At 40.2% G+C, this 72,089-nt stretch overlaps 2 protein-coding genes across 2 annotated transcripts; both read left to right on the top strand.

Moving 5' to 3' along the window:
• Positions 1 to 18,321: 18,321 nt before the first annotated feature.
• On the top strand, positions 18,322 to 43,960 carry LOC139740518 (uncharacterized). Its single transcript, XM_071651110.1, has 7 exons — positions 18,322 to 18,335; positions 19,429 to 19,571; positions 22,589 to 23,026; positions 23,609 to 23,806; positions 36,169 to 38,009; positions 40,876 to 41,650; positions 43,944 to 43,960. The coding sequence occupies exons 1-7, from the start codon at positions 18,322 to 18,324 to the stop codon at positions 43,958 to 43,960; spliced, it is 3,426 nt and encodes a 1,141-aa protein (XP_071507211.1).
• On the top strand, positions 43,790 to 46,296 carry LOC139740529 (zinc finger Y-chromosomal protein-like). The gene has a single exon (XM_071651121.1). It carries the CDS (start codon positions 44,671 to 44,673, stop codon positions 46,294 to 46,296), a length of 1,626 nt encoding a protein of 541 aa, XP_071507222.1. The 5' UTR covers positions 43,790 to 44,670.
• Positions 46,297 to 72,089: the final 25,793 nt, after the last annotated feature.

Below are 72,089 nucleotides of genomic sequence, written 5' to 3' on the forward strand. Positions count from 1 at the left end.
TCATGTATTCATTTTGTATAGTTCTAAAGTAAATATCAATTCTGAAGATTTATTCTCAGTGCTGTATAAAGAAAATTGAGATACAGCAACAGAATTGTTAGTGACATGCACGGCAGTGTTCCTCACAAAGTGATGTAATGGAAGTAAAGCCAAAAATGACTATTTCAAATGAGTATATGAATATAAGAACGACCCAAGTCCATGGAAGACCATTTCGAGTAAACTTAGAAAAACTTCATATCTTTTTTATTTGTCCAATAATATTCTATTTAACTGTGATGGGAAGGTAACATTGTATATTTGTCCAATAATATTCTATTTAACTGTGATGGGAAGGTAACATTGTATATACAAGTTAGAACATATATTATTATGACAATTAACATTTGCATTAATTGTGGAGAGGCCATTTTGTGTGATGGACTTGGGTCGTTCTTTGATTCATATGGACTTGGGTCGTTCTTAGATTCATATACATGATATTCTGCTATAGAGATGAGAGAAGGACGAGAGAGGGCACTATAATATGAATGTAAGAATGACCCAAGTCCTTCATTCTTACATTCATATAAGATTTAACTCATTTATTTCAGACACTTCCGGGGGTAATTAGGATTTATCATTTATACACAAGATGAGTCCATGCATAAGCTACAATTTCCCATGTCAAACTGAATTTGGCCAAAAATTGGACTTGGGTCGTTCTTATATTCAGGTCTTCAAATGTTGCATTGTGGTTCAATACATTGTACAGTAAGAAACTTGAAGTGAAGTAGTATTATGAGTTACAGTGAAAGAGTATTCTATGTTGGCATTGTTTTGTTTTCAGCTAAAATCAAGAGAAAGACTGGTGATGAAGAAAAAGTTTTCAAATTTGAAAGTGGAATTGAGAGGGACAGACAATTTTGGGTATGTCTGTAATCTCAATTTATTCAAGGCATGTTTTTTGTTTTTTCAGCCATCATATGTCAAACAATGAGCTGATGTTGGTTTATCTCTTTCATTACATTTACAGCGGTACGTGATTTTTATGCCTCTGCAACGAAGTGGCCGGAGGCATTATGTTTTCGGGTCGTCCGTCCGTACGTACGTACGTACGTCCGTCCATACGTCCGTCCGTCCCGTTTTGTTTTTGTCAATATCTCAAGAACCGTGTGGTGGTTTTACATGAAACTTGGTATGAGGGTATATCCTTGGGGATAATACTTTGTGTGGATTTTAGGGTCACAGGGTCAAAGGTCAAAGGTCACAGGTTATTTTGTGAAAAAAAATTAAAATTTCATGTTTTTCTCCATATCTCGCAAATGGTTCAAGGTATCTTCATGGAACTTAGTATATATGCTTGTACCGATGGCAGTGATTATCTAGGGAAGTTGGGGGTCATGGGTCAAAGGTCAGGGGTCAAAGGTCAAGGTCAACTCCTCAAAATATCACTACTTTCCTTATATTTATGCAATGAATGAAGGTGTTTTTTTTTTTAACTTGATGTATACATGTATTATCCAATATATATTCTGTGGGAAGTTTCTTGCCAAAAGGTCAAAGGTCAAAAGGTCAAGTAAAAGTGCTGAATTGCACTTTTTCCTCCATATCTCACAAGTAACTCAAGGTATCATCATGAAACTTACATATTTATGCATGTTCAACCTAACAGTGATTCTCTTTGGAACTGTGAGGTCAAAGGCCAGGTTTAGATAATGCTATTTTCCCATTTGATATTGAAATTATACTTTTTCTCAATACCTTGAAAAATTGCTCAATGCATAAACTTATAAAAGGGTCAAAAGTCAAGTAAAAATCATCAGTTCCCCAAATACCTGCACTCTAACATTTGAATCATTCATCCAATTGAACCTAGTTCTAGGAAAGTGAACATTCAGCACATTTGTGTCAAACCTGTCATTTCAATATTTTGCCAATTGTTTGAAACTGTCATCACACATTGTCAAGACATTGTACTATAGACCTATCAGGAGAACCATGCTTTATGGTGGCCATGCATTATGGCGGAGGCATATCAGTCGCCGTAGCGATATATCTAGTGTTCTTGATAAACTAGTGTCACGTGAGTGACTTTTTTTTTCTCTCTCTCTCTGCTACTCTGACACCAAAATAATGGAAATTCAAACTGTTCGTATACAGTTATGTTCGAGTTTAATCTTTCAAATCTTTGCAGCTTTCTCGTTCATAACAATACATTGAGCATAAAATATAATATGAAACAAATCACAAATACATAACTTAGGTTATCTTGGATGACCTGAACTGGTGATCCCCTCAGCTTGGCTCAGTCGCCATCGATGCCGGATACACTCGTCGTCGACCTCCGCACAGTCGCTTGGCTCGTCTCTTGGCAGCACCCCTTGACTTGGCCACTCAGCTAGACGCTACCCTATCGGCGGTCCTCTCAGCTCCTCAGCCTTCACTAGTCCCTGCTACCACGCAGACTCATGCCTTGACCTGCGATGCCCGAGCTCAAACGACGGCGAGCAGGCAAATGGAGATTGAGCTCCGTACCAAAGTTCGGATCATAACTGTCCGAGTTCAGTTTTATCGGCAGCTGGAGCTCGCATCTCACCGACGTAGAAAACCCCCAGAAGAACGACTGCTGCCTAAGCGGAGATCTATGCCGGATGTCTGATTGAAGTGTTTCTCCTCGATTCTCTACATTACTCAGCTTTTTATTAGCTTCCCTAACCATAGAGATTAACACTAAAGTCCCTTACACTCCCATACACTTGCATTTTCATGCCTTTCCTACATCAAAGAAATCATCCAATCATCATGCTTAAATATAGCCCTATTGAAACTCTACACAATATGTCTAGCCATCGTCTAGACTGCTGTTACATAACATCTTTACTCATGAACTTGTGAACAATAAACTACAACCAACACCCTAATGACACTGACATAGCCGAGTCTCGACTGAGCTAGAGAACATTCCTAGCCACCACCTGGATGGGAGCTATTGCATAACACCCTATTCACTCAATTTCTATAGTCTGAACTAATACATAATATTACAAACCGGGGATGCTGTTGCCATGCTATTTCTTTAACTTTTGCTTTGTCTCATTTCATGTGACTGCTCTGTCTGAACTTGACTGATCTAGACATGCTGTTGCTATGCCAGATTATTCTTTAACTTTTACTTTGTCTCATATAATATAAATTTCCAGACAGTCAGTCTCTTGCAGTTTGACCTAGTGGCTTTCTAGGACAACTTTAAAACTCTAAATCTTTACAAATTCAAACAAATTCAATTTCACTTCACTGGCAAAATCAAAATAAATTTCTCTCCTGACAATATCCCCCACCTTAAAATATAATTGGGATATCAAAATTATATCCTACAAGAAATTTATGCAACATACTACTAGTATTCAATCAACCAACATACTATTCACAATGCATGCCAATATGCATTGATGTTCAAAAGAGAGATTGATAGACATCAATACCAACAGCATATATGCATCATGCATTACACTATCCTTTTCCCTTCTGCTATCCTTGTTCTGAAAAGAAACAATTCATAATCATCTCCCAAGCCTTTTAACAACCAACATTTGCTTTGTTGGTATTCCTAATAAAGGCCTTATAGCTTACTTAATACATATACTGTGAGATTTAACCAAGCCTTAAACATTATTCCCTACTCTTAATCCCTTTACATCTACATTGTATTCGCGATTCGCTGTTCCTGTAAGAGAAACAAGAGAGAGAGAGAAAGGCTTTTGTAGCATTTGCACTTACATGCGCATTATTTCCTTCATGACAACTCAACAAATATGTGTTTCATCATTATGTTCTCTTTCTTTGAGCCTTACCTCATCAACATGTAATGGAAAAGCAAGGACCATTACAAACAACAACAATATAAACAGGTCAGCCATTCGGCCTTTTGACTAGCACAATGGACGGAGAGTTAGAAGGCTCGATTATTCCTAATTTCAGCATGGAATCAACTTCCTTGCTAATCTCCTCTTCCATAGCCTGAGGTACCCTATGAGGCGGAGATCGCACTGGTCGTTCAGTCGTCAACGAGATTCCACATTGGACTGGATCTACTGTCACCATGTCAACAAACTCCATCTGCACTACACTAGGCATACTGGACATCTCCCTATTCCAATCAGAACCAGCCTCTGCTATATCTTCCTCGTCAGCCATGACCTCAACAACTTCCTCATTGCCTTCGACCCCCTCAACCTCAAAGCAACTGGCCACTGGCACTTCCTCATGCCGACTATTTTTGTCAATAGTCCTTTGGCATACATCACATGACCTACAGAAATTAGCCACATCTTCCGACATCCCAGGCCAACAGAACTGAGTCTGAATCTTAGACAATGTATTGTTGATACCCAAGTGTCCACCTAGGAGTGAGTCATGAGCGACTCGCATTATCTCGTTCCTACGAGGCTTAGGCACTACGAGCAATTTAGGGCCTATGCCCTGATTACTTTCATCCTTTTTCTGCCTAAGTAGAAACCCCTGTTCACACACAAACTTGTACTTGGAATTATCAACCTGTCCTATTTTCTGCCATAGAGGGCGCAATGACTCATCATCTTTCTGTTCCTTTAGAAATTCACTCGACCGCACATTATCAACAGGATCTGCAACAGTCAAACCTTTACTAGGCCTCGAATCCTTCAGCTTTTGTGCTCGAGTTTGAACAGCCATCCCTGTATCATCCGGCTCAACCGGGATTGCGACCTCGACGTCCTGTTCTACACCATCATTTGAACTTTCTAGACCCATATCCGGAGTTATGACCTCTACATCCGGGTCAGAGACAACACTCTTTGGGACCCAATGTAGATTGGGGTCACTCGGTTCACGAGCCCCTTCTACATTCCCGATAAGTACCTCACTCAAACAATCAGGCATGCACACGGCTTCAACTTCCCCTTCAAAATATGGCGAGTCAACAGCTACCTTAGCCACGGGAAAACGCCTAACCGTACCGTCAATTAACCTCACTGCCTGATGTTGACCTGTTAATTGGTCATTTCTAACCAATCTTTCTTTCACCACACACGTACTACAACCTGTATCACGCAAAACAGACACGGGTGTATTATCTGGCATCAGCCTCCCAGACACAACCGGCATACGATTCACCATCGCGGCGACATCATTGTATGCCATTCCAACTCTGTCAACCACTTTCATTTTCACATCCTGAAAGTCATCGACCACTCTTTCAATGGGGAAACAACCTGCCGTCGAACCAACAACCCCCGGCTTAGACCCCGAGACACCTCATTCGCCACATTCATGTCTACTTTTGGGGCCGTACCTTCCCCAGCACCCATCAAACCTTGAGCTGATGCAGGCCTAGACAACATGGGACAATCTCTTTTCATGTGATTTGGGTTTCCACACATATAGCAACCCCTGCCCTGAAAAGTCCTATTTCCCATAATAGCCTTTCTCGCCTTTGACTGAATATCAGCCGGTTTCTGATACGTACTATTCCTTTTGACCTGACTTTGTTGGGGTTGTTCGCCATCCGGCTTTGAATCAGATCGGTTTCTTTCCGATCTCTGTACACCCGAAAATGCATGAGGACCGTGAGCTTCTACATAGATTTCTGCGCAGTCAACTACCTCCTTGAAATCTTTACATATTCGTTCCTTGACAAACCTAACTACTTCTCTGGGACAATCTATCAGAAATTGATCTTGCAAAATCAAATCTTCTAGATCCTTCCTAGTATCCCCAATCTCAGCCTCTTCCACCCAATGATCAAAATAGGGGACCCCTTCATTCGAGTAGCAAACTGTTTTGGGCGCTCAAACTTCATTGGCTTGGCTGATCTGAAACTCCGCCTATACCCCTCTTCAGTGAGATGATAATATGACATCAACTCATGCTTCACTGTAGCATAACTCTGGCGATCATCAGCACTCATCCGATTCACAACATCTAACGCTTTGCCTGTTAGATTGGAAATCAGATACAACACCCACATGTCTACCGGAATATTCTGACTTTTCATCAACATTTCGAACTTTGTGACATAAGCATCAAACTTATCATGTGCGTCATCAAAGCGACCTACTTTCAGCTTTAAGCCAGCTAACTGGGGCCTACCAACATTCGCTGTTTCTTCCCTTACACGCAACTGTGCTAATTTAATTTCATGTTCGCGCGCCTTTTCTAGAGCATCGCGTTCACGCTCAGCTTCGCGTGCTTTACCTTCAGCTTCACGTGCTTCACGATCAGCTTCACGGGCAGCTTCACGGGCAGCTTCACGAGCTTCGCGTTCAGCTTTAAGCTCTGCTTCAATTGCCTGGCATCGCTCTGAAACAAAGCTACTCAATTCACCACCACTAAGGCCCATTTCTCTGCCTAATGAAGAGAACTCTCTGATTTGCTCAACACTAGCCATACTGACTATGTAACTTCCAGACTAGTTAAGCAAACGTGTAGTCGCACAAAACAACAGCTGACTAGCACCTAGCTATTAAAGTCCGACAAAAGTACTACCTTGCGGCCAGCGTATACTTATTAACAATTTGTATCTCCGAACGAGCGTACAATTGCAAATGACAAACAGCTGAAATTTACTCAACAAGTATTCGCATACCAAAACCGCTAGTACCTTGTCAAAAGCGCACTGGAATGCAGGCAATGTGAAATGACACGAGTTCACTCAACAAACATTCCACATACCAAATATGCCTCGTCAATAAGCATACTAGAGCTGTATCTCCCAATGAGTATACCATTGATTTGGGACTGTACAAACCCAACACTACAATCCATCAAACATGCCTATACCAGGCGACATCAAGGGCGTAACCTTGCAATAAAGTAACACTCCACGCAGATTCATTCATGCATGCGAACCCCGAATCTATCAAACTGCCTCTAACCGGCAATACCAAGGGCGTAACCTTGAAAAAGGAGTAACACTCCACATAGACTCATGCACACAAACCCGAATCTATCAAACATGCATATAACATGCAACACCAAGGGCGTAACCTTGAAAACGGAGCAACATTCCACACAGATTCAATACCCGAATCCACATCACACATGTGCCTCTATAGAGTAGGCAACACCAAGGGCATAACCTTGGGGAGAAAAACTTCAATCAAACTGTCACGTAAGGCGACATACTCGTACGATTCACACTGGGGTAATGTTTCCAATCAAACATACGAAACAGTTATCATATCGACAATAATAACATGCAATATATGACGGTAATGCGTACGATTGAGCAATGAAACTTCAATCATGAATCAAACACAAACATCGCATTTAAGCCTAAAGCATGTTAAAAGAGTATCTGAATACTTTTTCTAATCAGGTAGCAGTATCTCGGTGGGACCTCCAAATTGTCTAGTGAGTGACTTTTTTTCTCTCTCTCTCTCTCTCTGCTACTCTGACACCAAAATAATGGAAATTCAAACTGTTCGTATACAGTTATGTTCGAGTTTAATCTTTCAAATCTTTGCAGCTTTCTCGTTCATAACAATACATTGAGCATAAAATATAATATGAAACAAATCACAAATACATAACTTAGGTTATCTTGGATGACCTGAACTGGTGATCCCCTCAGCTTGGCTCAGTCGCCATCGATGCCGGATACACTCGTCGTCGACCTCCGCACAGTCGCTTGGCTTGTCTCTTGGCAGCACCCCTTGACTTGGCCACTCAGCTAGACGCTACCCTATCGGCGGTCCTCTCAGCTCCTCGGCCTTCACTAGTCCCTGCTACCACGCAGACTCATGCCTTGACCTGCGATGCCCGAGCTCAAACGACGGCGAGCAGGCAAATGGAGATTGAGCTCCGTACCAAAGTTCGGATCATAACTGTCAGAGTTCAGTTTTATCGGCAGCTGGAGCTCGCATCTCACCGACGTAGAAAACCCCCAGAAGAACGACTGCTGCCTAAGCGGAGATCTATGCTGGATGTCTGATTAAAGTGTTTCTCCTCGATCCTCTACATTACTCAGCTTTTTATTAGATTCCCTAACCATAGAGATTAACACTAAAGTCCCTTACACTCCCATACACTCGCATTTTCATGCCTTTCCTACATCAAAGAAATCATCCAATCATCATGCTTAAATATAGCCCTATTGAAACTCTACACAATATGTCTAGCCATCGTCTAGACTGCTGTTACATAACATCTTTACTCATGAACTTGTGAACAATAAACTACAACCAACACCCTAATGACACTGACATAGCCGAGTCTCGACTGAGCTAGAGAACATTCCTAGCCACCACCTGGATGGGAGCTATTGCATAACACCCTATTCACTCAATTTCTATAGTCTGAACTAATACATAATATTACAAACCGGGGATGCTGTTGCCATGCTATTTCTTTAACTTTTGCTTTGTCTCGTTTCATGTGACTGCTCTGTCTGAACTTGACTGATCTAGACATGCTGTTGCTATGCCAGATTATTCTTTAACTTTTACTTTGTCTCATATAATATAAATTTCCAGACAGTCAGTCTCTTGCAGTTTGACCTAGTGGCTTTCTAGGACAACTTTAAAACTCTAAATCTTTACAAATTCAAACAAATTCAATTTCACTTCACTGGCAAAATCAAAATAAATTTCTCTCCTGACAACTAGGGAAACACTCAAAGAAATAAAGTGCATTCACATTGTGTTACATATTGCAGTGATTTTAGATCATGAGCATCTAACAGTATTGGTGTCATTGACGGATTTTTCTAAATGTTATTTTCGTTATATATCGGTAATTTCTAATGTTATAATCCCAAAAGGCAAACGATGTCGAAAACTTCAGTGTTCGTTGGTGAGAATTGATGTTATCATGATCAATGTACCTATTCCAAAATTTGGATTGTCAGTATTTCGATGTCACATTTTGTTCAGAAGAATGTCTTTGTATGACTTGCTTGTAACTTTCATGCAGCTTAGTTATACAGAACTGTAAGAATATCAGATAGTGATGACCATTCTGCTTATACGTTGCAATCCCCCAGACTTTAATCTTGTTGTCACATACCGTTTCATTCTAACTTGATTGCTATACAACTGTGCTGTGTGCGCATGTGTCTTCATGCTGAAATTAATCATGCAATCCTCAGGAAGCTACCAGTCTAACATGACTGAAGAGGGCAGTCTGAAAATGGAAATTAACTTTTTTACAGAAAAGTATATTTCTGGCAATATCAAATGCGTGAATGGTTTCATTATTTCTCAAAATTTTATGTTTGGAATGAAGAGATGTGTAGTAAGAGAGAGAGAGAGAGAGAGAAGGGGGCGTGGCTGTGTGTTTGTGTATGTGTGTGTGCAATAACTGCAAGCATGAATGCAAAAGATCGAGAAAGAGAGAGAGGTATACTCTCTAAAAAAAATCGAGTGAAAATTTTCACTCTTAAAGGAGTGAATACAAAAAAGTGAATTTAGAGTGAAATTGTGAATTTCGAGTGAAAATGTTCATTTTCACTCATTTTGGAGTGACCTCAAGGATCACTCGAAGATTTTGGAGTGATCCCTGACGTCACTCTAAAACGAGTGAAAATGAACATTTTCACTCAAAATTCAACCCAATTTCACTCAAAATTCACTCTTTTTTGTATTCACTCCTTTAAGAGTGAAAATTTTCACTCGATTTTTTTTTAGAGAGTACAGGTATGAAAAAAAAAGAATGACAGCAGAAGAGTGTATGACAGTGATGAGGAAATACAAGAAAATTATGCTCAGCATCTTATTATTACAACATGTATTAACATAACAATATGTTTCACACACTTCAAGTTTTACTATACATATATACATGTACACTAATTTCTGAACATTAACATGCTTCAGAGGTTTGTATTACCCCCGTTCCCACTTACAAAGTAACTGAAGTAGTTTGCAAAAGTGTCCCAGCAATTGAAAATATTTCGAGTAAAACAAGAAAATGTTCTTTCATAGTGTACCATGTATGTGCATTTAAGGCCATACACTTTTGTTGCAACACTGCAGAAAAAGTGAGCTAATACACAGGCGATTGCCTAGTGTACAAATTGAACTATGATATGATTGATTATGAAATATTAATGTATGATAACTCAGAATTGTGCTCTTTTTCGACTTGACGACTTTGTGTGGTTAATCAAAACAAATCTCTATAATTTTATATGTGCAAAATCTTATCAAGTTGCCACATAATGGTCACAAAAAGCAAAAATTAGAGCACTTTTTCATGTTTGCATCTCGGCCTAAATATGTGCGGAAAATGCTCCACCATATAGGCCGTTTCAGACCAGACTAAAAAAATAGAAGGGCGAAAAAAAAAAAATGGGTGCACGTCATGAGACCGACATCCTCGAGTCGTACAGCTCACAAGTCATACAGCCCATGAGTTACACAGCTCAGGAGTCATACAATCCATCAGTTCGACACTAAGCCAACAAAAGGCCCGCGAGGCCGACACATTACGCACCGTGTTGTATCTGTCGAACTCGTGGGCTGTTTTCACTTACTATCGAACTCATGGGCTGTATGACTCGTGAGCTGTATGACTCATGGACCTGTTTTCAATGTCGAGCTAGTGGGCTGTATGACTCGTGGGTGTCAGTCTACTAGGATGACCCCGAAAAAAAAAAAAGCCATATGCAGAAAAGTGACGTCTTTTTATTTGTGAAATAGCTACAGGTATAAAATATAGGCAACAATACGATACTGCTTTTTAACTTTGATTTCTTGTTATACAGCGTGTCCCAGAAAAAAAAACGAAACCGGATTTCCATGCAACTTTTTACTATCGAAATCATACATTTTCTTTATGAGATACATTATACATCAATGGAAAGATAAACGTTTCTTCTTTCGTTTGATGTACAACTTAATGTTCTTTGTTCATGCGTGACTGAGTTAGAACAATGAACATTGGTGCTACCAAATTTTCATTCGCATGCACAAATCGTAACTTAAAGTGAATTTTTCAGACATTTAACATTACGTTTTCGAAAAACAAAGTTCATTAGCCAGATATTCATATTTTCTTCTTTCATATGAGTACTAACGCGTCAAATATGAATCATGCATGCTTGAGAAAAATTTGCATGAAAACATGTTTCATTTCTACCGATTCTACGGATAGTCGAAAAACAAGCATTCAGCTCTCCCGACTTAGCATTAGACAATGGGCTCATCTGCACCACTGAATTCACACAAAACAACCGCAGTGCTACAGTGAATGTTGTTGTTGGGGAGGGGGGGGGGGTATTTACAGAGAATCCTGCATGAGACGGAAAGCCCTTTGTTGTCATTTATTTAGAATAAGCTATGAGACATGACCAAAATTATTGAAGACTAATATCGTGAGTATAGGCCTGTGCTCAGGCTGCACGCAGTCCAATGGCTGCGGGAAATCAACATTACAACAATGATACACATTTACATTTTGATGATTTTGTACTTCAAACTTATTTCACTGTTTTCATTCCTCTCTACATTTCCCTTACGCATGGTTAGTCCTTCATCACTGACAGGGTGTTGAAGTTTTTGAACGGGGAGGTGAAGTAGAAACAGAGGGTACATCACTTTATTTATCACTGAACTTGCTCTTCCAACATTTAAATGTGCAAATGCAGGGCAGAAAGTCGTCTTTTTTCGGCGAGTGGGGGGGGGGGGGGGGGGCTCGGAAGGGCTTTTTCGGTCCGTTTCTCCCACCCCACCTTCCCAAACATTCCGCTGATGAACACCCTTTGCTCTGTAGTTAGCTGCATGGTCAGGCAAGCTCATGATCATGTGCTAATTTAAGACCCAATTCACAACCGAACCGTCAGTAACAATCTCTTTTACCCCCTCCCTTCATGTTTGTGAAAAATTCATTAATTGAAGCATGAAGACCATTGTTATCTGCCATGTTGGGCATGTTGGGAAAGCTAACTGGCTCATTATTTACTATCTATCCATCTGGGTAAAATGGAAACGTATTTTCAAATTAAGTTTTCTCGAGCAGGCGTTGATCATTTTTGACGCATGGGATATCATATATATTATGAAAGGAAAAAGAATGGATATTAAGACTATGATTTCATTTTTTTTTTGCAAAAAATTGCTGAAAAAGTCTGAAAAACTCATTCAAAATTGACATTTGCTCGTGCAAACAAACATTTAGTAGCACTCCTGTCTACTGTTCTAACTCGGTCATGCACAAATTTTGAACAATGAGTTGTGCATCAAATGAAATAAGAGAAGTGTTTCTTTCAATCCATGTACAACCCATAAAGCAAATATGTAATTATGATCGCAAAGAATTGCAGTAAACCTCGGTTTCGTTTTTTCTGGGACACGCTGTACAATGCTAGTACATACATGTATAATATTAAACGGTGTCTGCGATCATGCATTCTTGTTAAATTTGTAGAAAACATAAAACCGTTCGAATTTTGAGATTTCCCCAGAGGTTCATGGTCTGCCTCTAGAAGGGAGGCAAGAACTAATAGTCAAAAGACATGGTTATGCTCCTTGAGATACTAAATCGATAACCCGTTTCACGTATTTCACGTAATATTGGTATAATTAATAAGCTTAAGTTTTGTTTTCCTTTGTCGTCCCTGCTCGTATTATATTCATCCTTAATATTGCCACATTTAAGTTACGGTATTCTCGCGTGGGGAAATACATATAAAACATTCTTAGATAAATTACTTTTATTGCAAAAGAAATCACTCCGTGTTATATGTCATACTGCATTTTTGTCCCATACTGACCCACTATTTTATGAGCATAAAATATTGAAAATTAATGATTTGTATTTGTTTAATCTAGGACAATTTATGTATAATTATAATAAAAATAATCTCCCAAATATATTTGAAACAATGTTTCAAAGAAATCAATCCATTCATAATTATCCAACACGGCGATCAAATGATTTCCATTTGCCATTTCTGAGAACTTTGTTGGCTCAAAACACATTTATTTACGACGGGCCAAAGTACTGGAATTCACTTCCCAGTAACATTACTACTGCTCAATCTCTGAATTCCTTTAAGAATAAATTAAAACCATTTTTATTGAAACTTTACAACATCCAACAGAGTTAGTTTCCCTTTATCATCTCAGTCAAGTCATCATTTTTTTTTACATAAGTCCTCCTATTAAACTATGTCCCTCTCTGTGTTCTAAATATAACGATGTGTTTTTTTTCTCCTGCATTCTTACCAACATAACTACGTATAAAAAATGTTTTGCATTACATTCAATCCAGCTTGTATTTTATCACTTATTTTACATTATGAAATCCAGATTGCTTGCGTCCACGATGGCACATGCTGTAGTTCCCTCTTTTTTCTCCCTTTTTTTCCTCTCTTTTTTTCCTCTTCTTTTTCCTTTCCTTTTCTCTCTTTTTCCTCTTCCCAATCATTTTGATGTCAGTTGACATCGGGTCGTTTATTGTGTTTTATATTGATGTTTTGTGTATTTTTCTGAGGGTCCCATATCGTACAAGCTTTGCTTCTTAGTGGGACCCTCCACTTCCATCCTCATCCTTAGTTGACTTGTATTATACGCTTTATGTATTTAACAAAGATGTAATCACATCTACTTTTCACTTTCATAATTTTCTTATGTACCTTTTCAAGTTTTGTTCTGTAACACAAATATCCCGTGTATACGCAATGTACATAAAGTTCTTTGTTCATTTTGATGGAGGTGAAAATAAAGTTGAAAGTTGAAAGTTGAAAGTTGAAAGAAGGCCTGGGCGCAAATATTTTTTTCGTACATGGAAACGCTACAGGACATGAATTATTCATAAGTTTAGCTGAAATTTTGAAGTGCGCAAGCGCCTGGACTTCATGAATTTCTATGGCTTTGGCCAATTTATTTGTACAGGATGAACGGACTCGCCATACTGTACATTATTTACACACACGTACATGATCACGTGTGATCACTGCGTGCGTACGTACGTGCTCGCTATTCAGTTTACATTCGATTCGCAGTTCATAAGCGCCCTATAAATAACCCCGCTGGAAATATGCGGGCAGCGAGGTGCTAGCCGAGAGCATCGTGATTGTGTCAGCCAGGGCAGCCAGCGTGGATCAATAGGAGAACATGGTACATGCGTAGTTCACGTGAAATGTACAAATTTACAAGTCACAACTTCCACAGCCATAGGCTTGTGGAATTGATGCCACATTACCACTATTCGTACATGCATAAATGGCCAAATAAGAGCTCTTTCAAAATCTTTTGCACGACCTTTTTTACGGATCAAAACTGATGTATTTGTTGTTGAGAGGATAGTATGAAGACAGTGTGAATAATCCCTTTTATTAGGAACTTTAGATATGATAACGGTACATTGTTCTAGATAAAGACTAAGCGCACCGCGTTTACAACAGAACACCTGTGGACATACAGAAGAGAGCGCTCTTTTTTATATAGCGGTTAGTTTCGATTCAGAAGTATAGGCAGGGCTCGACACTAACGGTGGCCCGGTGGCCCAGGGCCACCAAAAATGAAAGTCGGGCCACCAAATTTCAAAAAAGGGCAAATTTGGTGGCCCGCCTCGGGCCACCAAAATTTTTTGAAAAGTATGTCAATAAATTCATAACTTTTTGCGCTGGAAATTAGCAGTTGAATTTGTTCAAAGGATGGATGAAAAGGACTGAATGAGTGCCTGAGAGTGAGTGTTGCAAGTTTGTTGAAGTTTATTTATGAGTAGATATGTCCAACTTCTAATTCTTACTATCATAAATCTTAAATATTTGACTCATTAAAAAAGGACTTTTAATGTTTGTTTGTTTTTTTCGGGACACCAAATTTTTCTCTCGGGCCACCAAAAATTTGAAATTTAGGATTTTGGTGGCCCCATCGGGCCACCAAACAAAAAAGTTAGTGTCGAGCTATGGTATAGGGATATAAAAACGAGACCAAATTTGTTAAAAATTAATTTATTATGACTAAGCTACTCATTTGGAAATGCTATCATAGCTTGATAAGCATATCTATGTCCGACAAACAAAATGACACCAAAAAGGTTTTGCCACCTCGGGTGGTACCAATTTTTCGGGTCATGGCTCATGGACTATCATACTCTTTGGTACGTACAGTAGATGGCGTTAATGGCAGCGATGGCCAGCCATAGTTTTGGTGGTGCATACGTACACACAGCTAGTGTAGCTAGCATATCTATGGCATGGCATCAGCTTTGTCGATCTTCGAATAGAAGTCAAACTTCGCTAGCAAGTAGCATTAGAATCTGGGTTATCTTATCATCAGAATTCGTCGTTTTTTGGTTTTTTTTTACAACTACTGTCCACCAGGAGCTTAATTCGGAAGGAAATGACGTGGTATTATCGCTTCAACTTGATCACTACAATCAATTGGCTGTAAAGTGCGCACAAAAATTACGATTAATCGCTTGCAACGTAATGTTAGTCCCACCTAGCATGTACGTGAAATTAAGTTGGTGAGTACCTTTTTTCATTGTATTAGTATTTACAATGTACATGGGTCAATCCACGTCAAATCATGCAATTTTCAGAAAAGTTGTCACCCGACCCCCTCCGATTTTTTTTTTTAAATCGCACCAAATGTTCCCTAGAGTGTTTAACGGAAAATCCCAAAATGTCTTGCCCCTAGGTCAATTGGTTAAGTAGACAGAAAGATCCGTCTGTCCGGAGGACTCTTTTATATTTTGCCATTAACGCTGTCCTCCGTAGACAGACGGAAGGTTGTAGTATAGCGAGGTGCCCGCACCTCGTCAGGGGCCCGAATACCGTCACCCCACTTAAAATTGTTTTAAGCGCACTAAACAAAAATTTATGCCTGGGACTGTGTTCAGTACGCTTGAAACTTGGCAGGGCTACCACAACCAAGCAAATTGTGGTGAAAACCGAACAGTTTTTCGCGAAAATCTGAAATTTAATCGGAATACGTGTAATGAGTATCACCACTGTCCCCGCACGCATCTTTTACGTGTATGTCTATGGGAGCATCACGGTCACCCGCACACGTCTTTTACGTGCTTTGTCTATGGGAGCGCGGGTGACGAGTTGCGGGCCCCTTCCTTAGCGCGCAACTTTTTTGCATCGTTCGCGTTTGACGACGATAGTTGCAAATTTTCGATATCGATCAGTGAACTTGTGATTCCATTGGAATTTTCAGCATTTTTCCTGTATGTGAGTTGGATTTCAAAGAATTTCAGTGGCAAAATGTGATTCAAATATGCGCAAACATTAACTATGACGAGGTGCGGGTCACCCAAGTATACCCATTGCTGTGTGGATGTTCTTAACCACTGTCTCTATGGAAAATTGGGTGAGGTACCTCACCCTTCTCGATTGCGTGTAATTCACGGCCCTAGGTCGGCAAATTTAAGCTTGAATAGTTAAATCAACTATTCAAGAATAGACTACACTCACCAGATTAATGAATAATCCAATATTTTAGTAGAATTTTCAACGTAAAACACAGCCTGTCGCGTCGTCACGTTCAAACTGCAGAAACACACTTTATGAATCTCTTAGCCAATCACATGCGAGGTAGCTTCTACGTGTTTGTTTTACTAAAACAAGTACCTCGCATGTGATTGGCTTTCAATGGCTTACAGATTAAAAATGGCGACTTACTGCTTGCGAACGGCGATGTTGCGATATCGATAAAATTTCTGCGTTATAACCGAGTAACTGTGAGTATTTCGATTGCACAATGTGAGAAATTAACCCCAAATATTGCTGCATAATGTGTCATGTCATGTCAAACTTGTTTGAATGTAAAATAGCTGCCTGAAATTTGGTTAATCGTAACGTTTGATCTGTGCGCTACTGCCACACAGGAGCTGGCATCATTGACTTCGGTCTGTATACGGAGGGGATCCGTGAAGCCAGACGTAGTCTCCGCGGAACATTCCCCGACGGACAGATACAGACCGATCTTTCGGTCAATTGGTTAAGTTGCTAAGATACAGCCTGAGCGCCTCACGTCTGTCATCACTATCTAGTCCGGGAAACCCGCTCATGAGGACCGCTCCCGCGTACGAGGACTGCCCCGCCTCATGAGGACCGCCCCCATGCCTCATGAGGCCTGGGGGGAACGCCTCATGAGGCCCCCCTATTCATTTCTATTCATCTCACATCTGACGTATAAATTGTCGCAACTTTGCACGGTGATTTTTTGTTACACACACATGTCCACTATCCATGATGAAAAGAAGAAAAAATCCTATCTGTTTTTTTTTTCAAAAATCGAGTTTTAATCGACCGATGCAGAGCACCCATTAAAACGTGTTTTAATGGGCCAATTGTGCAATGCGTATTCAAGAATATTTAACTTTTATTTTTGATTGACTGTTTTAGCATGAATATTTATGCAAAAAAAGTGTTCATTATCTGGAAATTGAGAGAACTTTAATGATATAGTCTTTGCAGGAAAAACTGACTGTGACGCGATACCTGTGCTGTGGTAATAATACCTGGAGCTTTCGATTGGGTGAATGAGAAGGACGTGCCGCCGAGCGCAACCGTACGTCAAGGCGTCACGTCTGTATGTTGAGCCGCTGCTAAAACGTTGTAAAACACATTTCGATTTCGGGCTTTGGCGTCACGTCTCGTGGCGTGTGCAGGAGGCAACCTGGCCTTCTGGATCTGGATGTGAGTACAGTGCAGGACCGACCTTTCGGTATAAAGCACCGGCTAAGAGAGGGCGCATGGTTTTTAGTCGTAATGGAAATGGTTTTTCTCGAGTTTTGCTTTAAAGACCTCTGGTGATGTACTACTGACAACTTCAGTGGGAAGCTGATTCCAAGCCACGGTAGTTTTCACAAAAAAAGAATTTTTCAGTTGCTCTGTTTTATGTGTACAATGACTTGTCTTACAGAATAACACTTTGTATGATTTGTAACACTCTTTGAATTTCTTGGCTGTGATGTTTGGCTTTGGTCTTATTTTTGAGAGAAAATTTTCAACAGGTAGGGCTGGGACCAACCCCTCGACCACCTTGAAGTAGGATGTTAGTCTCAGGACCTGGCGTCTCGAGGCAAGAGGTGGCAGGTTTAATCTTTCCTTCATTTGCGTGACACAGCCTGGGTTGCGGGAGATATAGTCACTGCATATGAACCTTGCTGCTTTCCGTCGTGTTTTTTCTACACAGTAGGCATTCGATGTCTTTCTGCAAATACGGGTCCCATACACAAGCACCGTACTCTAGGATCGAGCGTACGAGTTGTAAGGCAATGTATGCTGTTCTCTTGCAACTTGCAGGGCAGAAGTTGATATTCCTGCGTGATAGTGTGAGTACTGTATTTGCTTTCTTCACTGATCTATTGATGTGGTGGGACCATTTGAGGTCGTCAGCTATGGTGAGTCCAAGGTATGGCTGTTGTGATGTACACTTGAGGATGTGCCCATTTATATGGTAAAAATATGAGGATTTGGTATCGATGCTCATCACTTGGCATTTGTCAGCATTGAACCTCATTCCCCAGTCGGATGCCCATTTTTCCAGTTGGGATAAATCTTCTTGTAACTTGAGATGATCTTGCTGAGAATTAATTTGTCGATACAGTAAACAGTCATCGGCGAAAAGACGTACTTGGGACTTGACAGTATCTGGTAAATCATTGATATGGCACAAGAAGAGTAACGGTCCGAGGACTGTCCCCTGTGGGACTCCCGAGCTGACATTTGCACAGTCTGACTGTATAGCATCAATGACGACTGACATCTTCCGTTGCGTGAGGAAAGATGTAAGCCAGCAATGTATGGGTCCTTCTATGCCATAATGGGTTAGTTTGTGTAGTAGTAGATCATGTGGTACCGTATTGAACGCTTTGGAGAAATCCAAAATAATGATGTCCGTCTGGGTTTTCTTATCATGGGCTAGAAAAAGATCATGCATTTATCTCCCATTTGTTTTACATTACCAGGAAATTGAAAAATATAGAATAACTCTCAGCCTGTCAAAAAGTCATGTCAAAGAGTCAAGACTGAGTATGTTGACCTCTTTCACCATTTTTAGTCCTCACACGAAATTGGGGTGTGCAGCTTTTTGTTGGTTTTGTGATGCTTGCAGAGACTCCAACCCAAAGCACCTTCTGATCTGGAGATTCTCCCGCCTGAAACCCCTAGCAGACGGGAGACTTCAAGTTGATGTGTGCGAAGCGCGAAGTTCCTCGGGTTCTAGATGCTCTCTGGTGCTATCAAAGGCTTATTTTTTCAACATACAATAGCAATAAGTAAGAAATCCTTTCCAATGGGAGACACGGAGCCAGGGCGGGAGAAATTAAATCTCAAGCGGGAGAACGGGAGATTTTGCAAAAATGGGTTTTCGGCGGGAGATCTCCCGTCAAAAACGGGAGAGTTGGAGTCTCTGTGCTTGTCACATGCGGTCTCATGTCCTGTGCAGTAAAACCTCTCATTCATCTCATGTGATCATAGATTCAGTCCCTTTGCTTTTTTTTTAGTTGCAGACTCCTTTCCAGCATACAACAGATGGACATAGCAGTCTCATGGATTAAGATGGAGGAAGAAGAAGATGACGAAAATGAAGCAGTAGAATATGAATCCCAGTGGAAGGTGGTCTTTATGGACGACATCACTGAAGCAGGTACCGGTACAATATTGTACATTGTGCATGTAAAGTAATTTCTGTGAAACTTACACAGTTTTTGTCAAACTATTGGCCTAACAATAAGAATGCAGGTACGTACACTGTATGAGAAAATATAAGGCGAAGAAAAAAAAAATGTACAATATCCCGACAGACCCTAAAATATCCTTGACCCTAGAGATTTAAAGAAAAAAGCCCTTTGCTATCGCGAATACAATAGCACATATTCGCTTCCATGTGGTCGCCATTTTATCTTATATGAGTTTCACAACTTTAATTTTTCAAAATGCAATTTAGCAACTTGTTTTTATTTCATCCACGTGTGTGTACATTGTGGCAACCATTCACAGGGACAATTCTGCTTTTACCTACTCCCCAGGAATACATCTACAATACTAAAATGTATAAGCATTGTGATCTGCATAATTATGTACTTTTGATCTTCATGAATGGTACCAGTAACTTCTCATTCCAGATGCTTGGATTTAACCCTAATCCCACCCGATTTTTTGAGGGACTTGAAACCACCGAGGGGGCCTTTTTGGCCCCCCTTCAGATCTCGGTCATGGATTGCACGATCCTCGCAACAAAAAAGAATTACGAAGGTAGAGGCCAATGTAATCTACAAGAGTGCATAGTTAGATTTTTCAAATTTTAATTTATGTGTATATTTTATATTAGTTAATTTGTGCTAAGTTATGCCAAAAAATAATAATTTGCCTATAAAATAAAAAATAAAGCTCCAAGTCTTCTAATTTGTGATGAACATATTCTTTTCAATATCCTCAACAGTAATGGTCAATAGCACTATCAGGGTATGCAATTGTGTAACAGGGCAAAAATGAAAAAAACTTGGTGAAAATGCTTTTTTTGTTGTTTGTTGTAGCTGAGTGTTCAAATTTTCATTTCATGTAAAGAAAGAGTCAAAATTTTGCATTAAACTGCGCATAAATTAGCATTTAAATTAGTGGTGTCGAATTACATTGAAATGACTAATATATTGGAAAGATTCATTAAAAAAAAGGAGAATGTTTTTTTCATCTGATATTGCTGTTAGATATTCCTGATAAATATCCCTTTCATTCACCCCCAGCACATAGCCATGACATATCACAAAATATGAATAAATTTCATATTTTCACTTCTCAAAATGGATGATCAATTTTGTAGGCATTATTTTGAATTCAAATAAAACCACTTTTATATATTTTATCATATTTCACTTTTGCCAAAGGGTGAAGAGGCGAAACTTTCAGGAATAGGTAACAGACATATAGTGGCCATTATTACAAATTTTTATGAAATTAGGGCTGGTACTTTGGAAGATATGATATTTTTCATCAAAAAATTATCTGTACAGTTTGACCTTGAATGTGCGCACAGTGTTCGGATCAATTCTCATATTTGTAAACACAGATGGAAGAATGAATGTGAGATTTATGATGACTTGAGTTGATATCCAAGCTGTGACACTCAAACAATGACATATTAAGCCAAAATACCATGTTTTTGCTTATGATATCTTTAGAAATTGAACAAGCATTGAAATATGAACACTGAACACTTATCATATGACCTTCATGCAGTATAACATGGGCTTGTATTGCACTTTTTTTATGCTCAGCAATTTGTAAAAATATAAAAAAATAAGTTCCTATCGCTCAAATTTGCTAAAATTTTCACACAATAGATTTCTACATATGTACAATTCATGGTTAAAAAAACAAGGATATTCAATAAGGGGAAAAGATTCTTTAAAGTAGTCAAATTTACTAGGATACACCTCACTGAAAATACTGAAAAACGGCTGCACTTAATTTGCTCAGCATTTGAAAATGGCTCAAAACTAAAAACTGGCTGAACATTTATTGGCAAACAGCGCACCATATTGTAGTGTGTCTTCAGTACTTTCAGGAAAAGCAGAAAAATAAGCTGTTTCTCCATGTATAGCTGTACAGCATGGGTTAAAAGGTCACAATGTCACAAAAATAAGCCAGCATTACACTCCTACCAGGATGGGACTTCAGACCTATTAACTTTCTCCAGCTGAAAGTACCACTGTTTTTTATTGCATGCAAGCAATGCCAATAAAAAATCCATTAATTTGATACCAAACACATAGGGGTAGACTTAAAATATGGACCTCAAATCTTGATTTTACGTAAGTTGTAAAACGCTTTTTTTGACGCATTACGTGGGTTTTGGGGGACATTTTAGTAATTAATCTTTAATAATTAACAATAAATGAGAAGAAATTAGCTATTGTCTTACCACATGTGATTACTGATGTCTTAGCATGCTGCATGTGAATTTTTAAGTCAGTTGGTGCATTCTTTTAGAAGTTACAATTTTTTAAAGTGAGAAAGTCATGATTGCATACCCTGATTGTGCTTATCACCTAATATTGAAGCAAAAATTCGGCTTCATAATTATTTCTTATCAAATGCATTTTGTTTATTGATTTTTTTTTTACCTTGTTTATGTTGGGGTTTTTTTGTCAAAATTTGTCGTAGAAAGTTTTTAAAGCATAATCAAGCTAAAATAAATTATCAACCATTGAAAGTAAAAATATTTATTTGTATATAAATTCATTGCAAAAACACAATTTATGTTGGATTTGTGCACAAAATCACGTTTTAGGGCAATTTTTGGGTCGACAAACTTTTTCAAAAGGGCGTGGCTTCAAAACAGTGTGCCCGGGAGAGACAAATTTGGTCTCAAAAGTTGCGCGATACTTGAAAGGTCATAAAATGTCACGGCGAGAGCATAACATGTTGTGGAATAATCATGCGAAACATCGAGGAGGGTGGCCAAATGCCCCCCTTGTTGGAATAGGGTTAAAATTGTAATGTATAGTGAATAGTAAAGCATTTATTGCCACGGGAAGTTCACCTTGTCACTCCCAAGAGTGCATCCCATTACTAAACAAATGGACTTTATGATTAACATCTTCATGCATGGTGTCAGTAACTTCTAATTCTTTACAATGTATGTCTTTCAATACCCGCTTCCAGAAGAAAGTGATACCAACCCATGCTCAACTTCCTCAATTCCAAAACTGGAGAAGGAAAGAGAAGTCCTGGTCAAGACTTACAAGCTTCCTCGGCATGAGAAGTGTGGAGAAGCATTCACAAGCAGTGAAGACTTCAGACAGCACCTAACAAGACATGGATCCAGACACACCCAAGAGAGCCCCGCCCCACCAAGTGATGATGGTGATAGGAATGTAACCAACATGCTTTATTCTCAAACCATAAAAGTGGAATCTAGTGACAAAGTGGGTCTGGTCCAAAGGCAGCAACTTACAACTAACCAAGCTGATGGTTTGACAGTCTTTGATGGACCAGTAGATTCCATGTATTCCACTGATACAATTGTCAAGGTTGAATCTTCACTGCCAGGAGACCTCCAAATACAAGCAAGCAACTCTGACAACTACCATGACTGTGATGGTAATGAATTTTGAATTTTTAGCAGCGCAAACCTGGCAAGAAATATATCAAGTGAACTATTAAAAATTCATATTTTTACCAAGGATATCTGCATTCTAATAGTGAAGATGCTTTTAACAATATTCGAAATTAGTTGGGAGAGTGAGAAATCTTGCTTTTCTAAAGAAAATCTCGTATATTTTTTCCCTTATCACCTTGAGCTTGAGGCCTTATTTTGTGAAGATGACTACATTACTTTTTTCAGTGGGAAGAATGATATAAGAAAACAAGCCCTTAGTTAATCCACAGTGCATTTATTTATTCCAATACTAAAATGTATAGGCTTTGTGATCTGCATTGTACTTTTAATCTTCATGAATGGTGCCAGTAACTTCTTATTTGAGATGCACAAATTTAAAGTTGTAGTACAGTATATGATTGATAGTAAGTGAAGCATTTATTGCCAAGGACAGTTCACCTTTTCACTCCCCAAAAGAGTCTTCCATTTTACTGAAATGAATGGACATTGTGATGAACATCTTGAACGAATAGTGCCAGTACCTTCTAATTCTATACAATGTACATATGTCTTTCAATGCTCAGTTGCAGGAGAGTATGGTGCCGACCCATGTTCAACATCCTCGAATCCAAAACTGGAGAAGGAAAGAAAAGTTGTGGTCAGGACTTTCAAGCTACCTCTGTGTGAAGAGTGTGGAGAAGCATTCACAAGCAGTGAAGATTTTAGACAGCACCTAACAAGACATGGATCCAGACACAACCAAGAGAGCCCTGCCCCACCAGGTAATGATGGTGATAGGAATGTATTAAACCAACATGCATTATTCTCAAACCATAAACGTGGCATTTGATGATGAAATGGCTCTGTTCAAAAGGTAGCAACTTGCAACTTTCCAAACTGATGGTTTGACAGTCTTTGTTGGACAGGTAGATTAGATGGCGCTGAGACAATTGTCAAGGTTCAAACAAACACTATTTATTGGGAGGGCGCTGGCCACAATTTGGTATAGACTGGTTTCCAGACCCTTTGCCAACTGGACTCTGCGGCGACAAAATCGGCACCCTGCGGCGGTGTCACCGCCTTTGCAGAAAGCAAATTCCTCCGCAGGACAAAACCACCTATATACTAGTTTTCAGTGTTGAGAGCATTGATATCCTGAATAGCGAAATAGTATGGACAGAGTGTCTGGAAGCCAGACTAAATTTGGTACCACATTAAAGCGCAGTTTGTTTTACGGTGAGAAGAGGCCAAGCTCTGCTGCAGCTCAGCCATGGCCAAGACTACCTCTGGAGCTTGACCAAATGCATGGTCAATTTTTGTACAGCAAGGAATGGCTGAGCCTGGACTTTTCACTCAATATAAACGGGGTCCAAGTTAATCCACAATGCATTGAAATAAAGGCCTAGTTGCATGCTTGAAAATGAAACGTTGTGACTTTTTTGTGTATTTGCAAAAAGAAAAAGAAATATGCTGTGTGAGCTGTTTCTTTTGCAAATTTCACGAATCACAGTTCAATCACGAATTTAACAACACACGAAAATGTACCCATGTGCCATGTAGCATTGAAGGGTGTGCACACTTCTGGTCGATGTGAGGATTTAGCTTTCAATGTTTTGCGAGATATTCAGAAACAACTCTCAATGCTTGACGTGGGTCTCACGCATGCAAAATTTCATCACGATTGCACCACCGATAGCCGAGATCTCGGCCATCGGTGGTGCAATCGCGATGAAATTTTGCATGCGTGAGACCCACGTCAAAATCTAAAAGATTGTGTCATAAGATTTTTTGAAACAAACAATTTCTCATTTTAATTAATTAATTATGCAAATTAAGCTCAAGATCATATTTTAGTCTAATTAAAAGCAATCTGCCCCCCGGATATCTCGGCCATCAGTGCAATCGTGATGAAATTTGGCATGCGTGAAACCCACATCAAGCATTGAGAGTCTTATTTTTGATCTGTAAATCTGTTTCCATCCCCCATCTAAATCCATCCCCCCCCCCCCCCCCCCCCCCCCCCGGTCTGAGCATAGCCAAAAAAAAGCCCAGCCCCTTTAGGGTTAAGTTGAAGTATTGAAAACAGGCTTTGCCCCGTCCACAGCCGCTGCCTCTTCTGCTGTGCCCGTAGATGCCCTGCCGTCGCATCGGGAGCTGCTGGCCGGTACGAGCCATGCTCCCGCCGCGCTTTGGGCTCTGCCTGGGGAGGCTACCATCCTGATTCAGGCGGATGGCCATCGACTTCACCACCGGCCGTAGCCGGCGGTATAGTCTGGCCTCGGTGACAGGCGCTCCTAGGGGGGACTTCCCGTGCCGCCGTCTCGGCTCCCCCACCTGTCCCTGGGCCCGACCCGAGCTTTGCTGGGCTATAATGCACTACCAGTGGAAGCCCTCTCACCAATCTGGCTGTACAGGCAGAGGACCTACAGGTCTCCCCAGAGGACAGGCAGCTACTAGACCTGCTGCTAATATCGTTCTCATAGCATATCTGGAAACAGTCAACTCGTGCAGCCTTGTTCACGTCTCGTCACCAAGACCTAGCACTAGAGTCTCTGGGGTTCTTGGCGAGGTGGAGGGCACAGCTGACCAATGACATGCCCTTTGAGGGCCCTTTTCTGTTTTCCGGGCAGTTCACTCACCGAATCAGGGATGACTTAGCTAGGTGCCAGCAGGCCTGTGAGCTAGCGGGTCAGCTGAGACTCAAGCCACAGCCCTCCCGTCCCCAAGGTTCAGCCCGTCTGCCGCAGGAAACAGTGCCCTGCAGGTGATCGTCACTCCGCAGGTGGTCCACCGCCCCAACCGTGGGCACCGTAGCTGCAGTCGTATAGGCAAATGGCGGGGCTCGACAAGCCATCAAGGGCCACGGTGGCTTTTGACTCCTTGCCCCGAGCGCTACAGGGTCCCCCCCCCCCAGGGGTTGGGAGGCAGCCTTCAGGCCTTTCAACCGGCCTGGGCAGCCATTAGGGACGACGCCTTCGTGCTCTCCGTTGGCGGTGGCTTCTCCATCGAGCTGGCCACCCCCTTACCCTGATTCATCATCCGTCTCTCGTCCCCTCGCTTGCCTCCGCTCATGCGTCAAGGCATGGTGGCTGAGGTCACCGCCTTGTTAGTGTAGGGGCAGTGGAATGGATCCGCGACCACCCTCAGCTTTTCTTTTCACCTATCTTTTTTGTACCCAAGTGTTCGGTTAGCTTTGGTTTGATTCTCAAGCAGATCTGTTGGGCTTCTCCTCGGGTGGTGTTTTGTTTCCGCGCCCTACCATTTGGCCTGAAACCTGCACCGTACCTGTTCACCAGGCTTGTATCGTGCGTGGCGGCTTTTCTCCAGCAACAAGGCCTGACAGTCTTTTGCTACCTGGACGATTGGCTGTTAGCAGCCAGCTCCCAGACCCTGCTCTCTCACCAGTGAACATATCTGCTGAGAACAGTTAAGTTTCTCGGGTTCCTTATAAATTGGGAGAAGTTGGAGCTCGTGCCAACAGTGCCCGACCTTCTTGGGTGCAGTGATCGACATCCCCCAACAGTTGATACGCCGCAGCCCAACGCGGATGGCTACGATCATAGCTGCCGCCCATTGCCTGGACGATGGTGGCAGGTGCCAGCCAGATCCTGGCTTCAGTTCCTGGGGTATCTGACGAGCCCAGTTGATGTATTACCAGACTGCTGACTGCACATGCGACCACTTCAGATCCACCTTCTCAGACATTACCACCGGTGAAGGGACCCCCTGACGAGACTGGTACCCATACCCCCGGTTGCCCGCCTGCTACTCAGGCAGTGGTGCCGCCTGGAGTTTTTGAGCAGGGGCAACCCCCTGCAGCCCCCACAGCCCTCAATCATGATCACCGATGCCTCCCATATGGGTTGGGGCAGTCATTGTCAGGGCCTGCATGCTTATGGGGACTGGTGCCACTCGGCTACCCTCCCTCATATCATTGTGCTGGAGTTCCAGGCCTTTGCCCTTTCCCTCAGCCATTTTCTTCCATTAATATGTGGTCAGGCTGTGTTAGTATGCACGGACAATGTCACTATAGCTGCATACATCAACAAGCAGGGAGGCATGCACTCCACATGCCCGAACGCCTTGGCAGCAAAGCTGCGCAGGTGGTGCGGATGCATGGGGATCTTTCCCATTGCCTCGTACATACCAAGTCAGGACAATCTGAATGCAGACTTTCTGTTCTGGGGGCGAGTCCTCCCCTGAGAGTGGATGCTCCACCTGCAGGTCATGCAACTGCTGGTGTGCTGGCTTCCTCCACTAGAAGTGACCTGTTTGCCTCGGAGCTTAACACTCAACTGCTGAGGTATTGCACGAGGGTGCAGGACCCCGCGGCCTGGAGGCTGGATGCCTTCTCCTTCCAGTGGAAGGGGTTCAAAGGCTGTGCCTTCCCATTGTTCCCATTCATCTCCCACATTCTGTAGAAAGTGAGATGGGACTAAGTGACCATCCTCCTTGTATCCCCTTGTTGGCCAAAGAGGACATGGTTTCTAGAGCTGACGAACCTGTTGGTGGGGAGCCTGAGGCTCCTCCCCACTTGCCCAGACCTGATAGTTCAGCCAGTGTTGGGGACGCGGCACCCTCTGCCGGCCACTCTCCACCTGGCCATTTTCAGGGAATCCGGAACTCAGGCGGGCTTTTCAGACCGAGCTAAAGCATTGGTCGCTCACAGCTGGCGGAAATCCACCCAGGTAGCTTACAATTCCCGTCTGGCTGGATACTATAGCTGATGTGAATCTCATGGGGTAGATCACCATTCGGCACCTCTGAGAGATGTTACAGACTTCCTGGTCTTCCTTTTTAATTAGGGTCTGACCATCTTGACCATTCATGGTTAATGCTCAGCCATTGCGGCCGTTCATACCAGTTTTTGCGGATGGATCGAGGGTCTCCACTACCCCTTCCCTAACAGGTCTAGTCCGCGATTTCTTCCCCCTGGTTCGGAGATTGCTCCCCTCATGGAGCCTTCCTCGGGTGCTGGAGGCTCTCGTTAGGGCACCTTTCAAGCCCCTTGCTGAGGCCTCCCTCAGGGACTTGACCATAAAGACAGTCTTCCTTTTGGCTACTGCCTCTGGGTAGCGCCGCAGTGCCTTGCACGCTTTTTCGATGCTACCGGGGCAGAAAGCACATGCTTTGGGAATGCGTAAGAGTGTGTCTTATTCCCAAGCCTTCATGGCTAAGAATCAGACGATGGGTTCACAGATCTTCATCCATCCGCTCTCAGCCCACTCCTCTATTGTGGAGGATATAGTCTGGTGCTCAGTGCACGCACTAAAGTATTATTGGGCGCGCACCAAGGATCGACATTCCGGTGACCAGCTTTTCTTGATTACGAAGGAGCCATTCTCTCCAGCTTTGAAGGACACATTTTCGAAGTGGATTGTGGCCACTGTCAAAGCTGGGCCGGATGCTCTCTCACCTGGCGTGTCGCCCTGTGCACACGACACCAGGGGGATAAGTGCTTCCTGGCCCTTTCCACAGGAGTGTCTGTTGAGGAGATCCAGAGAGTGGCTTATTGGCGCTCCCTGAATTCTTTCATCTCCGTCTATCTTAGGAACATTCCTGCCAGAGTGCCCTCTTTCTCTCGGGCAGCCCTCCTGTTGGCGGCACAGTCCCGTTTATACACCGCTCTTTGCAGCCAAGCCTCCTGCTTAGTCCGTGTTGTTCTAGCATACTATAACAGATAGGTGGTCAGATGTACTGATAATAGATCATGAGGATCAGGCGTGATCTTCTTATCTACGAGGTACATACGACCACCTATATGTGCGTCCCGGTTGCGGGTGCCCCTTGAAGCGTGGAACTGGAGCAGAGTCATGGTGGATGATGGGTTATGTGCGTACGTCCCGGCGGACATGGGTGGTGTATGGTAGGCCATCAGTATTAAAGATTTATTTTCGATGTATGGGCAATTATAGGAAATAATGGCGTACTATAACAGGTAGGTGGTTGTATGTACCTCGTAGATAAGAGGATCACACCTGATCCTCATGATTGATGCTTGTTGTTTCAAGTTTGTTCATGTAAAAATCAGGGACACTTTACCCCCCCCCCCCTCCCCAACTCCTTTGGGACCCAAGGGAGCGGGATGGGATGGGGGTCCAAATGTGGGCTTATATTTTCATCTTACTGAAAACAACAATGGATTTTTACCAAACTTGGCAAGAAGCATTCCCATGGGGATAAGATTTCAAAGATTTAAATGGGCACCATGCTTTCCTTGGGGGCCTCAGGGGCCTCAGGGGGTCCAAACCTCCTATATTAATGAATATTCAATAATATTGTTCTCTAGTTCTAATCAAAAGTAATAGGGCTTTAAGTCTTTCCCCCCCCCCCCCCCAAGCTGCATAATCCAACATTCTATTAAGTACAGTGTACTTGGCAGTTATTTTTACCAGTGTGATGGAATATGTAAATGGACACCATGCCCCCACATGAAATGAATCATTTGGAGTTCGGGTTTAACATGATAGTACACAAAGACCAAGAACAAATCTTAGAATCACATATACATGTACTCGATATATTCATCTTTCCTTTTAATATCAATGTGCTATTATAATGCTTACCTTTTAAATATCCTTTCCAGCTCAAAACAGCTCAAAAATGAAGCAGTTTCCTGAAAGCTTGTGCAAAGGCACTCAGTTGTCCAACCGACTCCTCACCAGCTCGAATAGAAAGTTACAATGAACTTTGTGCATTTTGGTAAAGTGTCAAACTGCAGGGAGACCAAGAGCTGGACACTGCACAATTACTCCATAGTTTTAGGGTAGCATTCCATTGAATATGGGTGGGTCAATCCATGTCAAATCATCCAGTGCTTGTCACCCGACCCCCTATGATTTTCTTTAAAATCGCACCAAATGTTCCCCAAAGTGTCTGACAAAAAATCCCAAAATATTTTGCCCCAAGGTCAATTGGTTGCTAAGATACAGCCTCACATAGCAACCGATGCGCATTCCAAAATATTAGTTAAAAGAAAATTATGCCTTTTTAGCTCACCTGAGCCAAAGGCTCAAGTGAGCTATTGCGATCGCCCTTCGTCCGGCGTCCGTCGTGCGTCGTCCGTCGTCCGTCGTCCGTCGTCCGTCGTGCGTAAACTTTTTACATTTTCATCTTCTTCTTGAAAACCCCAAGACCGATTTTCATCAAACTTGGCAGGTAGCATCCCTAGGGGGTTAGGAACTCAATTTGTTAAAATGGGCACCATGCCCCACCCAGGGGGCCCCCAGGGGGGCCCAAACCCCCCAAAATTAAGGAATCTGTAAAAATCTTCTTCTCTAGAACCAGAAGTGATAGAGCTAAGTTAATACTCTGAGTTAGTACATTGATGACTGTAGTTTCAAGTTTGTTCATGGCAGAATCAGGGGTGCCCCCCTTGGGACCCAGGGGAGGGGGGGGTGGGGAGGGGTTCTAATGGGGCCTAAATTATACATTTTCATCTTCTTCTTGAGAACCCCATGACCCATTTTCACCAAACTTGGCAGGTAGCATGCCTAGGGGGTTAGGAACTCAATTTGTTAAAATGGGCACCATGCCCCACCCAGGGGGCCCCCAGGGGGGGCCCAAACCCCCCAAATGAAGGAATCTTGAAAAATCTTCTCTAGAATCAAAAGTTATAGAGCTGAGGTAATACTATGAGTGAGTACATTAATGACTGTAGTTTCAAGTTTGTTCATAGGAGATCCAGGGGCACCCCTCTTGGGGGCAGGGGGGGGGGGGTTGGGGGTTGGTTGGGAAGGTCCAAATGGGGGCCTGAATTGTACATTTTCATCTTCTTCCTGAAAACCTCATGATGGATTTTCATCAAACTTGGCAGGTAGCATCCCTAGGGGGTCAGGATCTCACCCCACCCAGAGGGCCCCAGAGGGCCCCAATCCTCCCAAATTAAGGAATCTTTAAAAAATTGGGCCCTTATTGTACATTTTCATCTTCTACTTGAGAATGCCTGGTCAAATTTTGGTAGAGCTGTGAATAATTTAGATTAGTGACTGCGTGAAAGATGAACTTGCGATACTCAGGTGAGCGCTAGACCCGCGGGTCTCTTGTTTATTGATTGTGGTAGCATGGATATTTATGCAAAAGTGTTCATTATCTGGAAATTGGAAGAACTTTATAGTCTTTGCAAGAAAAAGTGACTGTGACGCGAAATTGACTTTTCGTTAACGTGCACGAGGTCACTGAAAATGGTGTTAAATGTTAATTTTGAAAATTTTAATGCATATTAAGGGGCTAATATCTTCCACATTTCATCACCTTAGGTTCTAAAATATTATGCTGTTGAAGGCTTTGACTTGCTCAATAATTTTGAAAAAAATCAGCGGATTCGTGCCCTCCGTTTTTATGGAGAGCGCCCTCAAAGTTGACAAAAATGAAAAATGTGCCAAATTCAAGGTCACGGATCACCCTTCCTCCCACCTAGGAATGGCATCAATTTTACACCATAAAATTTACACCATAAAAACTTTTGTGCTTGTGAAAGAATCACTAGTATGTTATGCCATAAAACACCTGTTGTGTGTGTAATTTGTAGTTAACAAATTTACAGCTATTTTTAGAAGCACTTCAAGGTCAAGGGTATAACATTCATGATCAAATTGACACTAAATCTGAAAGAAGAGCACAAATAGTTTAGAACCTTAATATGTTAGGCTGTCAGCTTTCATAATTCTTGAAATATTGCTGTGTGAAAAGTCTTTCAAAACACGTATTACATACAGTGCAATGAAGAAAATGGAGCGACTTATTGTTTTTCTCAAATTTTGGATTAAATTTCAAGGTCATTATTATTTAATTATTATTTAAAAGTGTTTTGTGGTATATATTACTAAAATATGTATAACAGACTGCCCCTACTGCAAATATCACAGGGCTAGGGCTTTTCATCTTGAAAGCATGGACATTTGAAATGTCCTCTAAACCCAATATGTGATATTACATGGGAATTTGGCTGTTTACAACCATTTTCAGTGGGGTAAATTTACCATTGAACATTTCGGTAGCAAAATTTCTTTGGTAACCCAAGGTAATATAGGTAAATGTCTATCAATACAAAAAAAATTGATGCCATTCCTAGGTGGGATGAAGGGTGATCTGTGACCTTGAATTTGGCACATTTTTCATTTTTGTCAACTTTGAGGGCGCTCTCCATAAAAACGGTGGGCACGAATCCGCTGATTTTTTTTTTCAAAATTACTGAGCAAGTCAAAGCCTTCAACAGCATAATATTTTAGAACCTAAGGTGATGAAATGTGGAAGATATTAGCCTCTAAATATGCACTGAAATTTTCGAAATTAACATTTAACGCCATTTTCAGTGACCTCGTGCACGTTAACGAAAAGTCAATTTCGCGTCACAGTCACTTTTTCTTGCAAAGACTATAAAGTTCTTCCAATTTCCAGATAACGAACACTTTTACATAAATATCCATGCTACCACAATCACTCGAAAATGCATAATTTTCTTTTAACTAATATTTTGGAATGCGCATCGGTTGCTATGTGAGGCTGTATCTTAGCAACCAATTGACCTTGGGGCAAAATATTTTGGGATTTTCCGTCAGACACTTTGGGGAACATTTGGTGCGATTTTAAAGAAAATCATAGGGGGTCGGGTGACAACTTTTCTGAAAATTGGATGATTTGACGTGAATTGACCCGGGTACATTCTTGCCATGAAAAGGGACAATGATGTGCATTATCAACGTGTACAAATGAATTGCTGGTCACACACGTGACCACACATCTGTCACACACGTGACCAGTGGTCATGTGTGTGACCAATTAATTTGCTTGTTATTAATTAAAGGCCCCCTCACACCTGAGCGAATTGCCTGAAATATGACTTGCGATGGCTGGCGAAAGGCATTTTTGGAAAAATCGTTTTCAATGGTAATTGATAGTTCGTACACCTTCTGAACTAACAGTTGCGATTATTCAAATTCGCACGGGATTTTTGAACATGTTTAAAATTTCCCGACGAATTGAAAAATCGTCTGTCATTCGCATCTCTTATTTAGTCTGCGGTAATCGTTCGTTTATCGTTCGTGTGCTATTGTCACGCATAGTCCCTCATCGTGCTTTTGCCAAGGTGGACCGATCTCGAAAGAACTCTAAACTAAGCAACACGATGACTAAATATGACTTGCGCATAGAAACGAAGATACTATGACAAACGTATTTTCGCTTGCCATCTTCTATGCGAAGGGAAACTAAGATTGACTTTTACTAAATTTGAAAGGCGATGCATACACGAAGGCAAATCTAAGAGATACTATGACAAACTATGGATTGCGAAGTGATACGAATACGAGCGAATGACCTGACGAAAAAATTGGCAAATGCTGAGCTGCTCTATGTGACCAGCCACTCACCACGCAACTCATATATTTTTATAAACATTCCACCTGAAAGTTTCAAAGTATCTTCAGAAAAATAGAAGATGCAGCCCGCCTCAGAGTCCAGTATTTACTGGCAATGGCTCAGAATGATATTATACATCAGCAGCTGAACCTTCACCAGTTCATCAGAGGCCGCTTCAGATGGAGACGAGGCTTCAGACGACGTCGTATCTGGAGAAGGACGTAGCTGAACCCTGCCAGAAGAAGGGCTTTTGGAATCTACGACCAGCTGTTGGTTGAGCTGCGAAGAGAAGACCCTTCGACTTTCAAGAAATTTCTCTGCATGCCCCCTGAACTCTACGATGAAATCCTGGAGAGGGTCAGAGGAAGAATCAGGAGGCAGTACACCTGGTACAGGGAGCCGCTGGCTCCGTCATCTTGTGTCTGGCACCAAGTACTCCGACATGCAGTATGGGTGGAGGGTGCCTGAAAACGCCCTATCTGTAGTGGCCAGGGAAGTGTGTCAGGCCATATGTGACGAGTATGCAGATGAAGTCATGACAGCCCCTTCAACCCCTGATGGATGGAAACAACTTGCTGGAGGTGGATTCTACAAGCGGTGGAATTTTCCCCACTGTGGCAGCTATTGATGGCAAGCATGTGGCCATCAGAAAGCCTCCTCTGTCCGGCTCACTATGCTGCAACTACAAGGGCTTTTTAGTATAATCCTGTTGGCTATAGTGGACAGTGACTACAAATTTATCTGGTGCGATGTTGGTGGTAGGTATGATACAATAGGGGAAAGGGGGTAGGTCGAGTCAATTTAGGGGTACGTCAGATTTGTTATCACCTCACCTCCATTGTTGCTGTTTCAATATTTATTTTTTTTTTTTGCTAAAATGACAGCAATTGGGGCAATTCATTTCAGTTTTTGCTTGATACCCTTTTTCTTCAAAAACGTGCTTTAAGAATAATTAATAATATTGGACATTTATTTCACACAAATGATCTTTTGTGTAGAAGCAAAAATCTGAAACTGATTGATTGATTGTATTATTATTATAATTATTATTATTTTATTTGGCAGGAAACGTGCAATACATAATCAATTACAAAGCTCAAAACAATCAATCAATACAATAACACAAAAATACCGTAACACTGAATGCACCTGACAGGAATGCCAGGCGTTGGGCAAGTTAAACTAAATAACTGTAGTCCGCGGACCGCCCTAACCTATATCCCTTCCAGATGCATCCAGCGTTAAAGATTTATGTGCCACTGATTATCATAAAATATTCATAACTGTACTTTTTAGAATCTCTTGCAAAAAGATACAAACTATATAAAAATTTGTTTCATTATAATGTTGGCATTTTTATGTATAAATTTTCAATTGATGAGCTTCCTGACATTATTGCACTTATCTTCATAAGAAATAACTCTTTTCATATCTACCCAACTCGTCATCGTGATGACTGTCACCTTCCACGTACTCGCACAATTTTTGCGAAAAAAAAAACATTAATGTTTACAGTGCCAAAAATACTGGAATCTTCGGGCTGATTTTACTGTTTATCTTTGACGTCCTTTAAATGTAAATGTTGCGTAGATGATTTCTCTGGCCGCACTGAAATCTGGACTGACCTGGGGACCGTTTCATGAAACTTTTTGTCATTGATTTACACTGGCAACTGTTACAAGCTACTGAAATCCGTGCGTCTGATTGGCTGATAGCAAATTTGTCGGTGAAAACCTCCGACGAACTCGTTGATGAAACGCCCCCCTGGTCGCTTTTATACTCCCCGAGGAGCGCACACACACGTACGAGAACGCTTGATCTATATTCTTTTGTCTTCGTTTCCAATCGCACGCCATATCAAACTATTGCTCATTGTTCGTTCGCGTTATCGGGTCATATCAACCCTTCGCTCGCCTTCGGCCGCAATTTACTCAAAGAAGTGAACCGAAAAATCGCTATCCTTCGCATGTCATATTTATCCTTCGCTTACCGTTCGTTAATCATATTTGACTTTAGTTTATAATCGGATGATTTGAAGGCAATTTTATTTGAAATCGTTGAATTCGCGCGCATTTCGTGCGTTTTTCCCATTCGTCCCCCTTCGTCCCCCTACATTCGCTCAGGTGTGAGGGGGCTTTTAGTCTGATACTGTAGGGTGCTTATATTTGGTGAAAAGTAAGATACAATTAAACTAGCTTTTGACATGAAAAAGAAAGTTGATAGTGGTTCAGGTTTTTGATTAGCATAAACTTTTGCTATTTTTCGGTCACGTGTGTGACATTTAGAGATAATTAACTTTTTTTGTTAATTACCTTCTTATGATTTAATAATGTCTATCATTCTTAGGCTAGATATGTTTAAATAGGTGTGGACAAACATGTTTTTACCATTTATTACAGAAAAGAAGTTAATAAACACACCTTTCCATCAGTCAAAAAGGCAAAAATGCTCAATATTTCCTGTATTATCTATGCCTATGCACATATATGCAAATGAGCACAATACTAACCTTAATTCATAAATAAAAATACTGTTCATGCAACTTCAGACAGTGCTCTGTATGATTGCTGAACTCAAAAATTCATAGAACAAACTTTTTTGAAATTTGGTTCACTTTTCAAAGAATGCCCCAATGATATGTCAGATCATGCTACTCATTCTTGTAATTTGTAGATGAAAATCATGAAAGTAATAACACTGATTATAGTTCAAGATAGGAACCATTGTTGCTTGATAATGCAATACAACTAGGTAGTTTCATGTCATTTTTTTAAAATTTCAACAGGTGAAACAAAGAAGCCTGTTCTGAATGGTGATGAGGATTCTGTGTCGCGGACAAGCACTCTCAATAAAAATGAATTCCAGAGAGACCTTTATGAAGCAGGATCCGACCAACATTGCAACTCTGCACGTGTTGCAACTAATGCAAAGTGCCTGGCAATTGCAGGGGTGATGAATGACACGCCATCAGTGGACAGTGAGAAGACTAATACAGCCCCATCAGCCTCAACAGGGCAAGATGTATCAGCAGAGGATAAGGAGGGGCTGGTTTTCCGAGCACTTGGTCTTAGAGAAGAAAGGCTTACACAGGCTGCAGACCCCCAAGAAAAAAATCTTACCAGCCATATATCAAGTGATGCCTGCAACCCAGATTCCTTCAGTGAGACTTTAGGGGAACTCCATCATGTGTCACAGAAGAAGATGAAATTGCACAAACACCAAAGCAAGTTCCAATTAAGGGGTCACAAGCACTCATTTCAGAGAGAAAAGTGTAAAGTGTGTATGAATTTTGTATTAAAGCACAATATGCATGACCATATGAGGGTGCACACAGGGGAGAAACCATTCCAATGTAAAGTTTGTTCAAGGTGCTTCACACAGCAAGGTTCCCTCAAACGGCACATGTGTTTGCATGATCCTACGCACTTTTATGCCAGAGAACCTTGCAAAGTGTGCAGGAAATCTGTAATAAAGCACCATATGAGTGTCCATATGAGGGTGCACACGGGGGAGAAGCCATTCCGATGTAATGTTTGTTCAAGGTGCTTCACACAGCAAGGTTCCCTCAACCGGCACATGTCTTTGCATGATCCTAAGAACTTTAATGCAAAAGAGCAGTGCAAAGTGTGCAGGAAATCTGTATTAAAGCACCATATGAGTGTCCACATGAGGTTGCACACGGGGGAAGAGCCATTCCGATGTAAAGTTTGTTCAAGGTGCTTCTCACGAAGTGAGTACCTCAAACGACATATGTCTGTACACAGTCCCAAGCAGGCATATGATACCTGTAACAAAGATTTGTTTAGTTTGACTATGAGGGCAACCTATCGTGATGTGTCCCAAGAGAGGATGAAATTCGAGCACCAAAGCAAGTTCCAATTAAAGGAAAACAAGCACCCACGACATCTAAGAACAGAGTGCAAAGTGTGCAAGAATTTTATATCTAAGCACGATATGCGTGACCACATGAGGGTGCACACAGGGGAGAAGCCATTCCAATGTAAAGTTTGTTCAAGGTGCTTCACACAGAAAGGTTCCCTCAAACGGCACATGTCTTTGCATGGTCACATGCACACATGTGATTTGTCAAAGAAGACGATGAAATCACATGAACACCAGAGTAAGCCAGCGTTGGAGGAATCCAAGCACTCTTTTGAAAAAAGAGAGCAATGCAAAGTGTGCAGGAAGTCAGTATTAAAGAGATGGATGAAGATCCATATGAGGGTGCACACGGGGGAGAAGCCATTCCAATGTAAAGTTTGTTCAAGGTGCTTCTCACACAAATGGTCCCTCAAACTACACATGAGAGTGCACACAGGGGAGAAGCCATTCCAATGTGAAGTTTGTTCCAGGTGCTTCTCACACAGATGGTCCCTCAAACTACACATGAGAGTGCACACAGGGGAGAAGCCATTCCAATGTAAAGTTTGTTCAAGGTGCTTCACGCAACAAGGCTCCCTCAACCGGCACATGTCTTTGCAAGGTCACATGCACACATGTGATACAACTAACCCAAATTCGTTTAGTGAGACAGTGAGGGCAACCTCTCTTGATTTGTCAAAGAAGATGATGAACTCACATGAAGACCAGAGTAAGCCTGAGGGGGAGGGATCCAAGCACTCTTTTGTAAAAAGAAAGCAGTGCAAAGTGTGTGGCAAATATATAGTAAGAAAAAATATGAAGGTCCACATGAGGGTGCACACGGGGGAGAAGCCATTCTGCTGTAAAGTTTGTTCAAAGTGCTTCTCACGGAGTACGAACCTCACACGGCACATGTCTTTGCATGGTCCCAAGCATAAATATGATAATGGGCCGAATGCATAAAGCAAGCAATTGCTTGTAAGCAATTGCTTCAAGCAAAAGCACAAGCTCGTCCAGCAAAAGGTCTAGCTCAAGCAATTGCTTAAATCCATATGCATAACCTTTTGCTTGTGCCCATACCTTTTGCTTGTCCCGCACAAGCAATTGCTTGCGTTTTCAACAAAAGGAACGTCACGCCTGTGCGAACACAAGAACAAAGGCGAATGTGACAGCATGTATTTGAAAGGGCGTGTGTGTGCGAAACATTTCCTGACATAGCAATAGAGCTATCAAATGGCACTCATAAATGCACACACAGACGCACACACACATCAGACTATACACACACACACGTACTGGCTGATTCCCATCACTGCTTATAGAGATAGCCCGGATCTGCCAGATCTCACGACTATTATAGACTATGAGACTATTATAGGGCAACCTCTCTTGATGTGTCAAAGAAGAGGATGAAATCACATGAACACTAGAGTGAGCCGAAGTGGGAGAGATCCAAACACTCTTTTGTAAAAACAGATTAGTGCAAAATGTGTTTTATTATTATTATTATTATTAATGGTATCTGTATTCAAAAAAATCATTGATTGCAGCCTGAGGCTGAATTACAAATGATTTTACAAAAGTGAAAAATATACATACACAGTATTACATAAATATACAAATGTAAAATTACAAAATCAAAATAACACGCAGGCTCACACAAAAGTGCTTTTTAGTGGGTTCCTCATATTACACGCCAATTATACGTCCTTATCCATTTGTGTAATTTTGGTTCAAACTGACCATTGTGTTAAAAACATTTCTTTTTCAAAATCAAATGGAATATATAATTTGTATGAAATGTGGAATATGGAACACGAATAAAAAAAAAAAAAAAAAAGAACAATTCGAACAAGAAAGAAACTCTCAGGCACTGCATGCACAAAAAATAATGAAAATTTGAATTGACGTGGATCGCTTACCCTAAAGTTTCCAAAATAATCACTGCCAATCAGTACATGAATATTCATTAAGTTCCATGAAATTACATTATAACTTAAACCATTTCCGGGTATGAAAAAAAAACCCAAATTAAGATTATAATATTTTCACTTCATGTAGGACCTTTAACCCTAATGTTTCCAAAACAATTTCTGCCCATCATTACATACATATTCACTTAGTTCCATGAAAGTTCCTCAGACCATTTCCCAGATATATATTTAAAAAAAAAAAAAAAATTTCACTTGACGTTTGACCTTGGACCTCATGCCCCCCCCCCCCCCCCCCCCCCCCCCCCCCCCCCCCGGGAAAAAAACATTCAGTAATACGAATACACACCAAGCTTCAAAATATACCCCCAGCATTGCACAAACATGGAAAAAAAAAACAAAGAAGGAAAAATGTACATTTGACCTTCATCTCTAACCCTAAAATTTCAAACAATCACTGCCAATCAGTACATTAAAGTATTCATTAAGTTCCATGAATGTACATTGTACCATAAACCATTTCCGGGTATGAGGGGAAAAAATGAAATTATAACTTTTCACTTTTTAGTTTGACCTTAACCCTAATATTTCCAAAACAATTTCTGCCCATCAATACATACATATTCACTTAGTGCCATGAAAGTTCCTTAAACCATTTCCCAGATACAAAAAAAAAATATATTTTCACTTGACGTTTGACCTTTGACCTCAAGCCCCATTCCCCCGAGAAAAAAAAACATTAAGTAATATAAATACACACCAAGCTTCAAAATATATCCTCCAGTATTGCACAAACATGAGAGAAACAAAGAAGAAAAAATTTACGTTTAACCTTCACCTTTAACCCTAAAATTTCAAACAATCATTGCCAATCGGTACAGGTATGTTCACCAAGTTGCATGAATGTACCTTGAACCATTTCCGAAATACATAGTCATATATATATATAATACATTTTCACTAAGCCTTTAACCTTAAACCTTTGATGTCATTACCCAAAATATTCTCTTTGTAAGGTAATATAAATACACACTAAACTTCTGAAAGTACTGGTATTCCACAAGCATATGGAAAAAACAGTAAATTAATAAACATTTGTCTTTAACCTTTGACCCTTAAATTCCAAGGCAATCATTACCTATCAATACATACATAATTACAGTGAAACCCCGTTATAACGAGTTCGGTTATAACGAGGAACCGCTTATAACGAGGTGATCGCGTCGGTCCCGTTTTCCTTTACGTGTAAACCTATGGCAGAACGAATCGGTTATGACGAGTTCGGTTATAACGAGATTCCAGTTATAACGAGGACAATTTCGATAAATCATGATAAAGAAAAACATAAGCAATTTGATCGGATATAACGAGGTTCCTTTTCTTGACTAAATTACCGCTTTCAAACACGCGACAAACGAAACATTGAAAACCGAATTCACGCTATCCACGTCATTTCCAGTTTTGCAGAGAACCGTTCTTTCCGTGTTTTCTTCTAAATCATGCGATAAGACAGAAATGCCTTCTGATGTTCCTACTGAATTATTAAACATAATCATTCGATTTTCTTTTTCGCGAGAAACGTGTGCGTGATATTAGGTCAGTCCACAGCGCAACGAGAAAAAAAATTAGATAACGCATTCTAAAACTCTTCATGTAGCGACACTTTGTGTGATATTTGTGACAAATGTTGTCTATAATTGTCTCCTTTGTTGTCTATGATTAACTCCTTTGAAATAGATGATGCCCTGGACACCAGAGTCCAATGTGGAGCTGATGCTGAGAAAAGTTTGGCATCAGAGGCATTCAGTCAGACACAGTCTGGACCTGGGAAACTTAGACCACTGGCCAAGGTCCTGAATGTGTGTGCCAGAACAGACACTTCTGTGGAATGCAACTCTGGGTCTCATGGGAATGTGCCTTTGATCCGTGGTGAAGAGTGTCGTATTTGTGGAGGCCGTTTTGCCAATCTTGCAAGACACATGCAGCTACATGAGGGGCGAAAAATATGGCAGTGCAAGTGGTGTTCAAAAGACTTCTGGACAAAGTTAGGCCTGAACAAGCATGCGAGAATAGTGCATCCTGAAGAAGTACAACTACATTTTGGGCAATCCATTTACAAGTATGAAATGTGCGTCAACGAATGGAATCTTAACAAGCACAAGAAACTGCACTCGCAAGAAACCCTTGCCCGGAGAAATATGTCGAAGTGTGAGTGCAGTTCCAGGTGCTTTCCACATGGCTGGAATCTGGAAACACACAGGAAGAGCCAAGTTCTCAAACATGATTATGTACACGCTCATAGACATGGTGAAGTACAGAATGGTGTGCCAGAGCAGTTTCCAAAACCCTCCGTCTGCCACATTTGCCGGAAGTCATGTGGAACACCGTATAGACTCAAGAAACACATGCTCATCCACAATGAAGAAGCGGATGCCGAATCATGCCTAATATCATTCCCCCTACCTTCAGGCAGAGGCAAGTCAAGTGTTCTTTTATCATGCAAAAAAAGTGAAAATACGTAAAATTGTCTATATATATATTTTTTATTATCATTCTACACATGTGACATCACAAGCTGCAGTTAGTCTTTTCATCCAGCAGTGACTGAGCAGAAAATTAAAAAATCATACAAGTGCGTTCTGAACGGATTGCTCAATTTTCCTCAAACTCCCACTGTATGATGGATTCTCTTGTTGCATTCACTCAATGTGCATGTCTATGAAGATGGACCTAAAAGTTACATTGATTGTGCTTGGGATACGATACGGCACACGACATGGGTACCTACTCTGTCCCGTGCAAGATCTCATGATTCCAAATTAGCATGACTGTACAGTGTTGGGGTAATCGTTAATGACCCAACACTGTACAGTCATGCTAACTTAGAAACATTGAAGTGCACATTACTTGTATATGAGACCAATCTGAAGCAATGATTTTTACACAACAATAGATATAGTGTACTCTGAAATGAATCCTACAAGGATTGGAACGGTCATCCCCCAGCATTCCTACTTATTTCCTCTGATCAGTTACTAGCCATCCCCTTTAATGAGAATACGTAATTGGAGCTGTTTGCCTCATGACATTAGACTTGAACTTACATTGTATACCTCTGATAGTCGTGAGTGTTGTGACTTTTATAATACTGAGAAAGAAGTTGCAGCATAAAACAATTTCAGAGACTTTTCAGGGTAAAAAAAAAGTTTCAAAACATTTTTTTATGCCTCCGCCACGAAGTGGTGCAGGAGGCATTATGTTTTCGGGTTGTCCGTCCGTCCGTACGTCCGTCCGCTTTCGTTTACGCGATAACTTGAGTAATATTTACTGGAATTTTACCAAACTTGGTCCAAGTATGAAGTATGATGGGGCAATGATTTGATTAGACTTTGGGTGAAATCGGCTAAAGGTCAAAGGTCAAAGGTCAAGGTCAAATCATGAAATTGTATCCGTTTACACGATAACTCAAGACTGGATGGAGCAAATTTCACCAAACTTTCTTGGAGGATGATGTATGATGGGGCAATTACTTGATTAGTTTTTCACTGAAATCGGACGGAGGTCAAAGGTCAAACATCAAGGTCAAATCCTAAAATTATCTGTTTACGTGATAACTCAAAACTGGATGAAGCAGCTTTCACCAAACTTGGTCCAAGGATGATGTATTATGGGACAATTAGTTGAGTAGATTTTAGTGACATTGGCAAGAGGTCAAAAGTCAAAAGGTCAAGGTCAAATGCTAAAAATGTTGCTATTTCCCCCATATCTATGCAATGCCCGCAGTTATTTTCTTGAAACTTAGTGTAGACATGTACTACTGCGTAATGATTCTCCAGAGAGAGTTTCATGTCATAAGGTCAAAGGTCAAAAGGTCAAAGGTTAGGTGAAAATGTTGCAATATCACTTTTCTCGCAACTGGTTCAATGTATCTTCATGGAATTTGGTACATATGCATGTACTGACTGGCAGGGATTATCTAGGAAATTTAGGGGTCATGGGTCAATAGTCAGGGGGTCAATGGTCAAGGTCAACTCCTCAAAATATTACTATTTCCCTCATATACTAGTATATGCAATGATTGCATTATTAGTTTTAAAATTGAATATATGTACATGTATTACTTAATGGAGATTCTCTTGGAAATTTCCAGCTAGAAGGTCAAAGGTCAAAGGTTAAGGGTCAAAGGTCAGGTTTAAATTTAAAAAAAAGATATATTTTGTACTGTAATTACACTCTTTCTTCATACCTTGAAAATTATACTCAATGCATAAACTTAAAATAAGGTCGGTCAGAAGTCAAGTAAAAATTTTCAATTCCCCAAATATGTGTACCTGCACTCTTTAATAGACAATTATAGCAAACCCAGTTCGTGGAAAGTGAACATTCAAGATATTTCTGACAAACCTGTTATTTCGATATTTTGTCAGTTATGTGAAACTGTCATCACACATTGTGAAGACATTGTACTATACACCTATTGGGAGAATCATGCATTATGGCGGAGGCATCAGTCGCCATAGTGACATTTCTAGTTTCTGGTCTCGTCCTTTACGGCAGATATTTTCTTTTCTTATAAGATATGCCTGTCAACTTAATTTTTTCATTTTTTTTTTTTTTTTTACATGATTATGTATACTTCTCCTAGATAACAATCACCATGATGAAGTCTAGTATAATCAGGCGCCATTTACACTATTTTTCAGGCCACAAAGGCCTCTGAAATGTCCTGTATACAACATGTAATTATCTTTGACTTGCCCTCTTTCAGAATTTGCTCTCAACTAATTTATGTCTGACAACTTTTTGTTGGTTTTGTAGTACGTGGGTCTAATAAGTAGGAGGTTTTCCACACAATGCTGCACAAAGAATGTTGATGCACACAATATTTGGTTGTTCTACTGCCTTTTCCTGATGATATGTCAGATCATGCAATTCATTCTTGTATTTAGAAATCTTTCTTTCTTAAAAGATGAAAATCATGAATGTAATAACACTGATTATAATATTAGGGAGGGACCATTGTTGCTTGATAATGCAATACAAACTATGTAGTTTCATGTCATTTTTTTATTTCAACAGGTGATACAAAGAACCCTGTTCTGAATAGTGATGAGGATTCTGTGTTGCGGACAAGCACTCTTAGTCAAAATGAATTCCAGAGAGACTTTTATGAAGCAGGATCCGACCAACATTGCAACTCTGCACGTGTTGCAAGTAATGCAAAGTGCCTGGCAATTGCAGGGGTGATAAATGACACACCATCAGTGGACAGTGAGAAGACTAATACAGCCCCATCAGCCTCAACAGGGCAAGATGTACCAGCAGAGGATAAGGAGAGGCTGGTTTTCCCAGCACTTGGTCTTAGAGGAGAAAGGCTTACACACGCAGCAGACCCCCAAGAAAAAAATCTTACCAGCCATATATCAAGTGATGCCTACAACCCAGATTCCTTCAGTGAGACTTTAGGGGAACTCCATCATGTGTCACAGAAGAAGATGAAATTGCACAAACACCAAGGCAAGCGGAAGTCAAAGGGACCCAAGCACATTCCTGTAAGAAAACAGTGCAAAGTATGCAGAAAATCCACATCAAAGAATAATTGTATGCATCACCACTTGAAGGTTCACACAGGTGAGAAGCCATTCCGATGTAAGGGTTGTTCAAGGTGCTGCTCACGAAGTGGGCACCTCAAACGACATATGTCTGTACATGGTCCCAAGCAGGCATATGATACCTGTAACCAAGATTTGTTTAATTTGACTATGAGGGCAATCCATTGTGATGTGTCGCAAGAGAGGATGAAATACGAACACCAAAGCAAGCCCCAATTAAAGGGACACAATCGCGCATATCTAAGAGAGCAGTGCAAAGTGTGTGACAATTTTGTATTAAAGAACAATATGCGTGACCATATGAGGGTGCACACAGGGGAGAAGCCATTCCAATGTGAAGTCTGTTCAAGGTGCTTCGCACATAGTGGGTCCCTCAAACGGCACATGTCTTTGCTTGGTCCCAAGCACAAATATGATAATGCTCACCTGGATTCGTTTAGTGAGACTATGAGCACAAGCTCTCTTAATGTGTCAAAGAAGTGGATGAATTCAAATGAAGACCAAAGCAAGCCCCAGTCAAAGAGACGCATGCGCAAGCAAAAGCAATGCAAAGTGTGCGGGAAATCCATATTTCAGCACAATATAAAAGCCCACATGAGAGTGCACACGGGTGAGAAGCCATTCCGCTGCAAAGTTTGTTCAAAGTGCTTCTCACAGCAAGGTTCCCTCACACGGCACATGTCTTTGCATGATTCTAAGCACTTTTATGCCAGAGAGCAGTGCAAAGTCTGTGGGAAATCTGTATTAAAGCGTTATATGTGGGTCCACATGAGGGTGCACACGGGGGAGAAGCCATTCCAATGTGAAGTCTGTTCAAGGTGCTTCGCACATAGTGGGTCCCTCAAACGGCACATGTCTTTGTTTGGTCCCAAGCACAAATATGATAATGCTCACCCGGATTCGTTTAGTGAGACTATGAGCACAAGCTCTCTTAATGTGTCAAAGAAGTGGATGAATTCAAATGAAGACCAAAGCAAGCCCCAGTCAAAGAGACGCATGCGCAAGCAAAAGCAATGCAAAGTGTGCGGGAAATCCATATTTCAGCACAATATAAAAGCCCACATGAGAGTGCACACGGGTGAGAAGCCATTCCGCTGCAAAGTTTGTTCAAGGTGCTTCTCACAGAGATGGTCCCTCAAACGGCATATGTCTACACTTGGTCCCAAGCACAAATATTATGAGAAGGCTATCCCATATTCGTTTAGTGAGACTGTGATCACAAGCTTGCTTAATGAGTCAAAGAAGTGGATGAATTCAAATGAAGACCAAAGCAAGCACCAATTGAAGGAACCCAAGCAAAAGCAGTGCAAAGAGTGCAGGAAATCTGTATTGCAGAACAATATGAGGGTCCACATGAGAGTGCACACAGGGGAGAAGCCATTCTGCTGCAAAGTTTGTTCAAGGTGCTTCGCAAGAAAGGACTCCCTCAAACGGCACATGCCTTTGCATGGTCCCAAGCATACGTGTGATAACATTAACCAGGATTGGTTTAGTGAGACAACAACATGAGCACAACCTCTTTTAATGTGTCACAGAAAAGGATGAAATCACATGGACACTTGTAAAAGCAAGCCCCAGTCGAAGAAATCGAAGGATTTCATTGTAAGAGAGCAGTGCAAAATGTACTGGAAATCCATATTTAAGCACCATATGAAGGTCTGCATGAGGGTGCACATTGGGGAAAAACCATTCCGTTGCAAAGTTTATTCAAAGTGCTTCTTACGAAATATGAACCTCAAATGGCACATGTATCTACTTGCTTGGTTCCAAGCATAAATGTTATAATGCTAACCCAGATACGTTAAAGGGGATGGCTAGTAACTGATCAGTGGGAATCAGTGGGAATGCTGGGGAATGATTGTTTCCATCTTTGTGGGATTCATTTAAGAGTGCATTATATATTCTATTGTTGTGTGAAAAGTATCTGCTTCAGAATGGTCTCATATTCAAGTAATGTGCAGTTTAATGTTTCCAGGTTAGCATGCCTGTATGTGGACGGGACATTAAACTGTACATTACTTGAATATAAGACCATTTTGAAGCAAATGATTTTAACAGAGCAATAGATATATAATGTACTCTCAAATGAATCCCACAAGAATTGGAACAATCATCTCCCGGCATTCCCACTGATTCCCACTGATTAGTTGCCAGCCATCCCCTTTAAGTGAGACTATGAGCTCAACCTCTCTTGATGTGTTAAGAAAGCAGATGAATTCATATGAAAACCAAAGCAAGTCCCAATTGAAGAGATGCAAACAACATCAGTGCAAAGTTTGTGGGAAATCCATATCTGAGCACCGTATGAAGGTCCACATGAGAGTGCACACGGGGAAAAAGCCATTCCGCTGTAAAGTTTGTTCAAGGTGCTTCACATGAATTATGAACCTCAAACGGCACATGTCTTTGCATCGTCCCAAGCACACATTATCATACGGCTAACCCAGATTCGTTTAGTGAGACAGTGAGGGCAACCTCTCTTGATGTGTCAAAGAAGAGGATGAAATCACATGAAAACCAGAGTGAGCCGGATAGTGGGAGAGATCCCAGCACTCTTTTGTAAAAAGAGATTTGTGCAAAGTGTGTGGGAAATTAATATTAAAGAAAAATATGATTCACCATATTAGGGTGCACACAGGGGAGAAGCCATTCCGCTGCAAAGTTTGTTCAAAGTGCTTCGCACAAAGTGGGTCCCTCAATCGCCACATGTGTGTGTATGATCCCGAACATGGCTGCCTTCACATGTGTGGTACACCTGCAACATCTCCCACAAATCATGGGTCCACTGTTGCAGGTTGGATGATCGCATGAGGAAACAAAGGAATTTAGCCTACCATCAGCACAAAACAGCTGTTCATGTGCCCAGACATAACCTCTAGCTTGCCAGTGGTGGCATACAATGTATGAGGCTTCTGTCCAGTTAAGCCTGCAAAACTCATGACTACACAGTTTACACAAGGTCAATAGTCACAAGCATGGGTCATCAAACTTTATGGCGAGTTTCTATTTTTTGTCATAACTTTTGATCAATGGGTCCGTTTGTGTCTATAATAAACTTGGATGGTAGATGTCCCCTGGGGAGTGGATGATCACCATTAGGCCAAATGTCATAAGCTGGGGTCAACAAACTTTTAGAGCCCAATGTTGAGTTTTTATGGTGCATTTCTATTATGATTCGCAATTTTTGATCCATAACTCCAATTGTGACTAAACTTGGACGATAGATATCCCTTGGGGAATGGATGGTGACCACAAGGTCAAAGGGCACAGGCAGGGGTCAACGTTAAGTTTTTATGGCATGTTTCCTTTTTTGCCGTAAATGTTTACCATTTTATATCTGTTTTTATCCGTATATATCTTTTTGTCTTGTAGATTTCTGTTTATCTTCACAGGCATGGGTTATAACTTTAATAATACAGCTTACTTTGTACTAACCCTTGGTCCTGATTCCACTTCATAATAATTACTGACTTTACATTTTTTTTTTTAAAATGTCTTCTTTGTACATGGGCGAGACACATTTTTGCACTTGCCTTGTTTTTCAGAGGGATTAATTCCTAATAAACAAATTATATGCGATCAAGCTAGCTGATTTTTTTTCTTCGTGAAAATTTGACCTGAAAATTGACTGTTGACCTGTGAAATATTGAAATTATTGCATAAATTCGACATTTGGAATTAAAGTAAATAGAATATACAAATGTATAGCCAAAATGGGGTTGTGAGTGAGCAATCCCCCTTAAGTAATCAAGGGGGACATGCCTCCCTCCCCCCTCTCCTGGGATTGTCACCTATAAAGTAACAAGCACGTCATGCAAATAAGATAGGAAATAAAGAAAACAAAGCAACAAATTGCTGATCTTAGAATATGTACTCAATAATGAACAGAAAGAGTCCTGCAGTCCCCTTTATGAGGGCAGTGAATTGTTTTTGGGTCATCCTGTACTAAAAATGACTTAAGAATACTGGAGAGCGCCTCAAAAATTAAAGAAATTCCATAAAGGTGCAGGAAATCTCAAACTTCCAAGAAAATTCCTGAAATTTAATCAGTTCCTTGAAAGATTCTTGAAAAACTCATAAAGTCCTGGAAATGCCAGAAAATAATGAGAAGGGGAAGGCCTGCTTACTATACACACACTAAACACTGGACCGTCCTATTTTTATGCCTATTCTACAAAGTGGTTCCGGAATCATTTTTTTTTTTCAGGTTGTCCGTCCGTGTGTTTGTCCTTCAGTCATAATCAACTTTGTAGACAGTGCAACTAAAAAGCCGTTTGAGGTTTGGTGTGTAGACATTGTATGTATAAGTTAGCAAAGTTATGCCTATCACCTTGAGGAGCACATGCTCAGAGTCAAAGGTCAAATGGTCAAGGTCAAATGTTTAAAAAAAAAATCACTATTTCCCCATATCCACACAATGCCTGAAGTGTTTTCTTTGAACTTAGTGTATGTACTACCAATTCTCCAGAGAGAGTTTTGGGTCATGAGCTCATAGGTGAAAGATCAAAATGTTAAATTTCCATGTTTTTCTCCATATTCCGCAAATGGTTCATGGTATCTTAATGAAACTTAGTATATGCACATGTACTGGCCGACAGTGATTATCATGGGAATTTCAGGTCATGATTCTAAGATCGGGTCAAGGTCAACTCCTCTAAAATGTCAATCCTTTCCTCATATATATGAAATGCCTGCAGAATTTTTTCTTGAAACTTGATATATACATGTATTGCCCAAGACATTCTCTGGGGCATTTCTTGCCAAAAGGAAAGAGGTCAAAGGTCAAGTGAAGTGCTGAATTTCAATTCCTCCTCCATATCTCGGAAGTGGCTCAAGGTATCATCATGAAACTTAGTCCGTTTTTGTGCATGTTCTTCCTTACAGTGATTCTCTTGGGAACTTTACGGTCTGAAAAGTCAAGGTTAAGGGTCAAAGGCCAGGTTTAAATGATAATATTTTACCATTTAATACTGAAATTACTTTTACTTAATACCTTTTAGAATTACACAATGCATAATTTCAGAAAAGGGTCAAAGTGAAGTAAAAGCCAATCACCCAATTCAGCCTACATAGTTCAAGGAAAATAAACATTCAGCACATTTTGACAAATCTGTGATTATAAATTTTCCCATTTGAAACTGTCATCACACATTGTCAAGAAGTAGAATTTGATCATATAACTCCCATTATAACTCCCATGTAAGTCACATTCTTCGTAGTCTTCATTGGTTCCCTGTATATTGTTGATGATGTGATGCTCAAGTGTTTTTTCTATTGGATATACGGTATATAGAATATTAGAGGAAATTAAAAGATTGGAGTGGTCCTCGATTAGGATACTTGTAATCATTCCTGTCAATCTGGTGATATGATAAACTGCTTTTGGGACCCTTGAAATTACTCTGACACAGTTATATTCTTAAGGAGATTTCCTTCTTTATGACATTGATAATGAAAGCTGATATTTTATACATGTAATTGATGCCATTTTACCTACAATTTGCTCGCTATTATCTTTCCTGTAGCTGGCGTTTTTACAAGATGTGAAAAAAAAACTTGTCTTACTGTACATGTATCTTAGTACACGTTTTGTAAGATAACATTTTTAGCACATCGAGGCAATTGATGAAAATGTTGGTGGCGGAAACTTCGGTTTTTTCCAGTAAATAGTTCATGTACTGAGTATCCATTTTGTATAATCATAACGTAAATATCAATTCTGAAGATTTGTATGCAGTGCTGTATAAAGAAAATTGAGATATAGCAACAGAATTGTTAGTGACATGCACGGCAATGTACCTCACAAAGTAATTTAATGGAAGAAAAGCTAAAAATGACCATTTCAAATGTTGCATTGTGGGTCAATACATTGTACAGTAAGAAACTTGAAGTGAAGTACTCTAGCATTATGAGTTACTGTGAAAGAGTATCTATGTTGGCATTGTTTTGTTTTCAGCTAAAATCAAGAGAAAGACTGGTCATGAAGAAAAAGTTATCAAATTTGAAAGTGGAATTGAGAGGGACAGACAATTTTGGACATTCTGTAATCTTAATTTATTCAAGGCATTTTTTTTTTCAGCCATCATGAGTCAAATGATGAGCTGATGTTGGTTTATCTCTGATATTACAGTTACAATGGTAAATGATTTTTTTTTCTTGATAAACTAGGTAAACACTCAAAGTAATAAAGTGCATTCACATTGTGTTACATGTTGCAGTGATTTTAGATTATGAGCACCTACAAGTGAAACAATATTGGTGTCATTGACGGATTTTTTTAAATATTGTTTTTGTTGTTTATCTTTAATTTCTACTGTTATAATCCCCAAAGTCAAACGATGATGAGAATTGATGTTATTATGATCAATGTACCTTTTCCAAATTTTGGATTGTCAGGATTTCGATGTCACATTTTGTTAAGGAGAATGTCTTTGTATGACTTGCTTGTAACTTTCATGCAGCTTGGCTATAAGAATACCAGACAATGATGACCATTCAGCTAATACGTTGCAATCCCCCAGATTTTAATCTTGATGTAACATACCGTTTCATTCTAACTTGATTGCTATACAACTGTGCTGCGTGCGCATGTGTCTTCATGCTGAAATTAATCATGCAATCCTGAAGGAGCTACCAATATAGCATGACTAATGAGGACTGGCTGAAAATAGAAAATTAAAGTTTATACCGAAAAGTATCTGGCAATATCAAGTGTGTGGGTGCTTTCATTATTTCTCAAAGTTATATGTTTGGAATGAAGAGATGTAGTAAGAGAGAGATAGAAGGGGACGCGGCTATGTTTGTTAGTGTGTGTGCATGTGTGTGTGCATTACTGCATGCATGAATACAAAAGATCGAGAAAGACAAAGAGAGAGAGGTACAGGTATGAGAAAAGAGGGGTGACAGCAGAAGAGTGTATGGCAGTGATGAGGAAATACAAAAAAAAAAATTATACTCAGTATAATTATATTAAATTATACACTTCAAGATTGCTATTTATTAATTTCTGAATATTAACATTTTTCACAGGTAAGACAACATTTTACATTATCACTGTACCCCCATTCCCACTTACCAAGTGACTAAAATGGTTTGCAAAAGTGTCCAAGCAAGTGAGAACATTTCAAGTAAAACAAGAAAATGTTCTTTTATAGCACAACGTAACGATGTGCATTTTACCCAAATGTCCGTACACTCTTTGTTGCAACACTGTATGCACCATATTATTATTTACTTCACAGCAGAAAAAGTAATTTAATACATGTACACAGGTAATTGCCCTAGTGTACAATTTTGATCTCAAGACGGCGCTGACCGTAATTATGAAATACTAATGTATGATAACCAAGAATTGTGCACTATTTAGATCTGACGAGTTTGTGTGATTGTTAATCAAAACAAATCTCTATATTTGTGCAATCTCATTAAATTGCCACAATCATGATGGTCACAGAAAAACAAAAAATTAGAGCACTTGTTCGTGTATGCATCTCGGATTTTTCTTGTTACTTGATTTCTTTTATTAATGTGAAAGGTGCAGTGGAAAGTTACGTTACACCCATACTGAGCATGCTCACAGTGACGAAACATTGCAAGTGCATTATTCATCATTATAATAGCGTGTCTTTTTCCACCTGCCTGCGCGGAGAGCCAGCTTACATTAATTTAGAAAACATCAGATGGAAACGCGTTGCACTCCATTGAATCCTAAACTGGTCATCGTGATAACGAGTATTAACAATTTATTGTGATGATAAGAAGGATAGGAATTAGAGCAGTAAAGCTAGCTGTAAAAGTGACAGTGATAGCAACAATAATAATGATGATCACAGTAATTATAACAATGATGATTTAGAAACAATGACAACTAGGTATAGTTACTAATACACTTGGTGTCACATATAATATGTGACCGTGCACCACAAAACGAACAAAAAGTCGCACCCCTTGATTTTACTTGAGGACTCAAAAAAGGTGAAACGGGTCAACCAAGTCAATATGAAGTTTTTTCATATTTTCTGAAAGAGCTACTCTTCTACATTATTCTTAAGTTTGGGATCATAAAATGAACGGGAAAGTGCATTTTGAGCAGTTTTTCTACAACGTTTTTGTAGAGTAGTGAGATCAGGTGGATATAGGCCCCTTTTTATATCTTGATAATCCTTTGCACACTCTTCATTTTCAAGTTAGATAACTTTTGAAGGGATAGTGCTACTGCTTTGAAAGTTCGCATTTATCATTGACAGAATATGTTTAATAGATCATGCTCATTTTCAACTTAATCTGATAATCCCTTCATTGTTGTTGCTCCAGTGGTTTACATCCTGTATTTTGGTCCCATTTCATTGCACAGTTAGCACGGTTCGGTAAAGATTAAGCTAGCGCTTGAATAGACAGATAGACCCTGTACTGCAGAGCCTTTTTTCTCTGTTCACACTTTTCCACAGTGTGTGCTTTCTTTCCAATATTCAGATAAGTTAGGAACGTCCATTTCAGTTGATCTATACATCATTTTAAAGCTGAGAGTCTGCTCTTTTAGAGTCTGCCCTTAACTAAAAATCTATGTCTGGCGACTTTGTTGGTTTTGTGATGCAGGGTCACATATGGATATCAGATGTTGGTAATGCTATTAAAGGGCATGTACAGTGCTGTGGATTATACACAGAAAAAGAAGAACGTAAACACTTTTTCTAGTTCAGCTTTCTCAGACTACCTGGATAAAATAGTGTTTTATATACCATGTTAAAAATGATTTAATTAGCTATCAACCTAGTAGGTTAATGAAAAGGTTAACTTTACGCATGAGTGACCACATTCCTTTTTCTCCTCCAAGGCAACAAGAGTAAAATTGCAAAATGGACAAGTTAATATTTAAGCGTATTTGCTCTTCCATGATTATAATAATAAGAACAAAAAACAAATTTAACACAGTAGAAATGCAAATTAGATTTGTACAAATCAACCCTTGATCTCTTTACTGTCTCTGTAACCTTCCAAAGATAAAGAAAGACAAACAATAATGGAGGAAAATGAAAAATCTGTCAATTCCGCAGTCAAAAGACATGAGAAAAAATGGTAACAAAGAAAGTTAAATTTGAAACTTTTGTTTTGCCAAATTGAGAAAATTTTAAATATTTTTTTTTAAAGTTCTCTCATGCATTCCGAAATTCTTTAATTGTGACCGCGCACCTCAAAACGAACATAAAGTCGCACACACTGATTTTGCGTGAGGACTGAAAATAAGTGAAATGGGTCAACCTACCTAATCTTTTGAAAGGGTAATGCTACTGCTTTGAAAGTTGACATTAATTGTGGACAGAATGTGTTAATGAGGCATGCTTAATTTCAGTTTAATCTGATAATCCCTTCATTGTTGTTACTCTGGTGGTTTACTTTCTGTTTTTTGTCCCATTCATCGCGCAGCCAGCACGGTTTGGTAAAGATTACTCTCTAAAAAAGATCGAGTGAAAATTTTCACTCTAAAAAGAGTGAATACAAAAAAGAGTCAATTTCGAGTGAAATTGGAGTGAATTTTGAGTGAAAATGCTCATTTTCACTCATTTTGGAGTGACGTCAGGGATCACTCAAAGATTTTGGAGTGATCCCTGACGTCACTCCAAAATGAGTGAAAATGAACATTTTCACTCAAAATTCACTCCAATTTCACTCGAAAATCACTCTTTTTTTGTATTCACTCTTTTAAGAGTGAATATTTTCACTCGATTTTTTTAGAGAGTAAGCGCTTGAATAGACACTGTACTTTAGAGCCTCTTTTCTCAGTTCACACTTTTCCTGAGCTTTCTTTCCAATATTAAGATAGGTTAGGAGAGTCCATTTGATTCGAGTTATACATCATTTTACATCTTAAAGTCTGCTCTTTCAGAATATGGTCTTAACTAAAAATTCATGTCTGGCGACTTTTTGTTTGTTTTGAGGTGCAGGGTCACAACACAGCCCCTCTGTCTTCAGTAATCAACTCTCATAACGATATTTTACATGTTATGTATGCCGACGATACTCAAATCTACATAATCATACAACCAAATACCCAAGTCGAAGCACTCTGCAAACTTAGTAGATGCGTTGATGATATGAAGCAATGGTCTCACGATAATTATTTGAAATTGAATTGTGTTAAATCGGAATTTTTATATGTTCATTCTCAGTTCAGGCGGGGTAGCTCTCTAACAGAATTTTCCTTTGAAGATAGTACTATCCCCATCTCTCAGTCCGTCAGAGATCTCGGAGTTATTGTAGATAAGCATCTGAACTTTCAACAACATATTAAGAATTCATGTCGTTCTGCTGCTTGGGGTATTTGTAAAATTGGTAAAATACGTAAATTATTGGATCAGTCTTCCACGGAACGTCTCATTCACGCATTTGTTTCCTCTCATCTTGACTACTGCAATTCCCTTCTTGTTAGTCTCCCTGCTTCAAGTACTGCACCACTTCAAAGAATTCAAAATACAGCTGCTAGGCTTGTGACCCTAACAAAAAGATCTGACCACATTACTCCAGTTTTCCAATCCCTCCACTGGCTCCCCATCCATCAACGTATCACTTTTAAAATCCTCCTTATTGTTTACAAGATATGTAATAATCTTGCCCCATCTTATCTTAAAGATTTAATTTCCTTCCGCTCCTCCACTTCAACCCGTTCTCTTCGTTCTTCCTCCGCTCTCCAATTATCACGTGGTCCCCGCACCTGTACACGTTATGGTGATAGGGCCTTTTCAGTTATTTCCCCACTTCTTTGGAATGAACTCCCTTTTTATATTCGTAACGCTGAAAATGTTGATAGGTTTAAGTCATTGTTGAAAACTCATCTGTTTACACAACCTTAATTTTGCTGTTGTTGTTGTTGCTGTCGTTATCATAATATGTACATAATGCTGTATTTTGTTTTTACGTTATATATATTATTCTTTCCCCGATTTGATGCGCTTAGAAACATCAGTATTAAGCGCTATATAAATGTTATTCATTATCATTATTATCATTAACAACCAAAGGTAAAATGAAGAAATTCTGTCGATTTTATTACCTTTAAGGCTTACTCTTCATGTAATTCAAAATTTGAATTGATGGAAAATGCACATCCACCTTCAGTTTCCCCACTATCTTTTTGTTTTGAATATAAAGGAAAACAAGGGAACGGAAACTGATTTCTGCTGTTTCATTCGTGTCTCTCATTGCGTTAAACTGGTCTTATGTTATCATTGCTACCTTAGAGGGCATTTGCAAATCAATTTCATCTCGAGTATTAAATGGATGTAAAGGGAGGGAAAGCCCCTGATTGTTCACTTGCGAAACAGTTTCTTGGGGGGGGGGGGTTGTGTCTACAGTGCACTCCCGTTACAACGAACACGATTATAACGAAACTTCATTATAACAAAACAACTTCTGGTCATAAAACGAACACGGTCATAGTGAAATTTTTGTTATAACGAAGTCTTTTCCGAGCGCCACTGACAAAGTTACCTGGATATGCATGGTCTGCGACAGCCCTAACCATTCACTTTCTCTTTTCGACTCGTACATCAGTGAATCTGACAATAACTTCCAAGCGTTACCAGATGAAGGAGATTCACCTGCTAATCGTACAGATGCCCGTACGTCATTACCTTGTAATGACTCAGACCTACCAGCCACTCCACCCTCCATCTCGAGCAACACCACACAGGCTTCTCCAAACTCAGAGATCAACCCTGGACCTCCTGTACACCAATCCTCTCCAGTGATCAAAAAAGGCAGAAGAAGAAAGAATGTTGCAAAGCCATTGAAGGTCCTCTCAGTCAACCTGCAAAGCTTGAGCGCCAAAAGAGAAGCCTTTTGGGAAGCAGTTGATGCAAGTCAACCCGATGTCATTGTTGCAAATGAAACTTGGCTGAAGCCTTCGCTACTTAATGCCGAAATGATGCCGCCAGGTTATAACCCACCCATCAGAAAGGATCGTCCCGATGGATATGGAGGTGTACTGCTTGCCACCAAAAAGGATTTAATCGACTGTGAGATTCAAATTGTCAATGACTGTGAACTTGTTGCATCCAAAATACAAGTTTATGGTCAGCAACCGCTCATCATCATCTCTGTTTACCGACCACCAAAAAATGACTTAACCTATGCACAAACAATGTGCGAGTCTATCCGACAAGTGGTTCTTAGTAACCCTTCTGCTGTAGTGTGGGTCAGCGGAGACCTGAATCTTCCTGATATCAACTGGGACTCATCATCAATAATTGGTCACCAGTACACAAGCGTCATCAACAATCAATTTTTGTCCACTTTCAATGATATTGGATTGACTCAGATTGTCAATTTTCCAACAAGGAATGATAAGACTCTAGATGTGTTCCTCACAAACAGGCCTGCTCGTGTAAGCAAATGTGTGCCCCAGGAGTAAGCGACCATGACATAGTTCAAACACTATCTGATGTCCGTGCCAAAAGGCAGAAACCAATCCGCCGTAACATCTTCTTGTGGAAGAAGGCTGACATGGACAAAATCAAGTCAGAAATTAGAACCTTTTGCGACAACTACTTAGAGGCAAATACAGTCAGAACAGACATTGATAATCTTTGGAGTCAGATATCGACTGAACTGCACAGGATCATCAACACTATGGTCCCCTCCAAACTATCATCAGCACGTTATAGTCAACCATGGATAAACCAAAATCTTAAGTCACTCTCCAGAAGGAAAGGGCGAGCCTACAAGAAGGCTCGTAGGTCCAAGAAGATTAAGGACTGGACTCGCTACAAAAACCTCAAAAAACTAATGCAACGCGAATGCAGATCTGCATACCACACTTACATCAGTGACGTGCTATGCGAAGAGGAAGGCAAGCCAAAGAAATTTTGGTCATACATCAAAAGCAGAAGGTGCGAAAACTCTGGAGTTGCTCCTCTAATGAAAGATGGCTTTCTTCAGACTGAACCTGCTGCAAAAGCCAACCTGCTGAATGAACAATTTACATCAGTTTTCACCCAGGAGACCACATCTGACCTGCCAGACCTTGGAGAGAGCCCACATCCAACAGTTCCTGTCTTTTCTGTTGACAAGGAAGGGGTAAGGAAGCTTCTAAGCAAACTCAAGCCCCACTCTGCCAGTGGTCCAGACGGTCTACCAGCCTATCTCCTCAAAGAAGTGGCAGATGAACTATCCCCTGCTCTGACACTCCTCTTCAATGCCACACTCCACCAAGGAAAGATCCCGCAAGAATGGAAATCAGCGTATGTCACACCAATCTATAAAAAGGGGGACAAACACAGACCGGAAAATTATAGGCCCATATCTCTGACATCTATCATCTGTAAAGTTGTTGAACATATAATACACAGCCAGATTATCTGCCACCTTGATAACCACGAGCTTCTTTCTGATTGCCAGTTTGGCTTTAGGAAGAAACGTTCGTGTGAGTCACAGCTCTTGGTAACTGTTCACGATCTTGCCACTGGACTTAAAGATAAAAAACAGATGGATGCCATCCTGCTCGACTTCTCCAAAGCTTTTGATCGAGTACCACATGAGCGCCTTCTTCAAAAGCTTCATTTCTACGGAATCAGGGGACAGATCCTACATTGGATCAGGGACTTCCTCACAGGGCGTACACAGCAGGTCATACTAGAAGGGACCAAAAGCAACATCACACATGTAACATCTGGTGTGCCTCAAGGCACTGTCCTTGGACCCTTGCTCTTTCTGGTGTTCATCAATGACCTCCCAGAGTGTGTCTCTTCAAATATCCGCCTGTATGCTGACGATGCCCTATTATACCGTATAATTGACTCACCTACAGACATTGACATTCTTCACAGAGATCTTGCTAACATACAGGAATAGGAGAGGAAGTGGCAAATGGCCTTCAACGCGGAGAAGTGTGAAGTGTTCAGGATATCAAACAAAAGGAAGAACATCGTAGGAGATATCCAGTACTCAATCCATGGAAAAGCACTCCGCACTGTTGATGAAGCGAAATATCTCGGAGTCACACTTCATCGCAATCTTAGCTGGAAACCACACATACAAAATATCTGTAAGAAGAGTAATAGTACACTTGGTTTTCTTCAGCGCAATCTGAGGAGGTGTCCGTCCAACATCAAGGAACAAGCTTATAAGACATATGTCCGCCCAACGCTTGAATACGCCTTCTCAGTTTGGGATCCCCACACCAAAGAACTCATATCTGATATAGAAATGGTCCAACGACGTGCAGCAAGATTTGTGACGGCTGACTACAACCAACAAAGTAGCGTGGCTCTAATGTTACACAATCTTCACTGGCAGTCTCTACAGGAGCGTCGTGCGCACAACAAGGCCATCATATTATACAAGATCATCAACGGCCTTATTGCTATCCCTGCTTCCCCACCATACCTGTATCATTCATCAGACCTGACCAGAGGCCACCACACCCAACTCCGGCAACATCACTGCAGAATCCTCTCTTACCAACACAGTTTCTTCCCAAGTGTTGTTTGCATCTGGAACGGCCTTCCCACAGCTGTGGTTTCAGCTCCGTCTCTCGAGACCTTTCGGAGCAGTTTGAAACCACTTACACTCCGATAACCCTCATACTAAGGAGGTTTTTTTTTTATTTGCACCATTAAGTTTATTATCTTGCACCAGATGTTATGTTTGTTCCTGTAGTCACACCTATAGCACCCAGTACGACAATACTCTTTGAGAGTGATGTACTTATTGGAAGAAGAAGAAGAAGAAAGACAAACAAACGAAATGTGCTCCGTAATAACGAAATGAGGATCACTTTCGAAAATACGTATTGGCCTTAGCAAGCATTATAGCGTCTCTGCGCGCGAACTCGTCACATCACTGTGTGTTTGCTTGGTGTGTCACGCACAGTTTCCGAGGGGAACTTGCGTTATTGTAAGACAATAAACTGAAATTGAATAACCATATGTTTTAATGTTCACATAGCTTTTCAGTGTATGACGAGTACCCGTACTCAACAAACAGTATTATGATTTATGCGTGGCTTCCTTGTTTTCGTTATACATAATAATCGAGATTATGTATGAATACGTATTATGTATTGTTCGGTTATAAACGAAATGTCATTATAACGAAAGAAATCTACCAGTCTGTATCATTTGGTTATATATATTACGAGAGTGCACTGTATAGTGATTCCATTTCCGGGCCACCTAGAGAATAGTATAGCCATCTATTTATTATCACGTACTGTTGGTTCGCAGTAAACCCATCTTTAAGTGTATAGTATACAGCAATATCAGATTGAGGGGAGGATGAAGGAGTATGACCCCCTTCACCCCGCCCCACCCCCCCCCCGATGATAATGATAAGTATCATGATAATAGTCTAATACTGAAAAAAAGGTGAATGAAAATGAAAACAATTATATTTGAATAATCGCACCGAGCATTTTTAGGTTACACTGAGCTGCCATCCCCCATCCGCACCCCCTCAAAATAAGAAAAAGGAGAATACCTTATTTCTACTTTTAAAATAAAGGCTCATTTTATATTTAACACAATGTATCGTAAAGCAATGTCGCTATAATTATTTTCAAAAAGTTTTTTTTTTCTTTTTTTTTCTTTTTTTTTAAACGAAAGGTCAATTGTCGTATATCATGTTATAAATCATGCGAACGGGCCAGCAGACTCTCCAGTACCCCCTGCCGTGAAGTATCATAGGACACACTGTTAATTCGGCATGAAAAAGAAAAAATGAAATAAAATTAAAATGTGCACCAACAAAATGATTGTAAAAATCTTGTAATGAAAATAATTTAAAAACAAGTCCTACATCAGTTACAAATCAGGAGAACGGGCCCGCAGACACTCATGACCCCTACGAATCATTTTGTGATATACATCTTCAATTCGGTGTGAAAAGAGAAAAATGCCGTTCCTGCTTCAATATAGTAATTATAGGCCTACACATTTTGTAACTTGAAAAATTGAACCCTTATTAAAGTTGTTCCCACAACATCTTGTCTCGGCTTCGATTGTGAGTTGTCCAGAGTGCCCCCAGGGACGAGCGGTCGTGTGGCCAATGGCGTATCTAGGGGAAACGGCGCCCGGGGCAAGCGTGAAAATTGTGCCCCATATTTCTGAAAAAGTGTTCAACCCCAACCCCATCCCGGTAGGGACTTTTAACAAAGTCTACATGATATGCTTTTTTCAAGCACTTAAAATGGGTCTTTTGAGGGTGATTTAAATGTAGCAAATTTTGATAAATTCTGGCGAGCGAGCGCAGCGAGCGAGCCGGAAATTTTTGTATTTCAGCTTACAAAACATGGGATTCTTGCCATTTTTTACTTATCAAATCTTACAATTCTAATCAAGATATAGTGACGGCCTTATAGATAACGATTTACACCAACAAACTGAGGACTTTACAAAAATACTCTAAATTAGTGCGCGCGAGTGAGCCGAAATTTGTATATTTCTGCGTCATCATCACGTTTTGTTCTTATCTCTCTTTTTTATATATATATATATAAATTTTGGCGAGCGAGCGCAGCGAGCGAGCTGAAAATTTTTGTATTTCAGCTTACAAAACATGGAATTTTTGTCATTTTTTGCTTATTAAATCTTACAATTCTAATTAAGATATAGTGACGGCCTTATAGACAACAATTTATACCAACAAACTGAGGACTTAAAAAAAATACTCTAAATTAGTACGAGCGAGTGAGCCGAAATTTGTATATTTCCGCGTCATCATTGCGTTTTGTTCTTATCTTGTTCGAGTTGGGGTTTTTTGCGCCCCCCCCCCCCGTATGTTCGAAACCGCTGGCGCCTTTTGATCCAATTGGCGATCGCTTCAGAACGAAAGAAATTGCAGCCGCTGCTCAGTGAAATATTTTGCCTGCTAAATATTAAATGACATGTGTGAACACATTATATACATTGTCATTTTGTCCGTGTCATCATCAAGTTTTGTTCTTATCTCTCTTTTTTTATAATAATATATATACATTGTGGCGAGCGAGCGAGCGCAGCGAGCGAGCCGAAAATTTTTGTATTTATTTTCAGCTTACAAAACATGGAATTTCTGGCATATTTTGCTTATTAAATCTTACAATTCTAATCAAGATATAGTGACGGCCTTATAGATAACGATTTATACCACCAAACTGAGGACTTGAAAAAATACTCTAAATTAGTACGAGCGAGTGAGCCGAAATTTGTATATTTCCGCGTCATCATTGCGTTTTGTTCTTATCTTGTTTGAGTTGGGGTTTTTTGCGCCCCCCCCCCCCCGTATGTTCGAAACCGCTGGCGCCTTTTGATCCAATTGGCGATCGCTTCAGAACGAAAGAAATTGCAGCCGCTGCTCAGTGAAATATTTTGCCTGCTAAATATTAAATGACATGTGTGAACACATTATATACATTGTCATTTTGTCCGTGTCATCATCAAGTTTTGATCTTACCTTCTTTTTTATATATATTTGGCGAGCGAGCGCAGCAAGCGCGCCGAAAATGTTTGTATTTCAGCTTATTCAGCTAATTCTTGTGTGGACACAATAAACATTGTCATTTTGTCCGCGTCATCATGTTTTGTTTTTATCTTGTTTGATTTGGATTTCTGCCCCCCCCCCCCCATCATTCTCCCTCCCCCCCCCCCCCCCCCCCCCCCTCCCCGCCTTCCGGGCGAGTTTTTCTTCTTCTTCTTCTTCTTCTTCTTTCTTTCTTTTCTTCTTTTTCTTCTTCGTTTTTTTTCCTTCTTTTCTTCGCTTTTTTGTTCGTTTTTTGCGCCCCCAGAGAATTGACGCCCATCCAGGGCACGTGCCCCCCTTGCCCCCCCCCCCCCCATATACGCCGCTGCGTGTGGCAGAAATGTCCAGATAGTGTTAGACTGCACGCCTCAGACTTTGCAAAACTTCTACAGGATTACGTATAGATTTGACTGTAACGGGAATTCTGATTGGACAGTCATACAGAAAAATGCGCATACGTACGTAAGCAAGAATAGCATACAATTGTACGTATTGCTTAGAGCGAAACGTAAGTATTGTACAATAATGTGTGTGCTTAGTAGCGTACACGCGTGCTTAACTGAGCTCACTGATTGGTCAATAAGTGTAAGGGCCCTACGTGGGTTGTTTTGAGCGTATAAGTACGTACAAATAGGTCCCTATAGAAGCTAGCTAGCGCTAAGAGGGCTTCCTCCCGCGATCTCGTGTAGTAGGCCCTATACGCTCATGGGCGAAATCACAGCACGAGTTCTGTGGGCAAAATACGGGCACCATTGCGCCATTGAAAGCAACAGACCGATAGAATGCGTATATTATGTGATGATAACATCAGTACCATATCACTGGGAACCACTGCCTCTCTTTCTCCCCCCCCCCCCCCCCTTTAAGGGAGCATAATAGGCCTACAGGGGAAACGTACTTCGGATCTCATTTTGTCGTTCAGAAGTACCCTTTCTGTCTAATCCTGAAATGCATTTAAATGCCATTTTCAAACCTGCAATATCCCACAAAGTTTGAGCTAAAGAAGCTCAAACTATGAAACTATGAATTCCTCTACAAAGTGCATTTTTGGTTGGAAGATGAAAGCTTCTCTGATGGAATTTGAGGTTACTATATTTCATTGGGTACGTGTACGGAATATAGGTGATTTTTTGAGTGACAAGAACTCGTAGTCTCGCTTTGCGGACCCTTGGACAGAATAAGAGCAGAAGAACCCACCCTGGAAATTTGATGGATGAAAGGATATATCTCACTTATCCAGGTTAGTGAAGATGAAACACCTCATTTCTCCCTGCTATTTTACAGAATTTTTTGAAATTTGAATTTTAACACACGTTTCTATGGGGAATTATTTACCCGTGTGAGCCCTAGATGGTATTAATGGCGGCGATGGCCAGCCATAGTTTCGCTGGTGCAAATGCGTGCACACAGCATGCATGGCTGATCAGGATGTTTGAAGCTCCTTGATAGGATGCAGTACACACATTCATACCACAGTTCTGTGATCCATACAATAGGCTTAGCTTTGTATTCGGGTTGAACTTCGGAGTGACATTTCGCTAGCAATTAGAATTAGAATTTTGGGTTGTTAACATCAAAATCATCTTTCTTTTTTTTGGAACAATTGCAGAATACCCCACCAATTCTTCATATGAACGTTGGTCAACCAACGCCAACGATCTGGTTATTACAATATTAGTGCCTAGCTGAGGTCTATAGATACTAGAGACTTAGAGTATTGTTGTACTATACCCCGCACGACGAGAGCATGTTACAAAGGTGTTGAGCCAACGACAAACGATGTGTATAGTAATGAAAAATATTGAATAGCTTTAAAAACGAACCAATGATGTTCAACGACGCACTTACCGATGTGATTTTTTTTTTTAGCCAACTCACAAACAATGCAATGCCACCGATCGATGTGCATAGTTTGTGGCCAACGCACCAACAGTGTGATAGGGTATTAATGAATGTTTTGCCAACGCACTAACAATGCCAATGCCGCAATGGTGTGAAATTTACGGCCAACGCACCAACGATCCGATAAGAAATTTATATGTGGCCAACGCAACGACGTGAAATTTGTGGCCAACGCACCAACGATGCTAATTACATGTATGAAAAAATTATAATGGTCAACGCACCAACGATGCCAACAATGTTAAATCTGTACTTGTACTATTAGTCAACGCACCAACGTGTTGCAACGATGCCAACGATTTTTATGTAAGGGCCAACGCACCAACGATGGATAATTCGTACTTGTGGAAAACGCACCAACGCGATGCCAACGAACCAACGATGCCAACGATATTAAATCTGTAGGGCCAGGGCACCAAGATGCCAACGATATTAATCTATAGGGCCAACGCACCAACAATGGACAATTAATTTGTAGTGTAGCCAACGCACCAACGATGCCGACAATATTAAATTTACAGGGCCAACGCACCAACGCAAATAATGAATAATTTGTACTTGTAGCTACCACAATGCGAACGATGGACGATTTGTACTTGTAGCCAACGCATCAACGATGCCAACGTTATGAAATTTACAGGGCCAACGCACCAACAATGCCAACGATGTACAATTTGTATTTTTAGCCAACGCACCAACGATACCAACGATATGAAATTTACAGGGCCAACGCACCAACGATGCCAACGATGTACAATTTGTACTTTTAGCCAACGCACCAACGAAGCCAACGATATTAAATTTATAGATAGGGCCAACGCACCAACGGTGCCAACGATGTACAATTCGTACTCGTAGCCAACGCACCAACGATGCCAACGATATGAAATTTACAGGGCCAACGCACCAACGATGCCAACGATGTACAATTTGTACGTGTAGCCAACGCACCAACGATGCCAACGATATTAAGTTTATAGGGCCAACGCACCAACGATGCCAACGATACTAACTTTACACGGTCAACGCACCAACAATGAACAATGAACAATTTGTATCTGTAGCCAACGCACCAACAATGCCAACGATGGACGAGCGGTGTACTTGTAGCCAACGCACCAACGATGCCAACGATGTACAATTTGTACTTGGAGCCAATGCACCAACGATGCCAACGATGTTCAATTTGTACTTGAAGCCAACGCACCATGCAACGAAGCCAACAATATTAAATTTATAGGGCCAACGCACCAACGATGCCAACGATGTACAATTTGTACTTTTAGTCAACGCACCAACGAAGCCAACGATATTTATAGGGCCAACGCACCAACGATGGCAACGATGTACAATTTGTACTTGTAGTCAACGCACCAACGATGCCAACGATATTAAAGTTAAAGATAGGGCCAACGCACCAACGATGTACAATTTGTACTTGGAGCCAATGCACCAACGATGCCAACGATGTTCAATTTGTACTTGAAGCCAACGCACCATGCAACGAAGCCAACGATATGAAATTTACACGGCCAACGCACCAACGATGCCAACGATGTACAATTTGTACTTTTAGCCAACGCACCAACGAAGCCAACGATATTAAATGTATAGGGCCAACGCACCAACGATGTCAACGATGTACAATTTGTACTTGTAGTCAACGCACCAACGATGCCAACGATATTAAAGTTAAAGATAGGGCCAACGCACCAACGATGTACAATTTGTACTTGTAGCCAACGCACCAACGATGCCAACGATGTACAATTTGTGGCCATGCAACGCACCAATGATGCCAACGATGTGAGAATTTACGGCCAATACTAACGATGCCGACGATGTGAAATCCAACGGCCAACGCACCAACAATATGCCAAGGATCCAATATGAAATTTATATGACAACTTTCCATCAGAAAATTCAAACTGTGAACGATTTAATAAATAATTTTTAAACCATGCTAATTCAGGAGCACACCATTATCTTCTAGTTTTACTTGTATCTAGGTGTCACTTGTAAGACTACCCAAATGAAACATTCTCAGAAATGTACCATATCACAAAGCAAACCAAATTAATATATTTTGATAATGTCGAAGACTAACAAAATATCTAAGACATTATCACCTTCAGTACAACTGTCACAACAGGTGGTCATCCTTATAATAAAGAAAACGCTCAGTTTCGTACATCACATCCATCAACAACTTGTGAACATAGCTTTGATAACACTCTTGCTTGTAACTATTTCACCATTTTGCTCCATCTGTGAGATACCAATAAGCCACTACTAAAAGAGAACAGACCACTTCAAGAGGAATTCAAATTCTATAAGTTGATAATCGATTTTGTAACTGCTAAAACATCCAAAAACTAAGCTGTTAAAACAAACGTATCCTTAAAGGTGGGTCCCGTTTGATCAGAAAATATTTCATTAGGTCTTTAAACATAAGTATATCTATACTTCTTCCCCCTTGTCCCCCTTTATCGATCACAACATTTTTGAATCCGCCATAATCAAACCTGAAATTTCAGTTATAGCATATTTCATAGCCATAACTTAGCTCTATCATTTTCACTTCGACAAAGAAATAAAAGGAAAAAAAAAACTTTATACGACTGTAGATACTCTGCAGCTTCAATTCTCCCCCCCCCCCCCAAAAAAAAATGACATGTATCAAATTGCTCCTTCACATAAGTAAACATCCCCCACGATCACTTTTGGCTACGCCGGTGCGTCTAAGCGGGGGTTGGGATGACTTTACCCCCCCCCCCCCCCCCCACAAACACACACACACACACACAAACACACACACACACATACCCACACACGCACACACACACTGTAAAACGTTCCGCGGCCCCTGCAATTAATCTTTATCTTTATCGGTTGGACAAAAGGAGATAGAATAAATACAGATATTAAGGACTTTCAGGCTTTCAAACGAAGGGGCGTAAGTAGGTACAAAATACCAAGGTGATGAAATGGGGGGGGGGGAGGGTTAATTGGCGATGATTTCACATTTTCAGACTAGAAATGCAGAGATCTGGCGTACTGTCAGTTATTGGTTTGAGCTTGTATCAAAAATCATAAAAGCACATATTGGCCGTGCCATATAAGTTTGGGATTAATGTGCGGGGGATATCCTCTACCTCATTACTGTAAATGTTGTCTTATTAGCCTTGAAAGTCACAGATCTGGTGCAATTTTTTGTTTTTTGTTTGTTTGTTGTTCGTTTTTTTTTGGGGGGGAGGGGGGGTGGGGTGAAATAGTTGCTGTTTGTTTTAAATAAAAAAAGAAAATATTTACGTACAAACTGTGTAAATATACCGTTATATATCCTCCGTTATTTATTGTCAAATTGTCTTCTACAAATTCCTTCGTTAATCAATACACCTATCCATTCATACATAAACGTGTATATTATTACATGTATTTATATGTTGTATATGAATTGTATATAAAAATATATACGTCAATTTATTATATATATATGTATATATATATATATCCTTTCTTTCATATTTTCACTTTGTTCTTTATATTCCTTCGTTGATTACATGAAACAAATCATTTCAAATGTAATTCACGGAGAAAATTATAAAGTACAAGTTGAAAATAAGAAACAAAGGAATACATAATATATACGTGTATATAATTTATATATATGTATATATGTCTGTATGTATATATATATATCTATGTATATATAAATTTAGTATTAACATATGTATATATACCTATATATATATACATGATATTTATATTGTTATTCATGGAAATGTTTGTTTGAATAGGAACATTTAAACCGAAATTACTGTAATTTGCATCCTGTAATTCACGAAGATAATTGTTAAGTATATACGAATGGAAAATCAAAAACAAAGGGATACATATATAAACATATATATTATATATATATGTATATATATATATATATATGTGTATACATATACCTATATATGTATATATGATATATATATTATGTTGTTTTTTGTTTGTTTGTTATATATTAGTCTTATAATTTGTTTCTTGTAATTCACATAGAAAATTGTAAAGTATTAATTGAAAATAAGAAACAAGGGATATATATATACATATATATATATATATACATAATATATAGTGTCCCATATGTATTATACATGTAAATGTATGTATCTATATATTTATTGTATATATCATATGTATAGCATACATATGATATATACCTAAATATACCAATATATATGTATATATATATATATATATATATACTATTCATTATATATTATTTCTTGTTTTTGGATGTCCGAATTTCGAATTCTTCTGCTTAGTGTTGTACCATTACTTTATCACCATTGTAATCGCAACATGCACATCACTTTCAACCATTACTCATAATAAGTGAAACTGTATACATGTAAAGATAAGGAGAGGGAGTATTCATTGCGAATAATTGTTTATATTTAACATTTTACTCACAAGGTTGTATGCACTAACAAAGACAGTGGAATGATTCGACAGCAAAACACTTCAATTGATCATTTTGCAAAGAGGAAAAGAGATGGGTGTGTAACGCATTTATTTTCTCACATTACTAGAGCAATATCTTTCAAAAGAATTATAATTTTGTTTACTATCAAGAAAGGCATGCACAACCAATGAATTTGAACATTGCGATTTACGTACGAATTTACACTAAAATTGGTTCAAGGAAATGTGCAGCTCCACAGCATCATAGAAATTCAATCGTACAATCGTATATAAATGTATATTATATTATAAGTAATACAGTCTGCTCTGGGTAAATATAAGAATTTCTAATTCGTCATTCTAGTTGTATATTTGTACATACTATATGACATATTGGTACAATTATTTTAGTTTGCCGATTTATTATTACGTGTAAGGATCAAAGAGTACAGTGTCAGCATCCTTAAGCTATCATTTTGATTACATATCCACAGCTTGAACGTTTATGATATGAAAGTTTCATCATAACGACTCGGTCTTACGTACATGAAATGCTATATATTAAAAAAATGTGTAACATTAAAAGATAACATTATGTATGAAATTACATGGACACTAATTGGGCAAAAAAAAAATTACAATATTTAAGTATCAAATGATCATTTATTTCCTTCTCACACCACTATAAAAAACACGAGTATACATTTACGTAGATGATTATAATGACAACTGTCATATCATCATTTCGACATGTTCAAGATTACACGTACATATTCTATCACACCTTTAGACCCATTTTGCACAGTTGTTATGGTCAAAAACCTTTGAATGTCATTGAGGAACTTGATGAATAAGTCTTCTTGCTTGTGTTGGTGCCGAATAAACTCTGCGAAATATGGCCCGCTGTCGTAGTGTTTCTTTGCCAGAGAAGTTGTTTGGTGTCTCCAAAGCGATACGTGCAGTAAAAATGTTGTGTTATTGTGAAGTTCTTCTATGATACCATATCAAAATAGTTCTAGCATAGATGCTACAAAGCCCTCATCTGGTCATTATCAATGCATGTACATGGAATTAATCGTCTTACGATCTATCAAGGTCAAAAACCTTCGAAATGTCGCTGATGAACTGCAAGAATAGGTCGTCTCCCTTGTGCTGGTAGCGGTAGATGAACTCCGCGAAATATGACGCGTAGTGTTTCTTTGTTCTGCTGTACGATGGCAGAGAAGTCTTCAGGTGTCGCCAATGAGATTCTATGGTATTGGTGTGAAAACCTTCGTCGTTTTTGAATTCCACGGAATGGTTAACTCTCTGATGAGCGTATCCATGTTTTGACAAATTTGAATACGCCTTCCAACAGTCTGACACAATAAGTGTTCCTTCCCGGATATGTTCCTTGATGAGAGGAAGCAGCGTCGCTTCAGATCGGTCGTCTACGGCGCAAACAAAACTCTGTCTGGAATCTCGCTCAACTCCTCCAAACACCCATTGTCCTTCCACAACATGGCCGACGTTATACTTCCTCTTGCCAACTTTTGTCTCGTCAATTTCAACGACTTTTCCGGGTCCACCAATCATCGATTTCTGACTCAGAAGTACTTCCAAACACACTTCCCGGCAAAACATATCCCAGTCCACTGATGTGTGTTCTGATACGCGAAGCTGCGCCCTTATTGCCGATTGCTTCATCCCCATAGTCCACCAGTACGTGTATTTCAGAACTTCTTCAATACTCATGTTTGTGTAAGAGAACCAAGAGTTATGGCGGAGGGACACTTCCTTCTGATGGCGGTTTTTCCCCTTCATGACTCGACAGACCCACTTGTATCCATCGAACCTGTCAGTTGTTTGGAGCAACTTCATGGGAGACCCACACGATGGACAATTTCTCTCCTTGGTTAGTAATTTCCGGTCATACAACCACTCGAGCGTTACGTGCTTGTCCCATAACACGTTTGTCACGAGTTCATCGTAGGTCATGTAAGAAGAACTTGTTGTTCCACGGTGATAACTACGATGCCAAGTCGAAATCTCGGTGCTTTTGTCCTTGATATTACCAAAGTTAGCACCAACCTGAATCCCACGACTTTGTCTCAAACAGTAATGGGTCATAATGCAAGGGGAAAGCGACTAATATGACTAACAGTGTTGCAAACGGAGAACTTGTGTAAGGAGATATATAAATGAAGTAACTTCACAAATTCAGTTGACAGGACGCATCACAAGCTCTTAAATCGTTGTGAGTAACTCGGAGTGCAACGTACTATAGCAGTAGAACAAGAGACGAATATTATGTGAAGAAGTTGGCATGAAGTTTTATAGCCGACGTTGCCGGGAGCATGCCGTGTGCAAAATTTACTTCTGCGCATGATCAAATCCTCGAAACGTCCCTTCGGGAGGGGGGGGGGGGGGGGGGGGGGGAGTACGGAACTCGGCCAAAAGCGTTCGGTCCCGATGCTAAGGTAATAAGAGCATTGGTAAGGGTGACCCAGACAGCCAATCAGCGATCTTGTCCCCACACCTCAGTCCTGTGCAGGAAAGCGATGTGCTGCTGGAGTCCGAGTACGAAAACTGACGCACAGCTGTTTGCTTTAGCGTATTCTCGGTCTTTCCGTTTTTACGTGTGCGCACGCACACACATACAAACTCACACCAAGGAGGTAGGTCACACACACACTCACACACACACACACAATCACACACTCACACACACATACTCTTTCTTTTTATCATCCTTCTTTCTCTCTCCTTCCTCTGATTCTGCTATATGTGGCATTATTTTGTGAAGGGATCGGTAATATTCAGATGAGTGTACAGTATATATGATTATCACACAATGCGGTATAGGTACGCGAAATGAAATACATCTGAACATGAGTAACTGTACAAGGTAAAGTTGTTTGGGATTCTTAAGGGGTTCATGAAAGCTATTTTGAAAGCATTACGAAGGTCATAAGATGAAAGGTTTTTACCAATCTAAATATCTCTTTTGCATTTCTGATGGAATGTATAACATGTCTTAGATTAGATAAACACATTAGAGATTAAAAACGGTTGTCGTAAAAATCAACACTTTATTATTGGTTCCATGGGGCGGTTAAAACAATACCTACCAAGAATGGTACAGATGATGTTGTATAACAGTCTAATACTTCGACACGATATCTACGGTCTGGTAATCTTCTTAAAAAATCAATGACGATCTTTACGAAACTTTATAGTTAGCATATCTCTAATGATGATGATCGTAATGTGTTGAACCCCACCTTTCTCCCACCGTCGAGCTACGTCATTTTATGAGACAATGAGCCTCCCCAACCCCACCCATTCCACCACATTGGAAAGAAAGGGATGTTACAGCCTGAAAATCCTTAAAATCTAGATTTTTTATATCTCCTTCTGTAGAGACTATAAAGAGAATAATGAAATATATCAAAGATCGACTACTGAATTGT

This window comes from Diadema antillarum, unplaced genomic scaffold, assembly GCF_040938485.1.
Source record: "Diadema antillarum isolate AM-2024a unplaced genomic scaffold, OU_Dant_1.0 scf00000030, whole genome shotgun sequence".
Lineage (NCBI taxonomy): Eukaryota > Metazoa > Echinodermata > Echinoidea > Diadematoida > Diadematidae > Diadema > Diadema antillarum.

What these genes read in the sequence shown, in the direction of transcription:
- LOC139740518 (XM_071651110.1), top strand. An exon ending in AGAGAGCCCTGCCCCACCAG is followed by an intron (nt 23,807 to 36,168) that starts GTAATGATGGTG and finishes AAATTTCAACAG; the next exon opens with GTGAAACAAAGAAGCCTGTT. An exon ending in AGGGATCCAAGCACTCTTTT is followed by an intron (nt 38,010 to 40,875) that starts GTAAAAAGAAAG and finishes TGTCTATAATTG; the next exon opens with TCTCCTTTGTTGTCTATGAT.
- LOC139740529 (XM_071651121.1), top strand. Translation starts at nt 44,671, where the DNA reads ATGAAATTGCACAAACACCAAGGCAAGCGGAAGTCAAAGGGACCCAAG.